Genomic DNA, 58,540 nt, shown 5'->3' with positions numbered 1-58,540 from the left:
GAAAAGAGTGTATATTTCAATATTTGAATCAAACAAATGGCCATAAGATGGGGTTTTTAAGGTTATTGCATCATATTAAATCATTGCCCAATAAAGAAAGTTGCAGTTTTGAGGGAAATCATTTAGAAAAGAAAAAAATAGGTTCAATAATTAAGAGGTTGTTTGTTTTTTAGCAAGCAAATATCTAAGGATGGTAAAAAGTGAGTTTTTCTAGCAAATCTATTTTTAGAAATATGGAACCTTTTATAAAAGGAATTCACGTGAATCGGAAAAGGGTGGATATTTTTATCGAATGAAATAATGTTATTTTGTAAATAGAGACCTCTTTTTGTGGGTTTTTCAATTTTGTGCTCTGATTGTGCATGGTGAAGGATTCAGACTCCAACGTCTGTACTTTCTTATTGCAGATTTCTTTGTTGTTTTCTATTTTTTTATCTAAAATGATGTTATTTTGCTGGTTGTTAATTGTCAGTAATTTTATACTGCGTCTGTCGATTCTTGTGTTCTTGTAGATCATGGTGTATGTCGATAGACATCATAGCTACTGGACATGGCCTATGATTGGATATTGGGAATGAATCCATCTAACGAGAATGATACCTCCGAGATGTTGAGATAAAAAAATTAAGAAAGCAAATAAAGGAGCTGATCCAGCACTTGGTGCAAAATTAAACCCCAACATACTATGATGGCGATAGTGAGTTTGAGAGCTCATTCCATGCGCACGTTCTACATCGGGAGTTTCATGGTTGGAAGAGTGATCTACCTAAGTTTGATGAAGAACCAGTTGAATGGTGAAGAGCAAGTAGTTTTGGATCTTTAATTGGGATCATCATTCTTTGATGTCATGTGTGACTCTCTACTTTTATGAAGGTCCTATATTTGATGAACAACAAGATGAAAATAAAAAAATAAAAAAATAGCCTTGAGACAACAATGATATCTAACTTTCTCATCACTCGAGAGATGAATAAACAAGATATCGACCCAAACCCAGAGGAGATGGAGCCTTTAGAGCTATTTGACGAAGGAAATATGCATACGTGGTGCGCCTAAAGATTAAGTTTAAACAAGTTCAACAAGTTTATGTAGCCAAAAAAACTCTATTCACATATAACGACAATTTCCTTGAGAAGTTATCATTTTCAATACGCGATCATTGTGCTATGATTAGTGCAATAACCCACAAGTCCAGGATTGTATTTATAAAATTCAAGTTGAATAAAGTTGCGAGGCTATTAAAAATTCATCTTAACACATTTCAAAACTTGAGGACGAGTTCTTCCATACCAGGTAAGAATGATACAGATCAAGATTTGGTTGCTATAAAATTTTAATTTTATTAATTTTGTTTTTAAAGTTGTGGGTAAACTTTTTTATTTTTTTATTTAGGGTTAATTGTTAGAAATAAGTTTAGTCCATGTTTTTTTATTTAGGGTAAACTTTGATAAGTATGTTTTTACTTCTTTTTTGTGTGATTTGGTTTTAGGCAGGTTCATCTATATCCTAAGATGAACGTTGAAGTTCATCTTTTAGTTGGAAGAAGTCTTTAGAAAAGGTTCTATCTTTTGAGATGGACGTGAGATAGGGAGCGTCTATGAGTAAAATGGAGAAAGTTGTGGTTTTGATGGAAATCATTGGTATAATAAGTAAGAGGTTGTTTATCTTTTAGCAAGCAAATCTTTAAAGATGATAAGAAGTGCATTTTGTTAGCAAGTCTATCTTTAAAAATATGGAACTTTTTATAAAAAAGGATTCACGTGAATTGTAAAAGGGTGGTTATTTTTATAGAATGAATTAAGGTTGTTTTGTATAGAGAGAGCTTTTTTTAGGTTTTTTTTTTTGTGCTTTGGTGGTGCATGTGAAGGACTTACTCTCATGTCTATGTTATCTTCTGACAAATTTCTTCTATGTTTTTTGTTTCTCTCTCAAAAACACGGTTATTTTTCTAGTTGTTAATTGCAGGTAATTTTATACTGCGTCAGGTGATATTAGAGCGTCAATTGATTGTTGTGGATCGTGGTCTTTGTCAATAGGCATCATGGCCGGTAGATGTGGTCTATGGCCCGCATCGAGAATGGGTCCATTCAGCGAGAGCGAGACCTTTGAGATATTGAGATAAAAAATTTAAGAAGGCAAGTAGAGAAGCTGACCTAACGCTTGGGCAAAATTTAGCCCCGACACACTATGATGACAGTAGTGAGTTTGAGAGCATGTTCCATACGCATGCTCTGCGTTGCAAGCCTCATGGTCGGGAGTATGATCTACTAGAACTAGTTGAAGGTGAAGACCAAGTAGCTTTAAATCTTCAATTGGAATCATCATTCTTTGATGTCATGTGTATCCCTATTTTTTTTATGAAGGTTCTATATTTGATGAAGAGCAAGATGAAAAGAAAAAAATTAGCCTTGAGGCAGCAATGATATCGACCTAAACCCAGAAGAGATCCTTTGAAGATATTTGACAAAGAAAAAGATGCATACATGATGTGCCTAAAGATTAAGTTTGAGCAACTTCAACAAGTTTATGTAGCTGAAAATACTCTATTCACGTAAACTGACCCTTTCCTCAATGATTTATTATTTTCAAAGTATTAGTGCAATAACCCACAAATCCTAGGAGTGTGTTTATAATGTTATAGTTGAATAAGGTTGTGAGGCCATTAAAACATTCATACATCTTAAAGCATTTCAAAACTCGATAACGAGTTTTCTCCAACCAATGGAGAATGATGCAGATCAAGATCTGGTTGCTACAAAATTTTGATTTTAATAATGTAGGTAGACTTTTTTTAAATTTATTTACAAATAATTGTTAGAAATAAGTTTAATCCATGCTTTTAGTTTAGTTTGACAAGTATGTCTTTTTCTTCCTCTCTTTCGTGTGATTTGGTTTTAGGTAGGTTCATCTATATCCTAAAATTACCGTTGAAGTTCATTTTATATTTGGTAGAAGTCTTTAGAAAAGGTTCCATTTTTTGCGTTGGGCGTGAGAAAGGGAGCATCTATGAGTTAAATAAGGAAAGTTGTGATTTTGAGGGAAATCATTTAGAAAGGGAAGTGGGTATACGCCCCTAAGTAGGGAAAGGTTTTTATGCTTCTTCTATAGCATAGAAGTTCTATCCTCTTTTTACCATCCAACCGTTTAAGAGAGTCACTCACTGCTTGATCTTATATCCGATGTTTTAAAGTATTTTCTTTTTAGTTTTTTTTATACAAATTGTATGAATATGAAATTTGGTACGTGCCATCTTTTCATTCGGGCACACTAATAAAAAAATTAAAAATAATTATTTGATAAAATATAATGACCAAAATGCCCCTTGAAACTTTCAAGGGTATTTTGGTTATTTTATTTTATTGAATTTTTTTTTATATATTTTTCACTAGTACGAGTTTAATAGAAGAATGGACGTCTAAAATTTGGTGTCAAAATAGTTTATAAAAAAAAAATTAAAAATCAAATAATATAGAGACGTGACATTGTGATTGGGGCAATCTTAGCCCTCCATTCAGAATGGACGGTTGGATAAGGGAGATGATAGAACTTCTATGTTCTAGAGGAAGCATAGAAAGCTTGCCCATTTTTTAGCAAGCAAGTATTTAAGGATGATAAGAAGTGTGTTTTTCTACCAAGTCAATCTTTATAAATATGAAACCTATTATAAAATAGATTACGTGAATTGTAAAAAGTCTTTTATAGAATGAAATAAGATTATTTTGTAGAAAGAGAGCCCTTTTTGTGGGGTTTTTCTTTTCTATGTTCGGGTGGTGAGAGGTGAAAAGGGATGTTATTTTTTATAGAATGAAATAAGATTATTTTGTAGAAAGAGGGCCCTTTTTGTGGGGTTTTTCTTTTCTATATTCGCGTGGTGAGAGGTGAAGGATTCAGACTCCCACGTCTGTACTATTTTCATGCAGTTTTCTTCTTTATTTTTTTAATTTTTCTATCTAAAACACCGTTATTTTGCCGATTGTTAATTGCCGGTAATATTATATCGTCTCAAAAATGTTTTTTGATATTATAATTTATTAATTTTGTTTATTTCATATTTTTATATTCTAGTTTCGTTTTTTAAGAAAGTATATTATATATTATTTACATTAACATTGGACTAAGCTCAAGTTTGGGTTGGCATTATTACAAACTTGTAGAAAAATATTTAAAATAATAAAAGAAATTACTAAATAAGGCGCTCACCCCCCTTTTAACAGACTTACACCCTCGGGTCTATGACGAAACCCATGGACCCCAAACCTTTTTAATAATGGGACACTAAACCCCCTTTTCACATTTTCATTATCCAATTCATTGTTTTAAAACAATAATATGAGGGAAGGAATTTAGCATCCTATTATTAAAAATGTGCAGTTTGTATAGAACCTAGGCTCTAAACAATCAAATTAGAGCCTACCTTCAAATAGTATAGAGAAATATAGTTTTAATATTGGAAATCTTTATAATAGTCTTAAAATATATTTTTATATTCATTTATAGGCTCTAAACAATCAAATTAGAGCCTACCTTCAAATAGTATCGAGAAATATGGTTTTAATATTGGAAATCTTCATAATAGTCTTAAAATATATTTTTATATTCATTTATAAAACTTAAAGCTTTAAAAATAGTATAGATCGAGATCTATGAAAACTTGAAAATCATGAAAATTAACGGTCTAAAAACATGTTACAAAATACACAATTTTCAAAACTTGAAATCCATTTTTTTCCCATGTCTATATATCTTGATGTTAAGATGATCGATTTGAAGATATTTCAACATCAAAACAACCTCTTCTAGTAAAATTTTTGACGTAGACTCAAATTTGATTGTTTAGAGCCTCGGCTCTATATAAACTTTACCTTATTAAAAAGTTGGAGGAGTTCATAGGATTTTTCCTAGATCCAATAGTGTAGTAGGCAGGATGAAAGCCTGCCAAAAGTGCAAGTGCATATCCTTTTCCCGATAAATTATCATAATAGTTTTGAAATTTATGAAGTTAACTTAGTTATTCTTGTTATTTTTTTAATATTTTCTGCGATGATGAGAGATATAAAAATCCCAAATTTAAACTTAATTTGATGCATAGAAGAAATATAAAAATAAAAAACACTATATACTCTTAAACAAAATTTATGCGGAAAATATGATATAAAAAAAAATAACTGTTGGACTTTAAGGCAGTTCTTATGTAATTTTGTCTTTAGATTAGGAAAAGTATCATGTCCGCATTATGTGGATCGGTGGAAGGCACTTGAGATTTCGTATGGCCACATCCATGACAAAAATTTATATTAGTTTTTAGTTAAGTAAAATATTTATCTGAATTTTGGAGTGTATGATTGTTTTTATAACTAGAATTTAAAAAAATCACATCACGGGTATTGTAATGATGTTGATTAAAAAATATTTTTTAAAAATATCCAAAATGCCCTTATATTTATTGTGCTTAATATTTTTATTCTATTTATAAAAGTGAAGCTAAAACCAAAATTTCATATTAACATTATTTTTAATTAAAAATAAATATAAAAAATTTAATTCTTTTTAGCCATGAAGCTCGTTCCATTTGAACCATAAAAAAGTGCTTGTGCACCATTTAAATGTTATGGAACGCAATACCGACCCTTTAGATTAAGTTGATTAATTGCCACTTTATTGAGCTCGGTCAGTTAGCCATGCGCTTCGTAATTTTGATAGTCTTTCTGCAGTGTTTAAAAAAAACGGATCGGTGATTCGAATCGGTCACACACATACCCGAGTCAAATTGGAGGAATCGGTGGATTAGATCGGAAGAATCGGTGGAATCGGTAACTTTTGTCCCAAATTTTTTAAAAAGATAATTCAAGAAAAAAAAAAGTGTTCATCCTTTTCTTTTCGCTTGACTCGATGAAGAATCGGCCGGACACGGTAAAGTACCATCAGAATCAGAGGTTTCGCAAAAAAAATCAGCTAGTTTATTATTATGAATCGACCGAATCCCAGTTTTTTACTAGATCCGAGACGGTTATGATGATTCACGATCTAGATCGCCCAATTTGAGATCAGGTCACGGATTTTTAAATCACAGGTTTTTCGCATTTATTGGCCGAGATTTTAAATCAGAATCTTGAAGTGTGGTCTTGATTTTATTTGTGTTTCGTGTGATTTCGGCAACGAGATTTTGAGAAGCGTAATGTGATCAGGAAATAGGTAGCGGTCATCAATATTAGTGCCTTTGTTTTCTCTTAACCAAAATTTCGTTGAAATCATTTCAAGGTGGCACATGGCTAAGCAACAAGAGTGGGCCGGGCTGCCCGAAAACTGTGGTCAGGGACATGCTGACGGCCCCAACAGCCCTTTGGTGTGTGCTCTCGGCTCTCACTTAAGCCTCACACTATTTCTTTCGAATAAAGGATATCATCGCACATTCTTTCTGGACAAAGGATACCATCGCCTATACCCTTGCCCAACTTCACTGGGTTTTGCCAAGCCATTGCATTTTATAACCCATGCTCTGGTACCATTGTTAGTCCCAATTAAAAAAAAGGAAACTATCTTCATACCCCCTATTTTTAGGTTTCATTTCACAATAAACCTAAGGTTTTAAAAGATATCTTGGGATATAAAAATTATAGATTTTATTTCTTCTAACCCCCAGAACTAATTAAAACCTATTTTTTTAGGCCAAACAAATCTAAAAAGACATACATTTTCTAAAAGTTATCTTCCCAAATTTTTAGAGAGAGAGAGCAGGGCTTCATGAAGGTGAGAGGTTATTGGGAGGAGAGAGAGAAGTGTTTAAAAAAACACAGGAGGAAAGAGAGTAAAAGACTCAAGAAGAGAGAGAAAAAAAAAAGTTCGAGATACATAAGTGAAGAGAGAAAAGATTGGATTTAAAAAGAACATGTCTATTTCATATTTGTTTAGGTTAAAACATAGGTTAAAAGTGGCTAAGGGGTTAGAAGATGTCTTTTAAAACTTTGAGTTTATCAAGAAATGAAACCTAAAAATAGAGGATATAAAAACATTTTCCCTTAAAAAAATACTACTAAATAAATAAAATCGAGAAACTACATACTCGGATTTGTCCTTAAATCATACGGGGAACTTGTTCCATACCAAGTCCTATAGACCAAACCATCCAATAATAGACAACCTTGATAGTTATCTTTAGTGAATCTCATTCATCTTCCATCTATCTTTTTCTATTATTTTCTTTATTTTTTCTAACCTCCTTTTATAGAGAAGACATTTATTTTGTAACTCTCATATTCATGATCTATATGAGTTGAGATCCAACTGCAACTCTTGTCTTAATTCCTTTAAGTGCAGCTAATTAAAATTAACAAGTTGTCACCAAATTGTTAATCCTATGTAATGAGCTAAACATGTTATTAGTTCACTAATAACTCACATAATAAGATGTCATCCAAGCGTTCCCACAATTTGATAAAAAATATTTAGAAATTAAATAAACTTTGTATTTCTATAATATAAAATCGAATTCTTACAAAGCATTCAAATACACTACTGGGTTTTTCTTCCATTGACACTAGATTTTTTTTTTCAATCTAATATTTTATTAAAGCTAAAAAATGGATCCAAGTATATGGTATTGTCTCATGTTAACCACATGAGATTTCACATGTAGCTTTTGTACCATTATTGAAAAAGTAAATTTCCTAGATAAAAGGGCCTCATAGGCCACATTTCTAACAAAATCACTTTGAGCTTTTATAGCTCAACCCTAACCACTCTACTTCCATCTCCAATGATTTTTTCTTCCGATCTTGGCATCCAACAGCAATTCAAACCGAAGAAATCCGAATAACAGCAATCCAAACCACACGCTGCAATTCGGGAAATCCATGGTTAAAACTTAAAACCCAAAAACATGTTATTCCTACCAAGAAAATGTAAAGCGGCATTTGAAGCCCGAAAGATTTTTTTTTTTCTTTTTGGGGGGAAATAAACTCGACAATACATTTGGTGAAACAGCTCAAATGCCAAAAAAAAAAAATTGATTTATTTGATTGGAAGGTGATTTCTGAACCTTAATCGCTACATTCCTAAACCCGGACAACTTCCCCTAGATGTTGTAAGAATAGAATGGATTTATACGTCACCAACATTGCAACATGAATCGAATACATAGCATAGGCAAATAAATTATGACTCAAAATACTGGACCTACAAATTCCAAATACCTGTATTTGTTTTTTCTATTTTTTTTTTGGACTCTAAAGTCTCTTTGGAAATTTTTATACTTCAAACAGCTCCACAACAATTTTTATGGGAGCAAAATGCGGTTCGATATCCGCAATGTGGGACCAATTTCTACAAAGCGGCCCAAAATTGTGTCAGTCGAAATGATTTTTGCTTTCCAAAATTAGTTCAATGTTAAGAATATCGAACCGTAATTCTTGTGGTGTGTGATTCATGCTTTATTTATTGTATTTTATTTACCAAAAATCAACCCATCGGGTTTGGAGCTTCCACGCACAACAAGTAGTATTAGAGCCCGATTTGGGGTTTTCGGTATGACAGTAAAGACAAAGTACGAGGTGGAGAAATTTGATGGCAAATATAATTTTGGAATTTGGCATCAATGTTTGGGATTTGGTAGTGCAACAAGGTCTGCATAAAGCTTTGAAATGAAAGTCGAATAAACCAGAATCCATGTCTGATGAGGATTGAGAAGACTTAGATCTGAGGACTATGAGCACTATTCAATTTTGCTTATCGAGAGAATTACTATTTAATATCGTCAATGAGGATTCGACATCAAGTCATTGATCGAAGCTTGAGAGTTTCTATATGACAAAGCCTATCACAAATCGAATGTTTTTGAAGCAAAAACTGTACACCTTGCGAATGAATGAAGGTACAGATACTCATGAACACCTGGATTATTTTAATAAAATTATTTGTGAATAATTTGAATATTGATGTTAAAATGGATGATGAGGATAAAGCTAAAATTTTGTTATCCTCACTCCTTCATTCGTAGGAGCATCTAGTCACAACATTGCTCTATGAAAAAGATACCATAGAGATGGAAGATGTGACTTTGACTCTTATCTCTAATGATTTGAAAAGAGATAAGAAAGTCAGGGCAGGTTTGGATCCAAATAAAAAAAAAAAAGTAATATTTGTTGCAATTACTGTATGAAAAATAGGCATATAATAAAATATTGTCAAAAACTCAAAGAGAAAGAAAGACAAGTTTCTAAAGCCATCAATATAGTTGATGAAAGCTCGGTAAGTGGAACAGCTAATGTGTCATCGATCTCGACAAATTGTGACAATTCTAAAGACTCGTGGGTTTTTTATTCAGGATGGTCCTATTATATATGCCATCATCGAGATTGGTTTACCATATACAAGAACATTGATGGTGGATCAGTTTTGATGGGAAATGATGTAACTTGCAAAATCATTGACGTCAGGACAATTACTATCAAGATATATAATGGAGTTGTGAGAACCTTGACTGATGTTACACATGTTCTTGATCTGAAGAAGAATCTTATCGCTTTGGGTGCCTTAGATTCCAATGGCTATAAAATGGGTACTCTAGTTGTGATGAAAGACAAGATTAGATACTGCTTGGAAATACTATCACAGATAGAGCAACAGTTTTCGTATCAGATGATGATGCATTTTAAAGAAGAGAGCTTCCTATAGAGAGAAATATTGTAATGGTGCATTTGAAGAATCCTTGAGGTTGAGAGGCTTGTTTCATGTAGAGAAACGATTTCCATAAAGATTTTGGGTGGCTCCCTTTTTAGTTAGAGAGAAAGTCAGTTCTCGTTACTCTCACGTCTCTAACTGGTGTTGTTCGTAATATTTGTCAGAAATAAAGAGAAGGAAGGAAGAGTGGTTTAAAAGGGGTTTGTTTGACTCAATTTTTTTGTCAAGATTAGAGAGGTAGCTCTATATTCCAAAATTTTTGATGTAACTTTCATTAGTATAGTGGATATTTGTTTGACGCGCCCATAGGGCCCTTTTAGGATGAACCACATAAATCTTTGTGCTTGTGATGTGTGACACATGCTTTATTTCTTGTATTTTATTTGTCAAAAATCAACCCATCTGATTTAGAGCTTCCACACACAACATAAGCATAAGCAGTAAGAAATTCATAATCCTATGCGACTTTATTTACGATTTTCGAATTTATGGGCCTCATCGAAATTGAACTTTTGAACCACCCTGCAACCAGGGCCAACACGCATTCCTAATCATTAGGTGCCCATTGGACCCAAAAGGGCGGTCCAGAAATATCAACATCAAAACACTCATGTGGTTCAAGGTTCCTACCTTTGTATTGGGGGACGTTTCGAAATATGGAGAATCTAAGAAGTAAGACCCCAACATAAATTACTCCAAAAAACATGTTTTCTAATCTTAAATAATAATAAAAAAATTATATAATGTTGCAATAATCTATATTTTCCATTTTATTTGGATAGAGAAAAAATTTATATAAGGTTGCAACTTTAAAATGTAGAATTACAGATGCACCTCAAAAATATATCGAAAAAGGTTGTTTCAATGTTGAAAAAACTTATAATTGATCATCTCGAAATCGAGATGTACGAATATAAAAAATAAAAAATAAAAATAAAAAGATTTTGAGTTCAAAAAATAGTGCATCTTGCAATACAATATCTAAACCGTCCATTTTCGAGATTTTCATATTTTAATAGATCTAGTTGATTTTAAACATTTTTGGAGTTCGAAATTTTATAATTAGATATGAAAATAGATTTTGTGATAACCGTAAGAATTTTTTTTACACCAAAATTACAGATAAAATTTGGAGGTGCGCCTTAATTGGATATTTTAAGGTTTCAACCTTATAGAAACTACACTCAGGGGACCGTTTGGATACATGGAAATATATTGTCTGTGAAATATATTACTGGCGTAATATATTACTTCGTAATACATTACCTGCAAATGGATTGTTACTGTTTGGGGAGTATTTAGATGCAATCTAGGAAATATATTGCTACTGTTTAGCTATATCTTGGAGAAATATGGGAAATGCATTACCTAACATTTTACTAGCACTTACTTATAAATTATCATTTCTTTCTTTTTTGTCACAAAATTCCACTGAAATGTGGAATTAAAGTTATCATCACACCATTCCAAAAATATTTTCTGATAATAACATCATCACCATTCCAAAAAGATTTTTTAATAATAATTTGTATCATTCTAAAGCTATCATCACACCATTTCCTACTTATTTTGCATGCCTTTGGCACTTTAATAATAATTTGTATCATTCTAACATGATTAGACTTTGGTTTCAATATGATAAGTCATTGGAATAATATGATTAGAATAACATATTTTTATTATGATAAGTCATATTTCTATTTACTTTTTATATAAATCTTTCAAATGTCTTTATATATTTCAAATAGGCAATAAATTTATGATACCAAATTCAAAATCTTTATGGTACAAGTTAAAAATAAAAAGAAGTTTGATTGGTAAACTAGAATGTTTGGTAATAGGGTTTATCTATTCTAAAATAACTGATTAAAGATAAAGTATCTTATGCAAACCAGTTATTAGGGCTCAAGAGAAAGGGCGGTTTAGAGGAAGATATAAACTAATTATTATGGCTCAAGAACAGAGAGAGCATGGCTTATGGGCGAAGAGAGAAGCATAGCTTTCGTAAATTCCTTAGATGAGTTTGAGAAAGTAAAAATAGCCTCAGATTAGTTTGAGAGAGAAAATAATGGGGGGTTGGTATCTCTTTTAAGCGGGGATAGAGTAGAACGAGACGTGCACGAAAGATTTCCAAAAAATTAGGGAAATCTCGGTAATGTTTGATAATTTCTTTTCATTTCCTTTATCCAAACAATACAAATGTCATATTTTTTTTGTAATCTATTGTCATGTAATAGATTTTCAGACACCCAAACCGCACTCAATATATATTGCATACATCTTAACGCCCTCCGTATATATTGGATACATCTTAAAACAATGTAATCGTCTAAATAAAATTGACTGTGTAGACCATCAGAACGTTATTTGTACCAATAAAATTGCAACATTATACAAACCGCACCCAAAACTGAATCGAGGAAGTTTTTCTTCTATGTTCTAACTTCTAACCATCCTGTCTTAGTACCACATTACGGTCCAGTGCCCCAACGCTATTATGTTATAAATGATAGATAATGCTATTTTGTAACCAACCAATGATTAATTTAACATTTTATTTATCTTGACTTTCTCGCATTTAATTTTATCTGCACTACCAAAACACAAACTCTCTTATAGAAACTCTTGTGTTTTAACTGTAATAGACATACACAAAGAGCTAAACGCTCTTCATGCATTAACACGGGCTTCCAAACACAAACCCCATAGGAGCTTCTCTAACTATAACGTGCATATAACCAGCATTATAATAAGATGTTACAGTTAAGCTCTCTAAGTTTCATATGTACCATCTTATCATATCTCTCGCTCTCGATCCCAACAACTATAGGTTCAATGTTGTACATCAGAGGCGAGAGAGTTGTTGAACATTGATAGGATAAACGTCATCTCTAGAAGAAGAAGTGTAAGCCCTGAGCGCAATTCGCATATTAACCGCTTGTGTCTGGTGCAGCCCGTCAAAATATACGTAGGTGTTCCTCGCGATGCATGGCTTGATCCCCTTCTCACACAAAAAACCCCTAGTTTCCATAGACAATGCACAGCAAGGCTCCCCTGTAACTTTGAATCCTGAACAACACAAATTCCTTTGTCATGTGTTTCTTAATGAAAAACTTGGTAAGGATTGAATTAGTTTAGCTCCCCTGTAACTATGAATCCTGAACAACACAAATTCCTTTGTCATGTGTCTTCTTAATGAAAAATTTAGTAAGGATTGAATTAGTTTAGCTCCCCTTTATATCCATAAGCTCCTCAACCGCTGCTCCGTCAGCCATTTGATGTTAAAACTGGACGGTTTGCTGTGGAGTAACATTCCCCATCTGCTAACCGTCCATTTCTCGCATCTAGCGGTTGAGGGACCAAGTTATTTCCCTACATGATATAAGAGGTGCTATAGTATACTTTTTTTTTTGTTTGTTAAAATTTAGGAAAAGTATAGAGCGAGACCATTTACCTTTAATAGAAAGTGGTCACAATTAATATTGGCCATTGGATGTACAATTGGGTGGCTATATTTATTTCATCGACGAAGCTCAAACTTCAAATGAAATTTTTTCGAACTTTGTGACACACCAAGCCATCCAATTTCGCATCAGATGGTTGTAAATAATTGTGACCACCTCGTATCAAAAGGTAAAACGATCTCACTGTACACAGTCCCTAAAAGTAAAAACCATAATAATCGAGTAAAAGCACACGTGTGTGGAACTGACAAATCTACCTCTCAGTTTGTAGGCAGCAAAATGAAAAACACTGCTTCTTGTTAACTTCTTCTAAATTGTCACTTAAAGCAAATTTATGGTTTAAAATATAGTATGTGTTTGGTCAATTACTTTTTCTAATCTTGGGAGTAACATTTCTCTATAATTACCTTAAAATCAGGGTTTTAAAAAATGTTGATCGAGATTAGAATTGCATATTCTGGATTTGGAATCAGTGGAGCCAATCTGATGCCCATCATATATCAGGAACCAACCAATTCTCTGGGTTGTGACCTCTTTGTGCCAACTCAATAAATGACACATCTTCAACTACTTGAACTTACATCCTACAGTTAAAGATGGTTGCGACCTCTTTGTGCAAAAAAATAAACGATCTTATCATGTACTTTCCCACTAGTTATTTGGGGAACAATAAGATGGCCGACATTTTCTTTAATTAAAATTCAAATATTAATAATAGAAAGATACATAATATTAATGTTGGAGAATGAGAATTTACCTCCAGGAATTGGGTTGTCGATTATGTCCCTTATTATGCCATAGGCGTTCACATAAACGAGGTTGGAACCGGACATTGCCGGTCTCAATTGGTCTACAAGGGACCTCAACCGGTTATTGAATAGGAGGGCTACTTGATTTGGTCCCTCCACGCAGCTTTTCGAACCGGCTAAGCTGATCACCACAGGGGCGCAGCCCAAGGGCTGGATGGAAATTAGCACAAATTTTCTTGCCCCAAGGCCGTGTAATTTCTGCAAAAGAATAATTTTAGGAGGAAAAAGTTGATAAAAGGTTGCAACTTTAAATTGTAGAATTAAGAGTTTCATCTAAAAAATCCATTATAAAAGATTGTTTTAATGTTGGAAAACCCTCTAATTGATCTTCTCGATAATGACAAGTAGAATATGAAAAGAAACAATATTCGAGTCCCAAAAATAGTGTATCTTACAATACATTATCTGGACCGTCCATTTTCAAGATTTTCCAATATATATTGATTTGAAGCATTTTTAGAGCTTAAGATTTTATTATTAAACATGAAAATAGATTCTCATACCATCCTAAAAAAATTTTACACTTAAATTTATATTTACAATAAAATTTGGAGCTGCGCCTTAATTTAATTGTTTAAGGCTGCAACCTTATACACCCATTTTAGAATGACCATATATAAGAAAAAATTTATATAATGTTGTAACCGTACTTATAGAAATAAAGTTCTACCAATATGTACTATTGTTTGATTTGGACGGTTTTGATAGCAGTTGTTTTAAAAAGATGTGTTATATTATGATATTATCTTAAAAGATGTGTCAAATATTTATTATTACAATTAAAATAGACGGCATAGAACATTGCAACCTTATTGTTATAAGATTGCAATTTTATACATACCGCACCATTATTAAAGTGACCATTATACTTCGTATTAAGGGAAATTTGCATACGGATCAGGTTTTTTTTACCGTTATAACGGTATGGCCCAAAAATAGCATGTTATTACTTGGAAGGATGGATCTACAATTTTTTTTATCAAGTTTGTCCCGAATAGATATTTCAAAATTGGATCGCTTATTTACCCCCTTGAAAACTTGCTCTCTTTTCTTCTCTCTTATCTTTTCTATCTCGCCTGCTATCGGTCCTCTCTCTCTCTCTCCCTAGTTCAATCTTGCTCTCTCTCTCTCTCTCAAAGCCGTACTCCCATTACCCGCAGATCTCACTCTCTCTCTTTTATATTTGGTTTTTTTTTTAGGGACAAAGATTTGGGATTTTTTTAGGAGAAAAACTGTATGTTGCTCAAAGAAAGGATAACTTTTTTATTGTATTCAAATTGCATGTATATGTTTTATTAAATCACTTGATTTTAAAATTCTTTACTTGTTAACACAAGGCAATCCGATGGTTCAAACATCGGACCTTTTGATTCAATTAAAAAAATACAACAGAAGGCGGTTCGATGTTTCTAACATTTGACCGCATGGTTCACTCCAAATTTCAATAGGATGTACCGACGAACTGATTGATTCTAACATTGGACCGCTTCATTCACTCAATTTTTTAAACAAAATACAGTTTGATGTTTTAACCATTAGACCGTTTTTCATAGAAAGTTGTCACAGATTACGATCCAAAGACCATTGGCAAACTTGGCAAAAAATGATAAAGTATCGGGATAACCAAGTGGTCCAACTTTTTAAAAAAGTTAGATTGGAGACAAACTTGGTAAAAATTAAAAAAATTCAAAAATCCATCGTTCGAAGTAATAACGGGCTATTTTTTGGCCATACTGTTATAACGGTAAAAAAACCCGTTCTGTGCGTAAATTTCCCAAGTATTAATGGGGATCGTGGAGCCTACAAGATTGTTGTTTGTAAACTTTCTTTAATCGCTATTGTCCATTCTCCTTAGGGAAATTTATCACAATATTCCCCTTAGGAAATTTTATCACAATGCACTTTAGGGTTGGTACTTGGTACTAGGCTCGCAGCTTGGCTAGGCATACTTGATAGCTGGGCCTGGGCCTGGACAAGGGCCATGGCTAACTTGGTTCCATATTTCCTCTTAGTTTTTCTTTAAAAAAAATAAACCGAATCTAGTTGGTCGGGTTTTGCATTGTGCTAGCCCTTTAGGAACCCAAGGCGGGCTCAGGCCAGGCCCAATCCATTGCATACAGCTCCCAAGAGATGAGCTACTTAACGTTTCACCTAATTTTTTATTTAATTTAAAATGTTAATTAAGATAATTTGAGGAGAGGTTTCAATGAATTTCTTTAATAATAAATGATAATTTTTTTCTAAAATAATAATAAACAAACAAAATGCTACTGTTTTAGTTGTTTCAAGAAAGAAAAATAAAATAATGTCGTTTTAGGTATACCTTGAGTTGCTCTGAGAGCCGTTGGATGACAAGATTGGTGAAATTTGACAAGTTTTGTCGTTGTGAAGGGGGTTGCTGGAGATAATTGAGCAAATAATCGTTGCCCCCGCTTCCAATAACGAATATCGATTTTCGGAGGACGTGGCGCAGCTTCGCACTTCCAAATCGTGACTCCAATTGAGGCAACGTCACTGTCTCGAAGTTTTTGATTTGTTGATTCAGCGGAGTTACCCCACCCTGCATCACAAATTGTTTTGCAGAGATGAATATTTTTAAGCGGAGATTCGAAAAAATCACCTGTGTGTAGGGGGATTAGTCATAGCCAACCACACGACCCCTTGGGCACGTTTAATTCCAGTGAAAATATTTCTCGTAAAAAAATTATTTTTTGGAAAATATTTTTATGTGAAAATTTCTTTTATGTGATTAAGTGTTGGAATATTTTCACACCAACTAACTGCCAATTGGTATGAAAAATGTATCGAGACCGATTGGTGTAAAATTTTTCCCACGCCTAATCATATAAGGAAACTCTTTCACGTGATCGGTGAATTGGTGGTCTGGATTGGAGAATCAACCGGTTTTTGTCTCAAAAATTTAAAAAAAAAAAACACTAAAAATCCATAAAAATAGTGTTTTTAGAGTTTTTTGAAAAATAGGGATCTGGTTATGTTCCTCAGATCCGGATTGAAAATCGTTTTGAGCGATCCGAATCCTGTAATATATCGAGATCTGGCCATGTTCCCTAGAACCAGCTTGTTCGAGCCAGTCCTGGTTCCTTACTAGAGAATTGGAGGGAGAACCGGAAGGTTCCTAATTGGAGGGAGAACCGGAAGGTTCCTAATGAACCAGATTTTTTCCATATTTTTTATTGATCCAGATTGATAATCATCTTGAGCGATCCGAATCCTGTAATATATCGAGATCTGGCCATGTTCCCTAGAACCGGCTTGTTCGAGCCAATCCTGGTTCCTTACTAGAGAATTGGAGAGAGAACAATAATGAACCAGATTTTTTCCATATTTTTTAAATAAAAAATATTCTGACGGGCCAGCAATTATCGCTGGGGTCCAACAACTTCACTTACATAAGGACCATGTGCAATTATCACAACTTCACTTACATAACCCTATTGTGCAAGTAATAGGCTTTTACACTTATTATCATCACACATCCTCCGATGTGGGATATTGTTTTGCTAATCTTTTTTCTGCAACTTATTTTTCAAAGTTAGACATTTTTCATTTTTCTACTTTTCCATTAACATCTCTTTTTTTCTCTCTCTCTCTCTTGTTTATACATAGGTAAGTTCATCTACAAAAATGAAATTGTCTATAAAATAAAATTTATTTTTTAGATTTCTAATATATATATTTTTTATAATATACAAAAAATAAAAGTACATATAGTTAAGTTTTAATTATATATAATTACCAAAAAAAATCTATTTAATTAATTAACAAAATTAGTATAATTACATTGAAATTATTAGTATTTATTTATCTTAATAACTTTATATAATTATGTTGAACTTATGTCAGTATAATTATGTATATATGATTACATTAAAATTATGTTAAATGAATATAATTATGTAAAAAATTGTTAATTTATTTACTACAATTATGTTAAAATTATTATTGCTATATTGAAATTTTTATTGTTATAAACATTAAAACATCGCATAATTTAATATATTAAATTGTTGTATCACTAATCAATTGTTATTGTTATATATTATGTTATTTTCATATTTAATGTAGATTGTATTTTTAAATTAATATATTTACAATTTATACATATATTAACAAATAACTTGTTAATTTGTTAGTGTTACAGTAAGTTATAAATTTAATATAATTTTAAAAGGATAATCTTTACTTCGCAGGCCTTCAAATTGCAAAGGTTCAAGATAGAGAGAGTTGTGAATGGTGGATTTATGAATTTTGTAGTCTATTTTTTAAAAAAAGTTACTTTTGTGGGGCAATTTTGTAAATATTACTACACGACAATGAGTACTTTTGGGTAAAGTTGAAATTTTAACTAAATGATAAAGGCATTCTACAAATAAAATTTCACGATACTAACTTCCAAAATACCATTGTATTTTTGTTAAAATTTCAAATTTACCATTGTTTAATGGTAAAGCTACCTACTTAAATAATTTTTAATAAAAAATTAATTATTGTTTTGATAAATAATTACCTTATTAGGACAATGTGATAAAAAACAATGAAATGAAGTTGCGCCTATGTACCATGTCAAAAGTAGTTTCAATATCAGAAACCCCTACAATAGCCTAAAAATCTAATTTTGTTGCTCCCTAATTATGAAATTTAAAGCTTCAAATATAATGCAGATTGAGCAAATCTACAATCAGTTGAAAATCTTGATGATAGATGGTCCAAATAATGCATTACAATAACCTTTTTTGGACTTGAAAGCCATCTTTTTCTTTTTGTTTTTTTTTATATCCGTACATCTTGTGGTCAAGATAATTGATTGAAGTGTTTTCAGCTTCAGAACTACCTTTTCCGATGGGTTTTTATGTGTCTTACTTTTATAAATTAAAACTATTGCCTTAAAAAAAAAATTCCATATTTACTTTTTTGCACATGCCTTATATATATTTATCTATTTACACATGCCTTATATAATGTATGTAATGCATGGTAAAAGGTAAGAGAAGAAATCTTATTCAAAGCGAAATGCGCAAGGCAATTCATTCATGTATTTACAACCACAAAAAAAAAACATGTTTTACAGTATCCACAGTAGAGTACTTTGAATATCATATCTCTAGGAGATGCACCTTACTGCTTGACCACAGCATTCTAACCATTTGGATGACACAACAAACATTGCATAAAGGACCACATTTTGAAATCTCTAATTGAGCCTTGATATTCCCATGTTAAAATCGGCTCTGACCCTATCGAACTTGGCTGTTTATTAAATGTCTTTGTTGAGAATTCTTAGTCGAATTGGAAAGTCTAATGAAAAATTTCCTTTAGGGTTCTACATAAGAGAAAATAAGGTTTCACCTGACACTTGGGACAAAGTATTAGCTCCTAAAAGAAAGGGGGGAGTGAAGGTTAGAAAACTTAAACTAATAAATGAAGTCTTATTGACAAAGTGGTGGTGGAGATATCAGGTTGCTCTGATTGCCCCTCAATATGGAAGAACATTGGGACTTGAGCATTATTTATGGGGAATACCAGGATACAACTAGGAGGTGATAGAAACATCATTTTTTTGTTGTGGATCGACCCCTAAACCCTCAGATCCAGATTGAAAATCGTTTTGAGCGATCCGAATCCTGTAATAACAATTCATATAGGACCACTGTTCCTCATGCACCATGGCTCATATAATGAACTCTCACATTTAAACTTAAGTGAATTAGTTCAACCAGTTTAGTCCACTAAACCCTCTTAAACCTTTTTAAATAAGCACTTGACCACCCTTAACTTTCATAATCATGCCTAAATAATACTTAAACTTGTTAAAAGAAGCCTAAACCCACCTAAAATGGCCTAAACTCACCTAAAACTTGCCTAAACTAGCCTACACCTAGGCCAACACATTTAATCCTAGGTCAAAATCTAATAACACCATAACCCCCACTAAGCCTTAGTTTGACCCCACTCTTATGACCTTAAAACTCCTAATTTAAACCCATTACCTAAAACACACCTAAAACAGCTCATTTACGTGTTGATATGTCCTATCATATATAACAAAACAGGTGGCACGAAACTGCAAAACCATGAGGTCAACCATGTCTGCATAAGTATAATATTGTGCTCTGCTGGTGATATACGGCCCAGATTGAGCCGCCACTTGCAAGAGCTATTATCTAGGTCCTATCCTATAAATATCGACTGTCACCTACAACATATGGGGCCCATACCTTAGAGAATTACGCGAAACCCGACTAAAGCTAAGAACCTTAATTTTCTCTCTCATAGACCTCTAAGCCTAAATTCCAAACATCTGAAGCTTTATCCTAGTCAAGATATACCCTCAAGCCACTAATCGAATTGTAGATTGTTGGTTACTTCTGTGTCCCCTAAGCTCTTCCTTTATACCCAAGGCTTAGGATTCAATTCAAATCTAGGTTAGTACCAACTCAATCTTAATATGGTTCAATCTTAATTGGACAACTCTAAGAGGCAAAAGACGTCAGCGCAACAATCTTGGATCTGAAGTCAGATCACCGACTCTGGGTGCCGAGCCTATGGACTCGATTTTCAAGTAAGTTCATTTTTTTTGCTTTTCATTGCAATTTTGCTTGCATATTTCGTATAGTTTAGTCTTAGTTCCCTATTTCGAAACCATTTTCTAAATATTTCACCTTCTTTGCTCTAGAATTTTCAAAACTTCTTATTCACGAATTTTCAATTTTATCATCTACCAGTGTTTCATGAGAGAGCGATAGGCCTACCACCCTTTCGGATCATAATTTAATGGAGCTCCAATTTCTACCTCTGATTAACTATGTTCATGTTCGAAAGTGCTTGGGGTCGTGGCTTAAGAGTCGTGTCCCACCTCGCTGCCCTCAGGCATGTTGTGACCAAAAATGTAGAAAGTGGTCACATTAATTTTGACCATTGGATGTGAAATTGAGTGGTTGCATTTATTTTATTAACCAAACTCAAACTTCAAAAGAAATTTTATCGAACTTTATAACATATCCAAGCTATCAAATTTCGCATGGAATGGTTGTAAGTAATTGTGATCACTTTGTATAAAAGGTCCTATACAAATATGCCGATCTTTTTAAAATCAAAATACAAGACGCTTACAATATTCATAGATGCTCACTCGCATCAGTGTCTGTGTAACACACTTTTGGGTCGATGCACATGGAAATATAACCCCCTTTTCATTGGAAAAAAGCGTTAAGTAAATCTTAGACGCAGTTGGCATGCAGGCCAAGTCCGCACATGTAAAAATGCGGCACCTCTTAAAAATATATTATTGAGATGGATTTTTGGGCTTAATTTTTAAGGAGATGTAATCTTTAACGTGGTGATCAAATCATGAATATGGATAAATAAATAAATAAATTTTAAAAATTAAAAAAATAATTCTATTATGAAAACATTTTGATCATTGATTTCAATTGTTTTTAGATAGACCATCTAGTCGCATCGATCTTTAAGATAGATACTTTATACCGGGGACCGTGCATCATAGAAAGGCAGTCCAGTCGGCCGGAAACAAGTTTCCTTAAAGTAAATCTTAGTTTCATCCTAGAAACAGAAGCGTCGCCTTTCTACGGTAATCAAAACAGCTAAAAGAAGCAGCCAAAGGAGAGAGAGAGAGAGAGAGAGAACTTACAGCAATAGAACCAGTCTCATCCAAAATACCAGAGCCACCGGATGCATAATTAACGCCTCTAAGAGTCACATTTCCTTTGCTTCGAGGATCAGCAAAAGCAGGAAGAAGCCTTGGAATCTTTACAAGCTGCCCCAAAACATCAGCTGCGTTCAAGCCATTAGAGAACCTTCCTGAAGCTCCACCAGGAAAGTCTATGCCATAAGGGAAGTAATCAGCCCTTGCAGTCGAGTTTCTTATGAAGTTGTTGTTTCCATTATCCACAATAGAGCTCCCAAACACAAACATGGCTTTCACACGCCTGCTCTCTCCCTCTCGAAAACAAAGGAATAGCAAGACAGAGAAAATGCGGAGAAGAAGGGCTTTGGGGACGTGGGTTTTCATGGAGTTGCAAGGCATTGTTCACAAAAGCTTTCAATATCCTCTCTCTCTCTCTAGCTCCTGTAAATAAATGCGTGTTTGGAAGTAGCATCTATCTACTATATATATATCTTGAAATGGGAAGATAATGGAGAGGAGAGAGAAGAGGGAAGGTGTTATCAGTCTCATTGGGAGTTTACTAAAATTTCTTTAACAGGTCCAACAAGAAAAGTAATAAAGGTGTAATGCAAATGGTCCCTCATTTTCTCAAAATAGCCAACTATGGTTTTATATTTTTAGGCAGTTGAGCCTAAATCCATGACAGTAGGGATCTTGAAACTACATTTGAGACAGACCCCACAAATGTATGGTGCACTTATACAAAGTAAGTTAACCCCAACTTTCAAATGCCAACTTTTAGAACCATTATGTTCATCTAACAAAGCTAAATTCTTTATTCAAAGATGATTAGATGATGGAGTTTACGTAAGGCCTAGGTTTTATGAAAGAGACCATTTATTTTGTATACAAAGAGGTCACAATTACTTATAATCATTCGATGTGAAATCCGATAGCTTGGATGTGTCATGAGGTTCAAGAAAATTGCTTTTGAACTTTGAGCTTGGTCAATGGAATAAATGCAACCACCCAATTTTACATCCAAAGGTCAAGATTAATTGTGATCATCTTGTACCAGATGTAAATGGTCTCATTACATATTTTTCTTTTATAAAAACAAATAAAACCCCCACGTCAAATCCTCGTCCAAAAAGCACTTTTGGCGACAAAAATCTGCATAACAACTCTAAAATTAATTTCTAATACCGACAATAAAATTTGAAACTCAAAAAATGATACAGATCTTGTACATTTGGAAAGACTTATTTTTAGGGTGAAATGGATGGTCTAGATATTTTGTTACAACATACACTTTTTAGATCTTGAAATTCGAATTTTCTTTCACAACCATAATGTTCAAATGGAGATAATCGATGTACAGGTTTCCCAATGCTTGAATTGTAATTTTCGATGAGTTATGAAGTGAGGTTTTATTTATTTTGATAGAGTTGCAGCCCTATCAAACGATTTTCTACGGTTAAAATACTACTCTAGCAAGTATCAACTCAGGGCATGTTTTTAGCATGGAGAAATCAAGGTGATGACCTTAAGACTGCCTTCCAAATCAAGGGCATTCAATTACAAAAAGTATACAATAAGATTGTTTTTTTAGCACAAGGAAATGATGATCACACATGATTTTTTATATATAAAATATCATTTTTAGGAGTGTGTCATTGATCATCCTCAAAGTCTTAAAAAGATTTTTCACAAACTTGGCGAACATCCTTAGCCATGAAGTTCCACATCCGACGGCTCTCTTTTGGGTACTACCATAGGGTTAAAAATAGTTTTCTTTTATTTTTTATTTCCCCTATTTTTTTTTATGGATGTAATTTATATATGTGTTAACCTTAAATATTAATGTACTTCCAAACCTTGCCAAAGTAGTTCTGGTGCAAAAAACCCTATAATATCCTGTAAATCTATTTCCATCTTTAATTATGAAATTTAAAGCCTAAAAACCAATGGAGATCAAATATATTTATAAGTACTTGAAAATTGAAGGTCCAAATAATGTATTACAAGATACACTATTATAGAACTTAAAATATTTTATTCTCCCTATCTATACATCTCGAGGACCGGATGATCAATTGGAGGTTTTCCAACATCAAAGCAACAGTTCCCATTGGTTTTTAAGGTGTTAACTTTGGGTGCAATTTGCATAGAGCTTAGGCTCTAAACAATCAAATTAGAGCCCACCTTCAAATAGTGTCAAGAAATGTGCTTTCAATATTAGAAATAGTTGTGATAGCTTTAAAATATTTTTTTTTTTTTAATTATAAAATTTAAAGTTTAAAAAATAGTGTAGATCGAGCATATCAATAAAAACTTGAAAATTAACCGTCCAAAAATGTATTATAGGATGCACTATTTCAAAACTTGAAATCTATTTTTTTCTCATGTCCATGCATCTTGATGTTGAGATGATCAATTGAGGATATTTAGGTATCAAAACAACCTCTTCTAGTGAAATTTATGAGGTAGCTCTAATTTGGCGCCTTATATAAACTTATTTTTAATTAAATATTTCACATTTTAATAACTTATTGAGTGCATTTCACAATAAAAAAAGGAAGAGAAATTTTTGAAGAGGCGAAATTAGAAAACTTTGTATATTCAAATATTCACATATAACCAAATATATTTTTAGGAAAGATCCAGATGTCCCTCAACATGGTCTAGGTTCCACCACCTAAATGTGAATAAATACTTTATGGCAACATGAAGGCCAAAAATTTTCACAACTTTAAAAGCCTACTTTGGTAATTTATATTGAAATGAAGTGTAATTCTAGAGAATTTCACATTGAGGTGATGTCTAAATAATTGTATGGTCAGGTCAATAAATTGGCTACCAAATCCGACGGCTCAAGGACGCTTTACTAGGGTTAGGGTGCCACTTGGTGGGCCCAATAATTTAAGTGCTGCTCCCATATAAATAACGTGCATTAAATGGTTGTATTAATAAAGTCAATTTATTCAACGAGAGAAAATAAATTAAAAATTAAAAAAAAATGAGATTGGGGTTGGTATCATGGAGTCCTACAAATTCAATTAAAGTCTTTCTATTCTCATTAAAAAATGAAAACGTTTATATAGAGCCTAGGCTCTAAAGAATAAAATTTGATCCTACATCAAAAATTTCACTTGAAGCGTTTGTTCTAATCCTCAAATTGATCACCTCGATATCAAGATGCATAGACATGAAAAAAATATATTTCACGTTTTGAAAATAGTATATTTTGTATTTTTTTTTTTTACTGTTCAAGATTTTCAAGTTTTTATAGATTTATCGATATACACTATTTTTTAAGCTTTAAAATTTATAAATAAAAATAAAAATATATTTTACAGTTATCACAAAGATTTTCAATATTGAAACTGCATTTTTCGATACTATTTGAAAATAAACTCTAATTAGATTGTTTGGAGCCTAGGTTCTATACAAATCCACCCAAAAAAATCACTAATAATTAAAATAAAAATATTTATGTCCTCTAAAGCTTCCTTGGATCCTTCCCCTCATTTAATGAGCACCAATTAAGGCTGCCAATTTATAAGGCATACTTTTTTCTCACTTAAGGCTGCATTACAATGTCTCTCTCTACCCATCAAAATTGTCACTAGTATATCTCTCCCTCTCCCTCTCCCTCTCCCTCTCCCACTCTACCCTCTCTCCCTTTGGTATATAACCCCAAAATAAAATCCATTGTCGCACAAATTTATGGCATTGAATTTTTCATTTTTTTAAGATGCCGATGTGACGGTCAATAGTTGAGAAAAGATTTTGATGGTGATGATAGTGACGTACTTTTCATTTTTTTAGAATGTGGTTTCATATAAAATGCAACTTTAAACAATCAAAGCATAGTGCACCTTCAAATTTTATCAAAAGATGCATTTAGGTATCAAAAATAATTAGGACGGCGAGAGAATCTATTTTAATTTTAATTATGAAATTTTGAACTCCAAAAATTGCTCAAGCCAAGTAGATCTATAAACACATGAAAATCTTGAAAATGGATGGTCGAGACAATATGTTGCATGATGCCCTATTTTTTGGACAAAATCTTTTCTTTTTTTTTATATCCATACATCTCGATATTGAGATAATCAATTCGAAGGTTTCTCAATATCATATCATCCTTTTATGAGGTGGACTTTAATTCTAATTTAAAGTTGCCACCTGATACACAAAGAAGCTTACTTTTCTTTCTTATTTAGTGCATGGTTAAAATTGAAGGATTTATCGATGAATATCTAATTAAAAAAAAAGGACTTAATTGGTTAAAGCTGGTAGATTTACTACGCTACGTCCTATGCTCAATTCCTACAAAAAGTAAGCCCTCTCCCACGGAATTCCTATCAAAAGTAGGCCCTCACCGACGGCGGAAAAAAAAAAAAAAAAAAAAAAGGAAAAATCTCTCCGTGGCAAACTATCATGGAGCAATTACTGGTGTTTGTTTCAACTCATTTACTTTTGACACAGCTGACAGTTTATGGGTGAGAATTGTCCCGAAAAGTTCCTACAGTTTATGGGTATGAATTCCTAGGACAAGTACCCTTCTTCTTTGGGTTGTAGTCAAATCGTGGAATGGTCATTGTCTTTCGAGAAAATTATAAGTTCATAAGACCACACGTTCTATGCATTTTATCCCAACCAACTTTTTTTTTCATGACAAACTTTATATGCAAATACCGTTTCAATAGAAAAATTTTATTTTTTAGATAAATTGTCAATCCCGTATACAAAAATTATTTGAAAAAACTACAAAAAAACCCGTAAGTCCATACTTTCTATGTAACGTACCCCAACCAACTTTTTTCTCACTTTTTTTTCTAAGATAAATTTTATATGCAAATACCCTTCCAAGGGAAAAAGTTTATTTTTTAGACGAAAATACCAATCCTGTATACAACAATCATTTTGGTCAGATTTGACGTTGACTTTTGGACCTTAGTAACACATTGCCGGAGTACACTATCATATTGCCGGAGCGCACAAATGCTGGACCACCATAAGACAACTATCGGACTGAAATTGAGTACTGTCGAACCACACTTTACGTAGTGCCGGAGACCTGAAATCTAGTAACAATCGGACCGTCCTTTTCAATTGCCAGACCACACTTTACACAGTGTCGGAGCCCTACTGCCAGACCGCACTTTACACAATCTCACTTTATAATGTCGAAGCGCTACTGCCAGACCACACTTACACAATGTCGGAGCCCCAATTTCGGTGGGATAGAGGAGAGAGGAGAGAGTAATGTAAAAGTAAAGAATGATAGTTTAGGCATTTTTATTTTTATTTGGTTGGGGGTATTTGAATAGAAAGTGTATTTTGAGGGGAAAAGTGAGAGAAAAAACTACCTTAGAGATAAATTGCATAGAAATTGCAGTCTTGGGGGTTTTTTGTAATTTTATTTTGTTTTTTCATTGTCTTGTGAGTTGACCAATTACTTTTTTAAGCAAACTATTAAACTCCCCTATATTAAATTTTATAATAGCAATGATGTTTGGAAAGAGGTTATACAAAGTCACAACTTTAAAATGTAGAATTACATATGCACCTCTTTATGATGAAAAACGCTCTAAATAATCATCTCGAGAGCAAGATGTATGAATAAAATAGATTTTGAGTCTCAGAAATAATGTATCTTACAATATATTATCTAGACTGTCTATTTTCAATATTTTCATATGTGCATAGATCTACTTGATTTTAATTATTTTAGGACTTTAAAAATTTTATAATTAGATATGAAAATAGATTTTGAGATAATCTTAAGAATTTTTTGCCCCAAAAGTACATGTTATGATTGAATTTGGAGGTGCGCTTTGATTGGATTGTTTAAAATTGCAACCTCATAGAAACCACACCCATGATGTTTTACTGGGGAAGATGTAAAACGAAAAAGGATGTAGTTTAGCATGTAGCCAAGTCTGCACATGTAGAAATAGGGGCTTGGCAATAAATATATTATTGAAATATAATTCGATCCTAATTTTTAGAGAATATATACTCGTTAAAATGGAGATCATGAATATGAAAAAAAAATTAAAAACTATAACTAATAATTATATTAATAAAATATTTGGGTCATTAGTTATAATTGTTTTTAGATGGACCACCTATTTGAATCCTACCTTTAAGATGGATGCTATATACATGTGGACTGCATACTATACAAAATTGTTCAACGAAAAAAAGGGGTTGAAGTCACTACAAAGATAGATATTATATTGGAGGTTATTGCTTTTAAACTTTGATATCAATGAGGTACTATTATGTATTTTTCCCCAAAATATTTAAGTTCAAAATTATCAATTCTAGAGTGTTGTTATCTAGTATCGGACCGATTTGAACCATACATTTTTTTTATAAAGAATCAATGCGGTCCATAACTGTTAATTTAAATGCGTTTGATTCCTTACAATGAGTAGTTGAGAACGAATAATTTCATACTGCTTTGATCCATACCTTATAAAGGATTCAAAGTATCTAGAACTAAACCACTTTAATCTGGACCTTTTTGCAAGGAATTATAGCGGTCTAGAGCTATTTGTTCGAGGCTGCTCTGATTTATTATTTTGAACGGTGGACCGTTTTGATTCCTTACAATAAGCACTTTTGGACTAATAGCTCCAAACTATTTCCCTTTACTTTTAATTTCTTATTAATTTTAGATTTTTTTTTAATCCATTTACGTCTTTATTTATCACAGTTGTAACATGGGGCCACCAGAGTCTGCACCGAAGACAGGAAAAAAACAATATTAATGAATGCACACGCAGAAAACGACCCCCCAAAACTCTTAGGTGGACTAATACCAAACACTTGGCATTCATGGAATCGAACGTACCTCAATTTTAGGGGCATTCATAAAGTTTTGAGTTGCTCAATTTATGAAGGTGCATAGGTTAGTAGATATTTTACCTACATAAACTTTGAACATATACAACAACACTCTTTTAACTTTATTAAATAAATAAGTCAATCACTTCATTTCAATGGTTTAAAAAGCGGATCGGTGACTCGGATCGGGCATCTCAAAAACCGATTTGGATCGGCGAATCAACGATTCGGATCGAGAATCGATTGAATCGGTCGGATTAAAGCATCAAAAAAATCCGAAAAAATTATTAAAATTTATTATAAATATTGTTTTTTAAGAATCCAATAAGAAATGAAGGTACTACATTATTAACTTTCATTTTTTTCATCAATTTGTGAATATTCAGATGCTCTTTCCCTCTATAAACTTATGTTAACCATTAAATTTGCATCACATAAAAGAAAAATCATAGAATTATCATAGATAAAATATATAATTATACATGGACTATTATAAAGAGTAGACTAATCAATGAAAGAATGGCCATTAAAATCTCGTTTTGCCAAAAAAACCTAATCCGCTAAAAAAATCTAAATTATTACAGCCTAACTAACTATAATCCAAAATTATTAAAACCTAACTAATTATAATATTATATACTGAAATTATAATTATTAGTTTACATTTTATAATTATTTTATTAGAAAAATAATAACAAATTAAAAATATTTTATAATATTATCTAATTTAAAATGTATTATTGACAACTGTAAGAAAAATAGTACATTACATGATTTATAATGTAAAAATTAATAAATAAAATAAAATATTTGATTATCAATGTAAAAATTAATAAAATGCGTACAAATTTTGGAAATAACACTTCAATTTTTTAAAAATTTATTTTTTAGGTTTCTATAATAAATTTAGTGAAAGAGATTGTTAATAGAAAGATGAAGATTTCAAATAGAATAAACTTTTTATGTTTTATTTTTTTATGCCTTTTATATTATTTAAAAAATAATATAATAGAATATATTTAAATTCTATTATATATTTAAATATATAATAGAATATTATATATATAAATATTATATATATAAATATAAATATTATATATTTAAGTATTATATATATAAATATTATATATATAAATATATTTAAATATATAATAGAATATACTTGATGTCTCGACCTTGAGAGGTCAAGTAAAGAAGCAAAGGTCTTAACCAACACGCCACCTCACCATATATGGTTATAACTTGATGATTAATAGAATATATTTAAATTTCCTTTTCATTTGATGATGTTTGGGAATTATTCCATATCGAAAGATGGGTATTCCACTTTGGTATATAAATACCTATGTAATATAAATTAAAATGTTTGTGTAGAAATATTAGGGTAACTTCACACGTGTCGTACGTGTGCAGGGAGAGAACCGGATTGGAACCGGTGGTTCTTCTCTATAACCGGGCGGTTCTCGATTTTGTATCGAAACCGGCACGGACTCTACCGGTTCCCGAGTCGAACCGAGCGAGTCCAGTTCGACGCACCGATTTTTAAAACACTACTTCAGGCCATTATATACAAAATTACAATGTTAAGGGTATCTTATTCATCATGATCATCAGGCCATCAAATATGAAATCAAAATGTTTAGAGTATCATATTCATGGTGATCAACATTTAAAAAAAATAAATAAATCATTTTTTTTATATATAAATTAAAATCTATCGTACTTCACACAGAAAAATTAACATATATCAACCGTCCAAATTTAGATAAAATGGCTTCGGTATTTGTGACCTTATATCTGAAAGGTTACAAACACCAATTCTTGGTACACACTCCTATTATACACAATACCATTGTTCACAATATCTAGGGCAGTCTCATTGTGTACAATAAATTTTGGTACCCAACACCAAACATAGAAGTTATTCATGAGATTACACCATGAGAATTTATTCATGAGATGCACTAGCTCTATAAACTAATGGTACTTGATCAATTACAAGCAATTCATATGTGATATCTTCAATTTTGAAAAAAAAAAATGTTTATACAAGTATGAGGGTATAAACAATCAAATTAGGGCATACATCAAAAATTTCATTGGAAGAGGTTTTTTGATGTCCAAATATCTCAAATTGATCATCTCGACCTCAAGACACATGGACATGAGAAAAAAAAAATGGATTTCAAGTTTTGTAAATAGTGCATCTTATAATGCATTTTTTTACCATCAATTTTCAAAAAATTTAAGTTTTTATAGATCTGCTCAATCTACACTATTTTTAAAACTTTAAATTTTATAATTAGTAATGAAAATATATTTTAAGGTTATCACAAAGACTTCTCGTACTAAAACCACATCTCTCGACAATATCTGAAGGTACACTTTCTTTTGATTGTTTAGAGCCTCGGCTCTATATAAACCGCACTCTTTAAAAAAAGCAATTAATGTACATTAGGATTCACGTGAAAAGATATCATGTTGCTTGCATAAATAATAATAATAATAAGTAAATATGTTTTTGGGGTCCTAGAGGCTAAAGTCAAAGTCGGTGTGAAAGTTCTAACGCCCTTCTTTCTTTGTTGGCAATAATTGAGGTGCCTATAATTTCGTTGCTAATCATTTTCCACGCCCATTTATCATTTTCTTCGAAAGTTTATATTTTTTTCCCTTTTTAATGTTTATTTTATCGTATTTTATTATTTTATTTGTGCCCTTGTATAAACTGCAAACTTGTATGTGGGCCTTAGAGTACTGGATCATTTAGTGAAAAAATTTTCGAAAGGAAAACCAAATCAGTGATCCTCTATTCATTTATTTTATTTTATTTTATTATTATTTTCTAAAATTTAGGAAAGCTATATTGAGTCAATGAAACGAAGCAAAATACAAAGTTACAAAGCCAGAAGGACAAAATAAAAGAAAAAACAACATAATGACTTGCTAACTACATTAGTGATCCACTAATCATCAAGATTCCTGGGTCATGAATGCATTATCATCTGATTGACGGATCAACGATGAGAGAGAGATAGAGAGAGAGGGCCCACCATAGATATGATCGAAGTCGAATAAGGTGGTCCCCAGCAAGGTGCTCCCGAACACATTTTATCATCCATATATGGAATGAACATTGATGAATTCCAAAGACCATAAGTTTTACTTTTCCTTTTTCTATAGATCATATTATGTTTCCCTTTTTATAACCTTAAACAATTCAAGTAAGGTGAACCTCCAAATCTTATCCAAAGATGTAATTTCAATGCTAGAATTAAACAATCCAAGTAAGGCGCACCTCCAATCTTATCCAAAGATGTAATTTCAATGCTGGAATTATTTTCAGTTGTATGAAAATCTATTTTTCCTCCTAATTACGGAATTTAAAGCTTCAAAAATAGTAAGAATTGAATAGATCTATAAACACTTAAAAATCTTATTAACAAATCCGGCTTGTAAAAACTTTGAGTGCCTCAATAGAGAGCCCTGAGTATTGAAAATTAGCAATCCTTCAACTTTTTGCTTGGACTAATTATCTTTAGATATTTATATTTAATATTAGATATTTATTTTTAAATCTTAAAAAATAAAAACTTGTTATCTTGGGCCTTGTCCTTGGACTTGCACTCTACAAACTTTTATTTGGACTGAAAGTTTATTATCAACTGCATTACTATGGCCTCATCTTTCTTTTCAAAAGTCTATTTTCTTCCTCAATATGAAGTCATAGAATTTGAAGTTTTCAAAAGTCTATTTTCTTCCTCAATATGAAGTCATAGAATTTGAAGCAAATCAACATGGACCTTCTTATGTTTCATTTTTTTTGGTGCATTTGTAGATGATTGCCACTACTTGGAGAGTCAAATACTTTAATTCGGGATCCTTTCAGTTCACTTGTGATAAGTAGAAACTTATACAATTGACTGGGTATAGGTTTATTTTCATGAGTAAAAGTCTAAAGAATACATACTGTGCATCGGAAAAGTTTGTTTTATTCATCATGTTTCCTCAGTTTCTCCTTCAACTTATGGTGGCTTGCAACGATGAGAACATAGATGGCCTTGAACGTGCTCAACAAAGGTACATAGCTTCTTCTGCCGCCTCTTAAAGTTCGACGCATCAAACAGTCGAGTCGAGTCGAATCTAGGAAAGTTCGACCCATCAAACAGTCAAGAGTCGAATCTAGGAAAGCGTTGGTTCATGACCTTAGTTAAGGTCATAGATGTTTCAACCCAAGTATTGTTGGATTTGGTGGGTAAAATAGAGCAGAGAGAAGTTATTCAACAAGTACTTTTGAGGAGCAATAACGGAGGCCAACAATCTTCCTGCTTTTAGACAAAAATTTCAGTTATCTTGTCTAAAATTTCAGTTATCACAAGACAATGTTTCTCTTACTGATGAAAATTAGCGTGCATCTAAGTCCTCTTAGCAAATTTGTCCTATCCTCGGGATATCATGAGAGAAAAAGTTGAATATCATGTCACCTGTACAAATGCACAAGTACAAAAATACTGGACTTGCCTTGCTCTAGAGAGAGCAAGTTCACAGTATAGAGAAGGATCTGAAATGTGTATATAGGATCATCTTCAAAATTGTGCTTCAAAATAGAAGTTTGGGCCCTCAAGTGATTACCCTTTCAATTTCACCCGATGTCCAGTGCATTGCAGATAAAGGATGAATACATGTGACTTTTCAACTCCAAATTCTTATAACAACCCATCGGTTACAAATTCACATGCAACTGAGTACCCAACAATCATAGTGATTCATGGAAACTTTTTGGGTTCCAGAAAATGAATTGTTAAACCAAATTACTGAGATACCCCTCTCCCAACCTTGCCATTTATCTGCACCACCAAATATCCCCTAACAGACCACTGTTGCAAATTACCAAAATGCCCCCAACCAGGCCAATCACCTTCTCGGTACCTCGCCGTGCAAAAGATAGAGAGCTGCAAGCCGCACACATGCACAACATGTGCCTCAAGTATCATTGCACCCAAACACATGAACATACTCCACATAGGTCTTCTCTTCCCTTCGTTGCATGAAACAATAGAATAAGGAATTCACTTATTTAAACATGACATTCTCTTTATGGTTCGCCATGTGAGACTAAAAACACTCTTCTCTCTCAGCACCAAAGACAAACTTAAACTTTCCAAAGACTAAAATTTATGAAAGGATATTATTTCTAAATTACACCGGATATTTTTCCAAGCAAAAAAAACCAGACTAAGTCAATGGTGCGTAAACTATCCTTATTTGTCACTCCTAACAAACAAGGGTAAATATCCCACATATCAACTGAGACCTGATACCAGCTCTTGCTCACAAAAAGGCCTAAATAAAACACAAGTGACCATGGCAGAGAAATATCAGTGGCTTTAAAGTTGTCAAAGCAAACTAAGATGCTTTGTCCATGAGATGTATGGGTGCCAATATATTCGACTTGTTCGTCTCCACGATATAACCATTCATCACCATCTCCTCCAGCATGAAGTGGGCCTTCTCCAAATGGAACATTATATCAAGTTCACACTGCAACATTTCATAATTTAAAAAGAACATGTAAATAGAAATAAATAAATAAATCAAACTATCCAAGTCAAGTCCAAGAAAAAACTACATCATGTTCTTGAAGAGTAGATAGGGGTGTGTCAAAAGTTCAGGATTGGGTCAGGTTCTGATCCATGGGCTCATGCCGAATGGAACCAGGTTGAGTCCAAATCTGGTGAACTATTCTTTTTGACTTAGAAACTATGAGGACAGGATTTCACAAGCATACCACATTCCCAAAGTGGCGATCCATCGTTTCAACCAACAGATGAATGAACTCCAAGATAGCCAACTCATTCTGCAATAAGACAAAGTTGAGCACTTAAAACGAACATTTATGGGTAAAAATGTCTCTTTTGTGCACGATAAAGAGAGAGAGAGAGAGGACAAACCTCATCATTATCTACCCCAACCAAGAAAAAGAGTGATGCATATCGCCTGTACACAACCTTGTAAGTCCGATGCTCGACGAAAGAACACTGCACTCAAAATACGACCATTACACTAATATCCAAAGGAAAGGGAAAAGTAACTAGCTGAATTATCATAGCATAGTTTTCATGTGCTATCAGAAACTATTAGAAATGAAGTAATATACTTGAGGCGCAAAGACCAATGTGAAGCTACAAAGACCATTTTTCCTCACTGGGTCTCGCACATGAAACCTGTAACAGTCTAAAACTTGAGGCACAAAAGACCAATGTGAAGCTACAACGATTATTTTTCCTCACTGGGTCTCACACATGAAACCTCTTGACGGTTTTAGACAGATATCATATATTCCAAACTTCTACTCAATCTTCTTTGGCGCTCCTCTCCAAGCGCAAAATCTTCAAGTTTTCCTCTCTAGTTCCTAAACGGTTCTTATTTCAAGTATATTCTTCCAATTAAAAATATTTATTGGAATAAGAAAAAAAAAGGTTAACCTCTGCATTATGCTAGTGGAAGCACAAATGAATCCTTTCCTCTAATTTTGTTTGTAGCTGTTGTTTTGTACCTGGGTAGTGTGCTTGATAGGCTTTAGATTAAATCTATGAACAGAAGCTTCTTTGTTCATCGGAATATTTCGGCACATATGGATTTCAAATTTATGAAATTTTAATTCATAAGCAGGTCATATTTTTATAAATAAAATTATATTTTCTAAATAAATGTACATAAATACGTGGGAAAAATGAGTAAAATTGTTGCATGCAGTTTCTTTACAGATCATCATCGTCATCGTCAAAGCCTTTTTCCAACTAATTAGGGTTTGCTACACAAATCCTGGTCCACTGTTCTACTCCATTAAGGGTCATACCCTCAATGAGGCCATAAGTCCCCATATCTAGTTTCTTTACAAATCTTTTACAAACCTAATGGAATCATGTAAGGTAGACCATGGTCTAATATTACCACCCATGCCATTTGAGATTGCTGAATTGCATCTAACTGATTCACTTGTGTATTGTAGTTATAAGTGACTCTTTCTGAGGTATCACCTATCTCCTCATAGAAAATTATAGGATTAGGCATGATATATTGAGATGTATCAAACAGATTTTCCATTTTATTTGATCAAGCCTTTATCTTATTGGACATATATTGAATTAAATGGTGGTGTTAGGCCTCTTTGCAGGGCATTCAAGGCGTAAGCACCTCATGATTAGACTTGTTCAAACCCACAAGTATGTGATAGAGGTGGAGCAACCTGAATATTAGATGCTGGTGCCAATTAGCAAGATCAATATACTTTGGCAATGGAGAATCTTTTCTGAACATTTTTTGCCCTGTATAGGTATGGGTTGGCAAGAGTTCTATACACAGAGTTTGCACAGCACCACAAAAATTCATGAACAAATTCTGCTAGTGCGTACCATTACAATAACCAAAGGCAATAGTCTGGAACTGATTACTCAACATCAATGGTTTAAAAAGCGGATCGTTGACCCGGATCGAGCACCTTAAAAACTGATCCCAATCGGTGAATCGGCGATCCGGATTGGGAATCGGCTGGATTAAAGCTTCAAAAAAATCAGAAAAAATTATTAAAATTTATTATAAATGTTGTTTTTTAGGAATCCAATAAGAAATGAGGGTACTACATTATTAACTTTTATTTTTTCCATCAATTTGTGAATATTGAGATACTCTTTCCCTGTATGAACTTATGTTGACCATTAAATTTACATCACACAAAACAAATCATAGATTAATTATATAATCATATATGGACTACAATAAAGAGTTGACTAAATCAATGAAAATTTGGCCACTAAAATCTCGAATTAGCAAAAAATCCTAATCCGCTAAAAAAATCCAAATTATTACAACCTAACTAACTATAATATTACATACCAACAATATTTTATAATTATTTTATTATATAAATAATAACAAATCCAAAATATTTTATAATATCATCTAATTTAAAATGTATTATTGACAACTGTAATAAAAATAGTACACTACATGATACAAAAATTAATAAATAAAATAAAAGATTTGGTTATCAATGTAGAAATTATTAGTATGCGTACCAATTTTTTTTAATTTTTTAGGTTTCTGGAATAAATTAGTGAAAGAGATTGTTAGTAGAAAGAGAGAGATTTCAAATGGCCTTATTGTATGAATCCTATCTTTAAATTAATATTACTAAATTTATGTTAAAGACCATCATGTTATAAAAATAAAAAATATAATTAGACCATTTATTTCCAGGTTGTATTAAGAAATACTTTTTATTTTTTGACAAGAAATACTTATTGTGTTATCTTTTATTTATTTTTACAGGAAAAATATGATACTTGTTGATTATCTTTTTTTTTTTTTTTGACAAAAGAAGAAGACGTTGTACTACATTTTTTTTGCTTGTTGTATTACTTTTTATTTATTTTTACAAGAAAAATAAAAAATGATGCTGCCAAAGTACATTTTATTTTTTTATGCCTTTTGTTTTATTTTTTGGCAAGAAAAATTTTTTATATTACCTTGTATTTTTTTTACAAGAAAAATAAAAAAATGTTGTATTATATTTTTTATCTTTATCTTGAAAAGCTTTTTATTTTTTATTTTTTAAGTTTTTTTTACAACAAGAAAAGCTTTTTATTTTTTCTATTTTATTTCGAGCGTTTTATTCATTATCTTGAAAAGCTTTTTATTTTTTATCTTTATCTCTATTTTTTATCTTTATCTTAAAAAAATGTTGTATTATATAAACGACGACGCGCGGGGGGTTCGAACTCAAGACGCCCGTCTGAAATTCAAGGTTGACAACCAACACCACCACATCGCCTAATGTGATTCATTAGCCTCTATAATATAATACATATTCAATCATCTTGCTTGAATGATTTTTTGTGAGAATTATCCCACATCGAAAGATGAGTGACCCTTTGTTCTCTATAAAATACTGTGTACTAGTCCATCAGCTGCGTGTGTAGAAATGAGAGGGGGGCAAACGAGTGAGGTGAATTAGCATATGTGAAGATTTTTAAGTGCCACGTGTCACTCTCGTGAGGCTGCCACGTGTCACTCTCGGTGAGACTTGCGATTCAATATTGGGAATCGCCGGGAATCGCAAGTTCTCTTTGGACAAGGGCGATTCCCGATTTTTTCATGAAATCGGCTCGATATCAGACGATTCCCGAGTCGAACTGGGCGAGTCCGGCTCGACTCGGGGAGTTTTTAAACACTGCTTAACATGCTTCTCTGTGTTCCAAGCAGTGTTTTAAAATGCGGCCATGCGGGATGCGCTCGCATACGCATTGCGAACTGGCTCATATGCGCTTTTGACAAATGCGGCCGCATATGCACCGCATCAGGCCGCATCATGGCCACATCCTGTCGCATTGTGCCACAACTGTTTCCACGGAAAAAACATTCGATTTTGCCCCTTGTGGAGGGGCAAAATGGTCTTTTTGTAGTTCCAAAGTTTAGAGAAACTGTTTGGGACAAAGATTTCCAGCCACTTTTGATGCTTTTTTGCATAAAATCGAAAGAAAAAAAAAATCAGCGAAAACTTTTTTTGCATCCAAATCTTAGATTTGGCGGTTGTTTGATAATTGGATGTTCATTTCATGCCTTTGATTGTTGATTTGGGGATGTTAAGGTGAATTTACGATAAGAAATTAGGGATTTCAGAGGCCGTGAAGAAATCGAGCACTACTTCACAGAGTCGGTAAATTTTATTCCTTCTTGTACAATAATACTGTTATACTTATTTTCAAGGCAATGTCTTCTTCCCAATCTTCTAGTAACAAAGATCCGGCTTGAAAATATGTTAAACTAAAAAATTCAAAAAATAGAAATTGTGTGCTACGCTTACTATGTGGAAATACTTATATCGGTAGTATTTTTCAACAAAAAGAGCATTTAGTCGGAATTTCTGAAAATGTAAGAGCATGCCCACAAGCTACAGATGATATAAAAAAAGAGATTAGAGAATATTTGGATAGATTGGAAAAAGATAAAGAGAAAAAAAAAAAAGGGAATTACTTGATGATATGCAATTATTTGATGATGTTGATGATGATGATGATGATATGTCTGAAGTTGCTATGAGGCAAAGGGGTACTCATACTCCAACCTCGAGAGAGACAGTTATAAATATTGGCGGTAGTGCTGAGAGAAGAATACCTTTATCTAAGGGGCCAATAGATTCTTTTTTCACCCCTAGCCCCAAAATTGTGGTTCAGGAGAGAAAGAAAAAAACAAAACAAACCACAATTGACAATAAATATAAGAAAGAACAAAGGAAGTCGGTATGTAAATGGATTGCAAAGTGGATTTACATGGCCGGCATTCCTTTTAATACTATAACTCTGATAGTTTTGCATGTATAGTCCAGGCAATTGGGCAATATGGCCCAGGACTTATTCTTCCTCCACTACATGAGGTTAGGGAGCCCTTGTTGATATGTGAATAAAATTTTGATTTCTCAGAGAGTAGAGAAATATGGAGCCACTATTATGTGTGATGGTTGGTCCGATGGGAAATCAAGGGCATTCATTAATTTTTTAGTTAACTGCCCAACAGATACTTTTTTTGTTAAAGTCTATTGATGCATCAGACAAGTCACATGATGGTACATACTTATCTGGCTTGATGGATGAGATTGTCGATTTTGTTGGGGAGCAAAATGTGGTACAAATTATCACCGACAATGGTGCCAACTATGCTGCAGCTGGGCATTTCTTGACTTTGAAAAGAAAGCATATGTTTTGGACTCCTTGTGCAGCTCACTGTGTTAATCTTATGCTTAAGGAAATGGGTACATCTTTATTTAGTGGGGTGATTTCAAGAGCTATGTTTGTTGTTGGATTTACTTACAATCACACCATAGTCTTAAGCATGATGAGGTCTTTTACAAAGAAGAGAGAATTAGTGAGACCGGGTATCACTAGATTTGCCACGTCATTTCTCACTCTTCAAAGCCTAGCCAAGCAAAAAAGTGCCTTGAGGAACATGTTTTCTTCAGAGCAATGGAGTCAAAGCAAATGGTCAAAGCATAAGGATGGGAGAAAAGCTGAAAAAATTATTCTGAATACATCTTTTTGGAGTCGAATAATTATTGCATTGGAGGTGGCTCGCCCTATAGTGAGAGTGCTTCGACTGGTTGAAGGTGATGCGAAGCCTGCCATGGGCTACATACATGAGGCAATGACTAGGGCAAGAACTGAAATAAAAGATGTTTCGAAGGATGATAAAAATATGCGCAAGTCTATACTTGAAATTATTGATAGGAGATGGGATACCCAGTTTCACAGGCACCTCCAATCAGCCGGTTATTTTCTAAACCCATCTCTTCACTACAAGCCCCCATCCATTGAGTCAGATCGTGTAATAAATGGTGGGTTCTTATATTTTCTAAATAAATGTACAGAAATACGTGGGAAAAATGAGTAAAATTGTTGCATGCAGTTTCTTTACAGATCATCGTTGTCATCGTCAAAGCCTTTTTCCAACTAATTAGGGTCTGCTACACGAATCCTGGTCTACCGTTCTACTCTATTAAGGGTCATACCCTCAATGAGGCCATAAGTCCCCATATCTAGTTTCTTTACAAATCTTTTACGAACCTAATGGAATCATGTAAGGTAGACCATGGTCTAATATTACCACCCATGCCATTTGAGATTGCTGAAATTGCATCTAACTGATTCACTTGTGTATTGTAGTTATAAGTGACTCTTTCTGAGGTATCACCTATCTCTTCATAGAAAATTATAGCATTAAGCATGATATATTGAGATGTATCAAACAGATTTTCCATTTTATTTGATCAAGGCTTTATCTTATTGGACATATATTGAATTAAATGGTGGTGTTAGGCCTCTTTGCAGGGCATTCAGGGCGTAAGCACCGCATGATTAGACTTGTTCAAACCCACAAGTATGTGAGAGAGGTGGAGCAACCTGAATATTAGATGCTGGTGCCAATTAGCAAGATCAATATACTTTAGCAATGGAGAACCTTTTCTAAACATTTTTAGCCCAGTATAGGTATGGTTTGGCAAGAGTTCTATACATAGAGTTCGCACAGCACCACAAAAATTCATGAACAAATTCTGCTAGTGCGTGCCATTACAATAACCAATGGCACTAGGCAGTGAGTCTGGAACTGATTACTTAACATGCTTCTCTGTGTTCCAAGCCGTGTTTTAAAATGCGGCCGCATCATGCAGGATGCGCTCGCATCCGCATTGCAAACTGGCGCATATGCGCTTTCGACAAATGCGGCCGCATCTGTTTCCACAAAAAAAAAAATTCGATTTTGCCCCTTGTGGAGGGGCAAAATGGTCTTTTTGTAGTTCCAAAGTTTAGAGAAACTGTTTGGGACGAAGATTTCCAACCACTTTTGTGGTTTTTTTTACATCAAATCGAAGGAAAAAAAAAATTTGGCGAAAATTTTTTTTTCATCCAAATCTTCGATTTGGAGGTTGTTTGATACTTGGATGTTCATTTCATGCCTTTGATTGTTGATTTGGAGATGTTAAGGTGAATCTGTGATAAGAAATTGGGGATTTCAGAGGCCGTGAAGAAATCGAGCACTACTTCACAGAGTCGGTAAATTTTTATTCCTTCTTGTACAATAATACTGTTATACTTATTTTCAGGGCAATGTCTTCTTCCCAATCTTCTAGTAACAAGGATCCGGCTGGGAAATATGTTAAACTAAAAAATCCAAAAGATAGAAATTATGTGATATGCTTACTATGTGGAAATACTTATATCGGTGGTATTTTTCAACAAAAAGAGCATTTAGTCGGAAGTTTTGGGAATATAAGAGCATGCCCACAAGCTACAGATGATATAAAAAAAGAGATTAGAGAATATTTGGATAGATTGAAAAAAGATAAAGAGAAAAAAAAAAAAAGGAATTACTTGATGATATGCAATTATTTGATGATGCTGATGATGATGATATGTCTGAAGTTGCTATGAGGCAAAGGGGTACTCATACTCCAACCTCAAGAGAGACAGTTATAAATATTGGTGGTAGTGCTGAGAGAAGAACACCTTTCTCTAAAGGGCCAATAGATTCTTTTTTCACCCCTAGCCCCAAAATTGTGGTTCGGGAGAGAAAGAAAAAAACAAAACAAACCACAATTGACAATAAATATAAGAAAGAACAAAGGAAGTCGGTATGTAAATGGATTGCAAAGTGGATTTACATGGCCGGCATTCCTTTTAATACTATAACTCTGATAGTTTTGCATGTATGGTCCAGGCAATTGGGCAATATGGCCCAGGACTTATTCCTTCTCCACTACATGAGGTTAGGGAGCCCTTGTTGAGATGTGAATAAAATTTTGATTTCTCAGAGAGTAGAGAAATATGGAGCCACTATTATGTGTGATGGTTGGTCCGATGGGAAATCAAGGGCATTCATTAATTTTTTAGTTAACTGCCCAACAGGTACTTTTTTTGTTAAGTCTATTGATGCATCAGACAAGTCACATGATGGTACATACTTATCTAGCTTGATGGATGAGATTGTCGATTTTGTTGGGGAGCAAAATGTGGTACAAATTATCGCTGACAATGGTGCCAACTATGCTGCAGCTGAGCATTTCTTGACTTTGAAAGGAAGCATATGTTTTGGACTCCTTGTGCAGCTCATTGTGTTAATCTTATGCTTAAGGAAATGGGTACATCTTTATTTAGTGGGGTGATTTCAAGAGCTATGTTTGTTGTTGGATTTATTTACAATCACACCATAGTCCTAAGCATGATGAGGTCTTTTACAAAGAAGAGAGAATTAGTGAGACCGGGTATCACTAGATTTGCCACGCCATTTCTCACTCTTCAAAGCCTAGCCAAGCAAAAACGGTGCCTTGAGGAACATGTTTGCTTCAGAGCAATGGAGTCAAAGCAAATGGTCAAAGCATAAGGATGGGAGAAAGGCTGAAAAAATTATTTTGAATACATCTTTTTGGAGTCGAATAATTATTGCATTGGAGGTGGCTCTCCCTTTAGTGAGAGTGCTTCGACTGGTTGATGGTGATGCGAAGCCCGCCATGGGCTACATACATGAGGTAATGACTAGGGCAAGAACTGAAATAAAAGATGTTTTAAAGGATGATGAAAATATGCGCAAGGCTATACTTGAAATTATTGATAGGAGATGGGATACCCAACTTCACAGGCACCTCCATTCAGCCGGTTATTTCTAAACCCATCTCTTCACGACAAGCCCCCATCCATTGAGTCAGATCGTGTAATAAATAGGGGGTTCTTAGATGTACTGGAGAGGTTGGTGTCAGACAAAGATATCCACGATGAGATCTAGAGCCATGAATTGATTAAGTTTAAGTTAGCCTTGGAAAACTTTGGGAGAGATATTGCCACTTAAAATAGGGATACTATAGATCCATGTAAAGGCCAAAAGCCCAAAAATAATCTTATTTGTCTCTTACTTTATGTATAGTTCCATTGTTTATTTTATACCCTTAATTTTTAACTATATTCTAAATTATAAAATATTATACAGCTACATGGTGGGCATTATATGGAAGCGAGACACCAAATCTACAATGTCTCGCTATTCGAGTGTTGAATCTCACATGTAGCTCATTTGGTTGTGAGCGCTCATTTGAGCATGTACGTCCTTTACTCCTTATTCCTTAATCCTTATTTTTTGAATTTCAATTTTCTAATCTAAAATCTAATTTACCTGATTTCAAATTTCTACCATAGCTCCATACAAAAAAAAGAAATAGGTTGGAGCAAAAAAAGTTGAATGATTTGGTTTATGTGCAGTATAACGAGCGGCTTAAGGAGAGGTATGAAAATCGCACGAAGCTCAGCCCTATTCAATTATATGAAGCCGGTGGTGATTCCATAAGTGCGTGGACCATGGATCCAAGACAAGAGCGTGTGTTTGAGGGTGAGGATCTTACATGGCTTGATGTCGAGCTAACAACAAGGGCTAATGAAGAAGATCGACCTAACACTAGAGCACAATGGAGTAGAGGAGCTGCTGGGTCTAGTCGCACTCACACATTAGCTTCAGAGGTCAAGGAGGAAGCTGACTCAGAGGAAACCGATGAAGAAGAATACATGGAGGCCGTCGAGGATGATATTGATGATGCGCATGACGACTCTCAAGATGACTTGTCTGATTGATATTTGAAAAAATGAAGTTCAAATTTCAAAATTGACTCTCAAAATGGATGATTGTATTAAGTCATTATTTATTAACTATTAACTCTTCTTGAGCTTGACTTTTGATTTGTATTTTGTAATATCATTATTTTGTGCTTATGGTTGTTGATGGTTGTGCTTAATGATAGTTGTGCTTATAGTGCAAATTTGTGCTGATGGTTGTTGATTGTTGAATACTTTATGAAGCTGGTTTCAAGTTTCTAGTTTCTATCAAGGGATAGTGGATAACTGGATACAGAATCTCCGACAGCTAATAGTTTTGAAGTTAATCATTAAACTAAAATACCTACTATCACATATATCAACTTCGTATTTTGTTCTATGCATTAACTTATTTTCTTAGATTTTTTAGAATTTTTTTACATTTATTGACCGCATCATCGAGATACACCCGCATCCAGGCCGCATCGGCCCCCCACCGCATCAGGGCTGCATCCCATATTTTAAAACACTGGTTCCAAGGTTTTTCAAGGAATAAGTCTCTGATTCTCTAACCTCGTAACCTCTTAGATTAAACATGTTGAAGAATAAAAGAAGCCTTCTTAATGGAAGAATAAAAGAAGCCTTCTGAATTGTCATGATTTAGCTAAATGAATGTCAAAGCCATAGGATGATTTTTTTCTTTCCTTTTTTCTTTTTATCATAGAAAAAGCTATAAGACGATGTCGTCCTATAATGGAAGGATGGGTTTCTACCAAATTGTTCTCAAAGGTAGAAGTATTTACAAAACAATCTCCTGAATTTTGGTCCTAGAAGGCTGATATGATGCAAACTCACTACATCAAGTTATAGAAATAAGCATCTTGAAAAAGACTTTATTGTTGTATTTAAATGAACTAGGTTCCAGTATAAATGGGATAACTAGTTACTTGGAAAAAGCTAAAATATCAATGTTGCTCTACTTAATGCCAATCAGATTATTGCAAAGCTCTTAAAGACAAACAGATTCATAAAGAAAATTTTTGCATAAAATTTGAGATGGGGGACTTGAAGCTTGAGGTAATTTTTTAAAATACAAGCGATAATTCCACAAGTTTATTAATCAGACATTGCAGGGCAAATTGCAAGCTGTTAGCTGTCTGCCAAGCCAAAAACTTTCGGCATTTGGAGACCATCTCAAGTAGAATTCAGGATTTCAAGAATGGAATAATATAATTCCACAAGCATTTAGACATCAAAGTTTCCCACAATAAAATCAAAAGAAAAGATTTATATGTACAGTAGGAACAGAGTGAAATGCAACACAACCTATAGGCACCATTACATATATAGAAGAAAACCCTTTATTTGAACTACTAACAGAGTTACATATTTAGTTGACCAGCACATCACCCTCTAGCCGTACATCAATATCTATTATGTGAAGCTAGCCCATAAGTTCCAAGGTCTACATTCCTAGAACTTACCAGCATATTAATTCTCCAAATCGCATATGACATTCCAAGCAGTTTGGTGACCTCTTCTCAAGAACATACCATCCCATTGCTTTTCATATTGTCCTTTCATGAGAAACTGGGCTAATAGCTGTTTGCACAACAGCTTGTTCATCACAATGCATTTTCAACGAAATAGGTGTCTCAATTCCGCATCTCTCAAAGAAGCATTCAGACATAGCACCTGACACATTGTAGACAACAACGCCCTCTAACTAGGCTTATCAAATATGATATGCTACCACATCGTTTCTTATTCCTCGAAAGTACTAACTTCCACCCATAAATGGAAAACAAAAAAGGGATTCTCTACAATGGCACTGTACAACAATTGAAAGGGATGCGGTGCAGCTTGGTAGCGTGTTTGTTTTGGGTACAAAATGTCACGGGTTCAAATCCTGTCATCACTACGTATTACTTCTGGGCAGTAACGAGGGATCAATTGAGCAATAACCAATCCGAGACTTCATGTCCACCCAATCCTAATAATCAAATGCCAGGAATGTACAATGAATCAGAACCTAGTGCCAAAACAAGAACCATCTATAAAGATCTCAACATAATTTGTCATCCGATAAACATTACAGGATGCGGTTTCCTACGCACGTGCATGATGTGACTCAAGACACATGACATATATAATCAGTAATCTCAATTTGGGTGATGACAAAATCAGCACACAAGCGACTCTTTGATGCATCCCAATATTTTTAAGAAGCACATTGCTAGGACATCAAGTGATAATCTGGTGTGTGCAATACAAAAAGCTTATCAACCATTTCTCCTATCTCTTAACCACGCCTTTCCACTGTTATGCAGTTATTCATTTTTCATCAAGTCAACTCAATCAATTTTCGTTTGGTAATTATCATGTCACCTAATTTCAACAACATCAGTCAGCATTTAAAAAATTGGCAGAGCAGCTAACAACTCACCAGAGTCAGCCCAGGACCAGGAAGCCTGGCAATTCCACGATGAAATGTCCTGGAACTGCCAAAGTCTCATGTTTTTTCATAATTTCAAAAAGTTTCTTATTAAAGAATGTACGGTCCAACTCAGACTTGCCCAAGTTGGACTGGCAGGACTCACACTTGGGCTCCTGACGGTTTGGAGACCGACTTTTTAAAACTGAAATCAGATTCCCAAATCTTCAACATCAAACACCTAATCTGAGCTATTGCTTGAAGTGTGGCATCTAGGTGCCTTTCCTTTATAAGAAACAAGAAAATCAATTGACCTACTACCACTCTGAATCTTCCAACTCATGGTCAAAGGTCAAAGCAACTGCTCAAGTCTAAGAAGGCCTTTTCAATATGCAAAGCTAACTCTCTTTCCCTCTTTCTAACAAAGCAAGTTAAAATCAACACACAAACAACCTAGGGGAATTCACATCAAGAAAATTCTCGACATTCAATTTATAATAAGATTAGGCTTTTGAGGATCAAAGGGTCTTAGTCAGTGTTTCAAAAAGCATTAGGCGGTACCTAGGCGGTCCGGGGGGTCCAGACCGCCCAGCGCCTAGGCAGGGAACCTGGGATGCCCAGTAGAAATTTTAGGGTTTTTCTCCCTCTAAAATAGGCTCTAATAGGTTTTAGGTTTCAAATGAACCTAAAACCCATAATTTTGCACCTTTAATATTAAAAAAATTACTCAAAAATATCCTCAACGAGGGGCATTTCCGCCCTTGAGCAGGGCGCCTGGGCGGGCAGGCGGCCGCCTAGGTGGGTTCCCGGGCGCCTAGACAGGCACCCAAGGATATCCACTTCTTTTAGGCGCCTCGCCCAGGCCCCCAGAACCACCTAGGCGGCCGCCCAGGCGCTGGACGGTCCGTTTTTTGAAATACTGGTCTTAGTGAAGGATGAAAAAATCAACAAAAGGTGGAGAGTTTATTTTTCAAAATTATTAAATGACGAACACAACGGCAGAAGGAACAGTTGGCATAAATGAGAGCGGAGGTCATATATACATTCGTAGGATTAGGATATCGGAAGTGAAAGAAGCTTTGAAGAAGATGAAGATAGGAAAAGCTTTAGGACCAGATGGTATCCCGATAGACATTTAGAGGTGCATGGGGGAGATCGGCATTGACTGGCTAACCAAGTTGTTCAACAAGGTGTTGAAAACAAAGAAAATGCCAGATGAATGGAGGAAAAGTATTGTGGTACCTATTTACAAGAACAAATGAGACATAGAAATGTACAAATTATCGAGGGATCAAACTTATGAACCATACTATGAAACTGTGAGAGAGAGTGATTGAGCAACAACTAAGGCATGAAACGAGTGTATCAGAAAAACAGTACGACTTTATGCCAGGCGGGTCGACAATTGAGGCAACTGATTGATAAGTTTAGGGCAAAGGGAAAAGACATCCACATGGTCTTTATTGATCTAGAGAAAAGTTATGACATAGTACCTCGAGATTCAATTTGGTGAGTATTGGAAAAGAAAGGAGTTTCCAGATACTACATCGACTTGGTGAATGATATGTACGAGGGAGCACTAACTAGTGCATGAACAACTACTGCAGAGACAAGTGAGTTTTCAGTGATAATAGGTCTATAACAAAGGTCAGAGTTGAGCCCATACCTCTTTGTAGTAGTTATGGACTACTCAACTATGCACCTTCAAGATGAGGTAGCACGATGTATGTTGTTCACGGACAACATAGTTTTGATCGATAAGACGCGAAGCAACGTCAACACAAAGTTATAACTTTGGAGAGATGTTCTAGAATCTAAAGGTTTTAAAATTACTCGGAATAAGACATAATATATGGACTACAAGTTTAGTGATAATAGGAGTAGAGACGAGGAAGTAGTTAAAATTGATGGCCAAGAAATATAAAAAAGAGCGCACTTTCGATATCTTGGATCGATAATCCAGAGAAATAGAGATATTGAGGAAGATGTCACACATAGAATTAGAGCAGGGTCGGTAATGTGGAGATGTGCGACCGCAGCTTTATGTGATCATCGCAAAGGGGAAGTTCTATAGGACAATTGTGAGACCAGCTTTGAATTATAGTGCGGAATGTTGGGTCGTCAAGAAATAAGATACCTATAGGATGAGAAGCTGAGATGATGATGTTGACGTAGATGAATGGCAAGACAAGACGGGATAGAATTCAAAATGAATACATTTCAGAGAACTTAGGTGTGGCTCCAATAGGCGATAAGATGAGAAAAAGTAGACTTAAGTGGGTTGGCCATGTGCAGCGCAGCCCTAGTACAGCACCTGTTAAGAGGTGCAAGTTAGTTCAAGTGGAAGGCTCTAAAGAGCAAAGAGTAGGCCCAAAAGGACATGATTGGAAGTAGTAAGAAAAGATATGGAGACTTATGGTCTAACTAAGGGTATAACCCTTGATAGAGAAAAATGGCAAGCTAAGATTCGTGTAGCTAACCCCAAATAGTTGGGAAAAAGCTATGATAATGATGATCATGATTAGGCTTTTGAGGATATCTGTGAGATTGATACAATTATCATGATTGATTTGACAAGTACAACAAAGGTTTTACTTTCTAACTTCTCATGTATGATTATGTGAGCCCCTACACTTACGGACTCAAACAACACTTCTATCACCCAATTTCAGGCAAATGTTTGCACATCCAACCTTTTCCACAGTATGAATTTTTTTCTTTTATGTTTTTCGTAGTGTATCTCCACAACTAATGTTAAAGACAGATTCCAAAAGCACAATGCTCATGAACAATGAAACACTAAAAACAAAGGAACAACTAAAATTGGAAATCGCATAGTACAATATGAAATAGATTTCTTTCTTTCTTTTTTCTTGGAAGGATATAATATGAAACAAAGCATCCCATGGCACAAAGATCTGGTTGGGTCTACAAATAGTAATAACTTGAACAAGTGGACAAGCAACCAAGATTAACCACTTTCATTCTAGTCATGCAATGTCAATAGGCCTTGATAGAAACTCACACCTGAATAAAGTTGATCCACGCAATGGCTGTGGTTTGCCAACAACTTCCTTGTTAAAATGCTATACAAATGGCAGCTTTCCACATCATCTTTAGTTGCACCTGTTGTCCCACTCATTGCCTCATATCTCATCCTCACTAGAGGCATGTGAAAGCCAGTGCTTTGTAAGGCAACTACCATTACATATTCCATTTCTGTAGCTAATCTAGGTTCAGTGTATAAATAATTTGGCATAACAACTGATGGGGATTTTCCAGAACACCATGCATTCATTCCTTATCCCACACTACTATCAGTCTTTTGATACTGATATCTATGAAAAAAATGTACCATCATAATTTGGGTTGTAATTTATTCTAGGAGTCAAAAGAGTAAAAAACACAAAGACAAATGTGACGAAACATGGCTGTATTCCCAATAGTTTTCCTTTTTTATTCTTGATGAGTACATTATATTCCCCATTAGACTTAGGTTGCTACAGAAGATCAACAATCAGTCACTGCCTATGTGTTTCCAGAAACTAATAATTACAATAAAGGGGACAAAAGATCAATTAGTAAACTCCCATGTGGAAAGTTAGTGCCAGTAAGGTTTATTACTTTATTCACACCACTTAAAGCACACGACTCAACGTATCGACAACAAGAAATAATGAGCATGCATCCTTTCCCATTTTTAAGTACTTATATCCCAATATACTTACGAGAATTATATTTATCAAACTTTTTATGTGTTTATGTGCTTTGAATCTTTCTCACATGTGAATGAGCACAGCCTCCTTGAATGAGTGTGACCTTCAATTTTATAGGAAAAATCATGTTCATTACGAATGGTCCTTGAAACACCATTTTGTGAGACAAGTATTATATTTGAATAGACATGATCTGAGAGGCCGCCACTGGAAAATTACTACTTATGATCAAGTGTGCTGTTCCAGATCTATAAATTCACATGGTGACAAGGTTTATGGTTCATTTGGTGTAATAATCTACAAGTAGAGTAACATATTTGAGTTCATCCTCAATCCCTCATCACTTCTTTGGTTGGACTCATTGGAGATAGAGAGAAGAATGGTATTTGAAATCACAGAGTTCATATTATCATCTCCAGGTCACAAGCTTTTACCTCAAGCCATTTTTTTCCTAGATGGCCAAAATAGTTAGGGTAATCAACAAACCAAGCCAGCTCACTTGCTGGGTCAGCTAGCATGATCAAAGGTGCTTGAAAATTGAAAGATAAATTCTCTCTTGAACAATTCCCCTTTGCCATTTTGGAGCCTGTTTTGTTACCTGAATCAATAGTACTTTTGAAAATCTTCTGATATTGCAATTTTTTTTTTTAACTAATCCATAGTGCTTTCACAATTTTAATCCTTCAACGGAATTCATCTAAAAGGCAATTCATTTTTTTACTTTTTTCTATCCCATTCATCTTAAACTTGGTTGTTTCGCACTGTATGATTTCCAATGGTCGATCAAGCACTTTTTGTTTCAAACAAGCAAATCAATCGTGCCACTTTTCCAATGTACACATTTAGCTCATTAAGCATCAACCAGGCTAATTAAAGGCCTCTTAGAATGACTAGGCTGAGCAAATAATCGCTTTTCAGCATTGATTAACCAATTCATTATGGGTTGGCCATTCTTTTGAATGCTGTTTATATATTCTTGACTGATTAATTTGTCAAATTGGTTCCTGAAAGAAGATTACCGTGCCCTGAGGACTCACACATTCAACCTAAAAGAAATCAAGCGAATTATGTCCAGTTTTAGTGAATTTATTTCATATGTTGCAAATGGGTCTCTCTTTATTTTTCTTTTATATCATCCCATTCTTTGTTTCCACCAATTTCTGTACCATCAGCACCTGAATTTTGCCCAACTTCTCAAAGGGATATATACATTATGAATAATATAATAAACAAAATTACATTCCAGTGTAAAAAAAATGGCGATTGTAGGCCAAGTATCAAGGAAGAAACCAAACAAATGGAAACAAAATTTAGAGGATAAACCAATCAATAAATATGAAGAATCCATGGCATCAAGATAACCATTATAAGAAACAAAATTCGAATCAACAGCTCGTGTCATCACAAATACAACCTCCAACATCAAGAAAGAAAAAGCTCGCTCCATTAGCCAAAAAGCCCACGCATCAAAATTGAAAGGATTAAAGAACAACAGTTCACAATGGAATTCAAGATTATAGATCAGATATGACTGAATGCAAATGGTGATAGAAATATGTCCAATTCGGGTCATCAGAAAAGGGAGAGAGAGAGAGACCTGTTGTTCTGTGCGAGCAAGACACTTTCTAACGATTTCTCCTTCGAGTGCCCTTCTCTCCTCCAGAGTAAGGTATTCGTAGTACTGAGCAAGCCTCGTCTGCCCCTGCTTATTCACAAGCAGAATGAACCTGATCCCCATTCTCCCTCTCTCTCTCTCTCTCTCTCTCAAGAAAATAAACCTGATGTGCGCGCCCTCTCCGGTCTAATTTTCTGTCCAGAGAGAAACGACCCAATGGACTGAATCTCCTCTCTATGACAGGACAACCCTCTGGTAACCATAAAAGGGAAAATTTCTTGTAGAACCGTAGTATTATTTCGCGGTAGACTCTACCCTCCGCTCTTTTCTTTCTTTGAAGAGGCGTAAGAAAATCCCTCAAAATTTCCTCCTACCCTTTTCATCACTTATCTCCTCGACTTCTCACGCAAAAAAAATTAACTCCAAATAAATCTTTTTATACCATTTTAATCAAAAAAAAAATTTATATCATTTCAACTCAAAATTTTTTTTAGGGACGAAAAAAAACAAAGAGAGTTACAAAAAAATTTAGGTTAAAATGATACAAAAATATTTTTTGAAACTAATTTTTATGGTCAGAAGTCAATAAGAGAGATACGAGATGAGGTGGTGCGGTAAAATTTTTAAGAGATTTTTATGTCATTTAGAAGAAAAATGAAAAGAAAGCCTACCATGAAATAATATGAGGAATTAGAAGTTTATATGAAATTTTCCCAACATAAAAAACCTTAATGGTGGCAACGGGCCAAGTTGGTCCGATCTATCCCCAAAAATGTTTATGGGACCCGAACCCTGACCTGACCTGACCTGACCCAAAGTTATCAGATCCAGACCAGACGAGACCGATCGGACTCGACCAAAAAATAAAAAACTATATATACTTAAATATATTAAAATATTGTGTTAATATATACATGTATTATTTAATGATGAAGTTTCTATATGTCTAAAGAAAGGGGTGTCCCGGTAAGTAGCATCCCCACACTCACTTACCACATTTTGGTATCCATTCCTACCGCTAACACCCCCAATTAACACTTTTAAAATGTAACCCCCTAATCTAACCCCCTAATCTTCCCCATTGAATTACCTAAATATCCATCTTTTCTATCTTACAACCCCCTGGATTTTATTGACCATAAATTTTTGATCGAAACAAATACTAAAATGACATCATATTCAAACTCCGTCTCTGTCTCTAAAACTCCATCTCTCTCTCTCTTTTTGCTTCTTGGTGAGTTTACCAGCCAAAGGGTTTAGCTTGAGCTCGAACACGAGCACACTTTCTTATATGAGAGAGATGTAGTTTTAGAAAAAGAGATATAGAGTTTTAGAGGGAGAGATGGAATTTGGGTTTTAGATAGAGATGGAGTTTTAAAGAGAGAGAGAGCGATAGAGTTTGAGTCTTAAAATATGAACCTTTACCGATCAGGAAGGACCTATCCTTCATTGAGCAGCCAATTTTGATACTGGATAGAAGGGTGCAAGTATTGCGTAATAAGGAGATTCCTTTAGTCCGTGTATTATGGCAGTACCATTCAAGAGAAGAGTCGACTTGGGAACGAGAAGACGAAATCAGAGAAAAATACCCCTATCTTTTTCAGTAATCAGGTACACAAATTTAAAGGACTAAATTTCTTTAAGGAGGGAAGAATGTAACAATCCTAAAATTTCAAAAAAAAAAAGGGAGAAAATATGCTTTTAAATAAGTGATGTTCTGTTTGAATATGATGGTCCTTGAGGACCATCACTATTTTCAAAAGATTTGCCTTTGCCTTTACTTTTTTTCTTTTGCCTGCTTTTGCCTCCTGCTGCTTGCAGCTGGCAACGTCCTTTAGCGGACGTGGTTTTCGTACGATAAAAGTCTGCTTTTAACGCGACACCGCAGGTATGAGGTAGAGCGTAATAAAACAATATAATAATACGTTATAAGAATTTAAATAGGGGATGTGAGCACTCCCACCTTAAAACAAAACTTTGAGATCTCTCTCTGGTCGAAACACAGTGAACTTCTCTCTCGAACCGAATTCTTTTATCGGAAGCTCCCTCTCAAATAATTGTGGGTAAGTGACATCGTCTTTCTGAAAAATAGTCTATTTTTAATAAATAGTGATATTTCCGTCTAGGATCTTTATTTTATCAGTTTTGTGTGTAAGTGACCTCATTGTCTCGAAAAAAAATCCATTCTTTTTAAAAATAAAATTAAATAATTATTTCTGCTTATTATCATGAATTTTAGGCGCGATAAATTTTATGCGCACGTGACCTTGTTATCTTCAAAAATAATATTTTTAATAAAAATTGTGATATTTTATCTATGTTAGAAATTTTGAATGCTGTAAATTAGAAAAATAAATTTATTTATTTTTCTTGTCTATTGTTAGAAATAAATGTGATATTTCTGCTTTTAGTAAAATTGTGATATTTCTTTCTACTGTTTTGAATATTTAGACAATGTAAAATTCATGTGCAAATGACTGCCTTATTATTTAAAAATTGACATTTTTGTAATTGATTATAGTATTGTTGTGAAATAACTACGGATTTATTTACTATGTAAGACCTTGCCATTGTAAATTTGTCCTATCAATAGATGTATATATGTTTTGTCCGTCACATCTCAGAAATAATAGTATTGTAAATTCTTGGGGTGTGACACCTTAAAATATATTTTCATTTTTAATTATAAAATTTAAAGCTTCAAAAATAATGTAGATCGAGCAAATCTATGAAAACTTGAGAATCTTAAAAATTGACAGTCAAAAAATGCATAACTAGATGCACTATTTCCAAAGCTTGAAATCTATTTCTTCTCATATCCATGCATCTTGATGTCAAGATGATCTATTTGAGGAATTTGGGCATCAAAATAACATCTTCTAGCGAAAGTTTTGAGGTTGGCTCTAATTTGATTGTTTAGAACCTCGGCTCCATATAAACTTTTTCCATATTTAAATATTATATATATATATATATATAATTTATTTAAATATTATTTAAATGTTATAATATTAAAATATATTAGTAATAATCATGACATTAAGTTAAAATTTGAATAATGCTTCATAATAATCATACTTATTAGTTAGAAGAAATATCCCCGTACCCTTTATTTTTTGTTTTCATATCTAAATAAAATTAAGAATTCAAAATATATCTTCTAACCCTCTCACTAACTTTACGTACTTTCAACTTTTTTTTAGCCCTAACAAATATAAAAAAAACACGCTCATTCTAAACCCTTCCTCTTTATATTCTCCAAAATTTATGTCTTTCACTCTCTTTCTTGAGATTCTCCCAAACCCTTTTTTTCTCTCTGTTTTTTTCCCTATTTTCTCTCTCTAGGTCTCTCACTCTATCTCTCTCTCTACCTCGTATTTTCCAAAACCCCTCTCTCTCAGATTGGGTTTCAAAAACAGGCACAATCTACATACAGTTAATCATCCATGTGAATAATATCTAACTAATCAATAGAAAAAAACATCCACAAAAATCAAGTAAATATACAATACAAAAAACCATGGAGAGAGTGAGAGTAGGAAAATAGGGAGAAAGAGAGTTTGGAGAAAGTCATGGAGAGAGAGATTTAAGAAAAAATGACGTGAAGAGAAATAAATGATGTTGTTTAGAAATGATATGTCTTTATTATATTTGTTTAGGGCAAAAAAATAGATTTAAAAGGGACAAAGTTAGCTTATGGGGTTATAGTATACAAGGCTTAAAATTTTACCCAATATATGTTTTGAAACCTTGGGTCTTTTGATATATAAAACTGAAAAATGAGGGGTATGAAGATATTCCTATTAGTTATTACTAATGAAACTGTAATTAACATCTTTATGATGAATGAATGATTACAATAAGTTTAATTAAGAGAAACTTGTAATAAAACGTTTCACCTTTTTTTTATTATCTAAATATAATTTATTATTGTTAATATACGCATACTTCAGGCATTTAGGATATCTACAAAAATTATATCCAAAAATAAGAGAATATATGTTGAATGGATAATTAAATTTTTGGGTAAAAATAGATAATTCAATTATATATATATATATATAATACTAATATGTAGATAATATCATATTATACTTAATAGATTTTTAATATTTTTAATATATTTAAATATAATTCTAATTATTGTTGTAATTAATATAATATTTAATACAATGTTTCAATTTGAAGAAAAAGAATTAATAGAATCACAATGATTAATTATAATCATGCTAATTATTATGACAAATAATATTACTTAACATATAATTGCAAAATTTCATTATTTTTGTGTAAACTTATATAACTGTCCTTGTCTGATTCAATACTAGTTAATTGTAACATTTAATAATAATTTAATATTGTTATGTAATTATCATAATTTTATTAATAATAAATAATTAAATAATAGAGAAATTTCGTATAGAACGTTAATTCTTCATATTATATTTCATGGTAGACCCTCTTTCCGGTTTTCTTTCAAGCGGCATAAGAAAACCCCTAAAAATTTCAACATACCCCATCATTTCTTGTCGCCCTCTTTTATTTCAACATACCCCATCATCTCTTATCTGCTCTTTTATTGACTTTTTATCATAAAAATTAAACCCAAAAATTTTTTTTATACCATTTCAACCAAAAAAACTTTTTTAATGAGTAGAAAGAGAAAACAAATGTTAAAACAGTTTTTAGGTTGAAATGGTATAAAAAGATTTGTTGGGACTAATTTTTATGGTCAAAAGTCAATAAAAAAAGGAAATAAGAGATGAAGGGGTGGGGTGAAATCTTTAGGGGTTTTCTCATGTCGTTTGAAAGAAAAACGGTATGAGCGTCTACGATAAAATAATATGAAGAATTACGGTTCTATATGAAAATTTTCTTAAATAATAATTAATTATGAAATGAATAAATATTGGTACATTATAATAAATTTAAGTTTATCTTAAATTAAATTTGGAATTTTGGTAAAACATTTAAATTTTTACCATGAAACATTAGTTAAGTGTAAAAATTATCAAATATGAGTGGTAAATTTTAAATTGAGAATAAGATATAATGGATATATATATATATATATATATATATATATATATATATATATATATATATATATATATATATATGATAATTTGATACAATAAGAGAAACAAACATCTTCCTATTATATGCATAACTTATCATTGTATTTACACATTTTATTCATGTTATCATGTTTTTATTACATGATTGTGTTTATATATTTAATATAGGACCTTGTTTCTATGCGGCCAGGACTGCATATGTAGAAATATGGGCCTCTTAATAAATTTATTTTGTAGATGGATTTTAAGACTTAATTTTGAAGGACATATAATATCTAACATGAAGATCATGAATATGAATAAATAAATAAAATTTTAAAACTAAAGATAATAATTTTAGTAAGAAAGCATTTGGACAATTAGTTTCCATTGTTTTTAGATGGCACACCTACTTGCATTCATCTTTAAGATGGATGCTTTATATATGTAGAAATGCGGTTCAGCCCATATGAAACATTTTTCTTTTAATATATATGACTATCTTTTTTTGAAACATTAATAATATTATTATCTTTACTAATATAATGGTACGTTGATTTAATAATAAATACATGATACTTTGGCAATATTGGTTTGGGTCATATTTATTAGGATATTAATTAAAGGGGCGTGAGAGATTAATTTATATAACATTCAAGGAGATGTACATTAATTGAGAGGGAGATTTACAGAGAGTACAAAGAAATAATATGGGATAAATTAAAATCAAGTGTATGAGTTTTAGAAATCAAAAAGACATTTGTCAAATTAATAAATAGGGACCTTCTCTCGCTTAATATAAAAAATAGATAGTTGTTATAAATTAAAAATAATAATAATAAACTTTAATATTTAACATTCATATTTTTTTTCATTTTTCTTTTTCCAAAACACTCTCTCGCTACGACATTTTGACTTTGGACTTTGAAGGGTCTCCTGAGAGCAGCTTCTGAAGCGTATTGAAAGTCCAAAATCCAATCACTTTGGAAAGTCACTTTGGATCTTCATGGTCGTAAGTTACTAGACTTCAAACTTTGACAATCTGAAATGAACTCTACAACTTTAGTAATGTAGAAAAATTTAGAAAACTCAAATTTTTATTTTTTCTTTATTTTTACTGGTTAGGAAGTTTTATGGGCTACATAATGCCATTAAGCCTTTTTCTTGTATTGGGTGAGAGGTGGGCGAAGATTATGGTCGACTAAGTCATCGGTCTTAGATAGGGTAAAAAGGATATAGATAAATTTTATTAATGTGTTTATCTTTTAATAATGTAGGCAACGTTTGCCTCTGAGAGTTTCTTGATTAGCTAAAATTGTCGGAAGAGATGGTATGGACATTTTCTAGATGGTTGAATTAAAAGGTGGGAAGTTATTCCTCCCAAATCACTATCTTTTTGTAGTTCAAATCTTTTAATACGCGAGGAGAGAGAAAATAGGGGAATGAAGAGAGTGAAGATATTGAGAGAGGCAAAGTACATGCAAATTACAGATAGAGGTCTTTTTTTTTTGTTATGATTTATCTTCTTTTTTAGTCTATTTAAAGGAAGATATTCCTTCAGTGTAAAACAGTGAATGAGAATTGAATAAAATTTGGTTACATTGGTTTTGGGTGGATTCCCTTGCAGACTTTGAAATGGTCTATTATCGCAATCTCTTTTATTTTTTTTTGTTCCCGTGTTACTTTTCTCCCTGCATTTGTTAGTATCAAAGCAAGTAAGATTGAGAGATCCGATCCAAAAATCTAGTTTTTTTACAATGCCACCAAAAGCTAATCAAGCTAATCCTACTCCTGCTATAGACGATCGCTGAGGACAAGCTATAGAAAATTTACTAGAGCCCTCGAGGACGTTCGAACCGAAGTATGTAAGATGAATCAAGGGATGCAATAATTGGATCAAAGGTTGCAACGGTTGGAAAGCAATGTTCACCATAAAGAAGGTGCTCGTAGCCACATTGATCCTGCACTAGTAGTCCCACGACAACCCAGGGTTGTTGATTTCGAGTGTAATGAAGATTATAAACCAGATTTGCGTCCTATATAGCGACCATGAGATTTTGGTATTAAAGTCGATCTCCCATAATTTCATGATAAGTTCCACATCGAAGCTTTTATTGATTGGTTAATTTCATGGTA

At 33.4% G+C, this 58,540-nt stretch overlaps 2 protein-coding genes and 1 long non-coding RNA gene across 4 annotated transcripts; all 3 read right to left on the bottom strand.

The window, feature by feature from the left end:
- Window positions 1-12,257: 12,257 nt before the first annotated feature.
- Window positions 12,258-22,032, bottom strand: LOC18443501 (GDSL esterase/lipase At1g29660). 2 transcript variants are annotated; one of them, XM_006853689.4, is made up of 4 exons: window positions 21,618-22,032; window positions 16,272-16,508; window positions 13,897-14,146; window positions 12,258-12,744 (listed from the first exon to the last, which is right to left on the bottom strand). In XM_006853689.4, exons 1-4 carry the CDS (start codon window positions 22,011-22,013, stop codon window positions 12,521-12,523), a joined length of 1,107 nt encoding a protein of 368 aa, XP_006853751.1. In that variant the 5' UTR covers window positions 22,014-22,032; the 3' UTR covers window positions 12,258-12,520. The 2 variants fall into 2 exon arrangements, with proteins under 2 accessions (XP_006853751.1, XP_088723211.1); XM_088867085.1 differs by lacking the exon at window positions 13,897-14,146.
- Window positions 22,033-33,139: 11,107 nt separating this feature from the next.
- On the bottom strand, window positions 33,140-51,535 carry LOC18443499 (SNARE-like superfamily protein). Its single transcript, XM_006853688.4, has 4 exons — window positions 51,330-51,535; window positions 34,406-34,492; window positions 34,243-34,311; window positions 33,140-33,995 (listed from the first exon to the last, which is right to left on the bottom strand). Exons 1-4 carry the CDS (start codon window positions 51,468-51,470, stop codon window positions 33,861-33,863), a joined length of 432 nt encoding a protein of 143 aa, XP_006853750.1. The 5' UTR covers window positions 51,471-51,535; the 3' UTR covers window positions 33,140-33,860.
- LOC148781904 (uncharacterized) lies at window positions 44,799-49,175 on the bottom strand. The gene is made up of 2 exons (XR_016055741.1): window positions 49,044-49,175; window positions 44,799-45,575 (listed from the first exon to the last, which is right to left on the bottom strand). It is a non-coding gene; the product is annotated as an uncharacterized LOC148781904 (long non-coding RNA).
- Window positions 51,536-58,540: the final 7,005 nt, after the last annotated feature.

Source organism: Amborella trichopoda, chromosome 5, assembly GCF_054954075.1.
Source record: "Amborella trichopoda isolate Santa Cruz 75 chromosome 5, AtrichopodaSantaCruz75HAP2 v2.0, whole genome shotgun sequence".
In the NCBI taxonomy this organism is placed as follows: domain Eukaryota; kingdom Viridiplantae; phylum Streptophyta; class Magnoliopsida; order Amborellales; family Amborellaceae; genus Amborella; species Amborella trichopoda.
The sequence above is the reverse complement of the archived record's forward strand: the minus strand, read 5'-3'. Positions and strand labels throughout refer to the sequence as shown.

What these genes read in the sequence shown, in the direction of transcription:
- LOC18443499 (XM_006853688.4), bottom strand. Translation starts at nt 51,470, where the DNA reads ATGGGGATCAGGTTCATTCTGCTTGTGAATAAGCAGGGGCAGACGAGG. An exon ending in TTGCTCGCACAGAACAACAG is followed by an intron (nt 34,493 to 51,329) that starts GTCTCTCTCTCT and finishes TTTTGAGTGCAG; the next exon opens with TGTTCTTTCGTCGAGCATCG. An exon ending in TTGGGGTAGATAATGATGAG is followed by an intron (nt 34,312 to 34,405) that starts GTTTGTCCTCTC and finishes GTCTTATTGCAG; the next exon opens with AATGAGTTGGCTATCTTGGA.
- LOC18443501 (XM_006853689.4), bottom strand. Translation starts at nt 22,013, where the DNA reads ATGCCTTGCAACTCCATGAAAACCCACGTCCCCAAAGCCCTTCTTCTC. An exon ending in ATGAGACTGGTTCTATTGCT is followed by an intron (nt 16,509 to 21,617) that starts GTAAGTTCTCTC and finishes TTTGTGATGCAG; the next exon opens with GGTGGGGTAACTCCGCTGAA. An exon ending in CGACAACCCAATTCCTGGAG is followed by an intron (nt 12,745 to 13,896) that starts GTAAATTCTCAT and finishes TGTGTTGTTCAG; the next exon opens with GATTCAAAGTTACAGGGGAG.